At 46.7% G+C, this 72,089-nt stretch overlaps 1 protein-coding gene across 1 annotated transcript; it reads left to right on the top strand.

The window, feature by feature from the left end:
• Positions 1-41,555: 41,555 nt before the first annotated feature.
• LOC119823668 (40S ribosomal protein S25-like) lies at positions 41,556-42,416 on the top strand. The gene is made up of 3 exons (XM_042055715.1): positions 41,556-41,592; positions 41,785-41,942; positions 42,000-42,416. The coding sequence occupies exons 1-3, from the start codon at positions 41,556-41,558 to the stop codon at positions 42,414-42,416; spliced, it is 612 nt and encodes a 203-aa protein (XP_041911649.1).
• The last annotated feature ends 29,673 nt before the right edge of the window (positions 42,417-72,089 follow it).

Raw genomic sequence — 72,089 nt, 5'->3', positions numbered from 1 at the left:
CCCTCCATCCACAATGAAGCAGGGTGCACAGGAAATGGGGGCTCTGTCACCACACCTTCAATGTATCATGATGACCAGTCTGGCCCCATGCTCACACCTTCCCTGGTTTTCACAGCAAGCGAAGAACAAGTCACAGCAAGTACACCGTTGGTGAGAATGTAAATCAGTCTAGTTACTGTGGAAAACAGTGTGTAGATTCTTCAAAAACAACTAAAAATAGAGTTTCCGTGTGATCCAACTCTTCCTCTTCTGAGCAAGGAAAAATGAGGTCTGTCTGCAGCCTGTGTTCATATCAACACTGCTCACAGTTACGAGATGGAATCAACATTAGTAGCCCTACCCACATATGAGTGGGTGAGGAAGCAGGAATATAGCACCCAAGAGTTCTGTCAGCCTCAAAAATGAAGGAAATCCTGTCAGTTTGGCATGATTAACCTGAAGGGCACTGTAGTCAATGAAATGAGTCATGAGAACAGATCATGCATGATCTCACCGTGGTATGGAATCTAAAGAAATCAAAACAAGCAGAGGGTACAATGGTGGTTATTAGAAGTTGGAGAGGCACTGGGCAGATTGGTCCAAGAATGTAAAGTTTTATTTGAATGGGAGTCATAAGTCCAAGAGATCTGGTTTGTCACCTATTATAAGCATCAATGTAATGCATTCTGAAAATTGCCAAGTTGGCTTTAAGTGTTGAATGGAACAAGGTTAACTCAGAGAAGAGAGTCCCAGGTAGATAGAAAATGTAAGCATTACAGCACAGAGGGGAAAAGTATCCTGGCAATCAGGAGCCAAGGAATAAATACCACAAAGTCATACCATACATGAGGTTTATTGGGAAAGACAAAAGAAGGTGGCTACCTCTGCTCAGGAGAGAAACAACCAAGAACTGAGCTGGAGGCAGGCTTTATATAGGGGTTCTTAGAGGGTGTGTGTGAGACTTTCCAGGGTAGCCTGGGGTTGGTGGGATTTTGTGACCTGATCTTAGGGAGAACTCAAGGATTGGGAGGGGATTTCAAACTCAGGGATTGGTGGAATTCTGTGGCCTGAGTTTGGGGTTTTGTTCTGTAGGGAAGAGTTTGGCTGCCTACATCTCCATGGACTGGAACCTGCTATAACAGCCGTTAGAGTAGTCTGAGCCCTCACAGAAAGCCACATACAAAGGCTGTCTGCTGCAGCGCACAATGCCTGTCTGCTCTCTATGTGCTACCATACAGTTCGCGCGCTTCGGGCAAGGGGCTGGAAGTTGAAACATACAAAGACTCACACAGAGACAAAGAGAGACAGGGAGACAGAGACATGGACCTCTAGTCACTGGTAAGAAGCCCCCTATTCAATAGCACCACGGAGGCTTATATATCCAACACAGTCAGGTGGGCCAACAGGTGAAAACCTTATCCTCTGATCAAGGCAAGACAACCCATGCTCGTGAAGCAGAGCTGGTAAACAACTTTAACACAGCTTTCAGTAACTCAAATCAGAAGGAAAGTAAAGATCTCTAGCAGGGAAGAGCAGCTGGAGGCCAGGACTCCAAATGGTCCCAACAGTCTGCCACTCTGATTCTGCCTCTTTGAGGGAAGCATAGTTAAATCTCCCGAATAAATGGAAAAGTGTGTGTAGAATTCTTCAGGAAGCTACTGGCATATGTCAAGTGTCCTAAATAAAGGCCTGGGATGAGGTGACACAAGCTACCAACAATTTTCTTCATCTCTTCTGAATAACTTCTTATCAGCATTAAAAATAAATTGTGTGTGTGTGTGTGTGTGTGTATTCATGAGCATACTCACACACTAACGTGTACTTCCATGAGGAGGGTCAGGGAACATGCAAGTGTCACGGCACATACATGGAGGTTGAGGAACAACTTTGGGGGGGGGTCAGTACTCTTCCACTGTGGGACACATAAATTCAGCTCAGGTTGACAGACTTATAAGCACTTCTTCCCACTAAGTCATCTTGCCAAAATAAATCCTTTAAAAGACCTACAGGATGGGGAAAACATAATATCCCCCTTCAAAGGTCCAGTCCCAAGAATATATAAGGAGCCCTGACAACTTGACAGCAAAAATCAAGCAATCTAATTAAAGGGTGTAGAAACTGGGCTGGGGAAATGGCTCAGTGGGTTAAACCGCTCTCTGCCCAAGAGAATCCTGAGCTCAGATTCATAGAACATGCCAGACAAAGTAACATGTATCTCTAATTCTGACCTCCTACAGTGGAGTGGGAGGTGGAGATAGGACAAACCTGGGAAGCTGGCAGGCCAAGTAGCCTGACACACAGTGTGGTAGTGAACAGCAGGAGGCCTGTCTCAAAGAGAGGGGAAGGTAAGAATCAACAGTGGAAGTTATTCCTCTGACATGCTACATCCACTGTGAACCATATGCCTGCACTCAAAACAAAAATGCACCACAACACACACACTCACACACAATACTAGCATACTAGCACATACATACACTCAGGCGCGCACACACAGACATGATCTTAAAAATCCATAAATAAAAAGTGGAGGACTTATTTGAGTGCACAATTCTTCAAAGAATGCCTACAACGGCAAGAAAAGATCCTCGAGAACATTCACCACCAGGAAAAGGCAAATTCACAAGCACCCTGAGGAGATATACCATACTCACCAGCCAGCACTGCTGGAATCCACACAGACAATGGAAAATAACCAGTGTTAAAGAGGAAGGCAGTAAAACTGGCACACTTGGGCCTTGCTGTTGGGATGACAATGGCACTGCTCCTGCAGGAAATAGTTTGGCAGATCCTCAAAAAGTTAACCGAAGTTAGCCCATGACCTAGCAATTCTCCTCCTACATAGGCATTGCCAATAGTTGCAGGCAGGTTCACAAATATGCATGCCCACAGCAGCCATACTCCTGAGAGGTGAAATGAGGGAGCAACCTCTGCATCCATCAGCAGAATGGAGGGAGGACTGGCTGCTCCACCCACTCAGGGGCAGGTCGCTCAATCTTTGACGGAATGACACTCAGTCTCACACTTAGGTATGGACAACCATCAAAAGCATGGGGCTGAGGGACAGAAGCCAGATCCAGTTGCCTGCTCTATTATGACTCCTTAGTGTCCATAATCTGCAAATTCACACAAACCAAAGGCAGAATAAAGGGCTGGGGATATGGCTCTGTTGGTAGAGTGTTTGCCTAGCACACACAAAGCTGCAGGTTGGATCTCCAGCATGGTATAAGATGGAGGCAGGAGAATCAGAAGTCCATGGTCATCTCTGGTTATAAAGCAAATTCAAGGCCAGTCTGGACTACATGAGACCCTGCCTCCCAAAATAAAAAGAAAGAACAGTGGTTTCCAGGGCCTGAAGGTAAGGCGGGAGTAGTAAGTTGGGGGGTATGGCAAAGAGATGCTCAATGGGTACAGGGCTTTATTCTGTGTGGATGATAGTTTTGTTTGTTTATTTGTTTACAACTAGGTAGAGTTGACAATGACATATCATGAATGTCCTAGCACTGATCAGAATTATATTTCCAAGTGGTTGATCGTGGGCTATGAGAATCTCAACTCAATTTTCAAGCCCTTAGCAAATGATGGCATCTCAAAGAGTTCTTCTTATTTGATAGAATGTTCTTCTTCAGAGGCAGCATGCTAAACTTTTTTCAAGAGTGTGGAAACCAAAGAAGGCCTTGGGAGGCCAACAGGTTTGTTAAGTCTCATGGGGTAGGGATGGGGAGACGGACTTCTGCAGGAGTAGAAGGACTAGACTCAGGCTCCTTAGTTTCTCCTCTCTAGAGGAAAACCTGGGGCCAACCATTATTTCTTGGTATGATGGGAGGCCAGAGAGTACCTGAACCTCAAGTCAAGGACGGTGTTCTGTGAGCCCCAGGGTTGGAGTCCAGGCTACACATCCAGCAAGCCTTAGGGATGCAAGAAGAGGGAAAGTCTGATCTAGGAACACTACACCGCCACCGGGAAGTTGAACCCTCTCATCTCCTGTTGACCCGAAGAGGCTTCGTGTAAGCTTCTGAGTAAATCAAAGCCCGTAGAGGTCTTCCAAAAATAGAGCTGAGATTTCATTGCACGTCCTGGAAATGGGCTTCCTGGTACATAAGTCAGTTTCCCTTTGTCAGCCAAACTCTCTGAATAAAAGTGGAAAATATGCCATGTGGAGCCACTATGGTGTGGATGGCAGACACCTGGATGTCCTAATGCACGTAGGCAGAGCCGAAGGCAGGCATCCTAGAAAGCTAACACTGAGCAGAATCCTCCTTCTGCCCTTGTGCCCCAGATTATTCCAAGCTGTGGTGAAAAAGCCACCCATCCCGCAGCACCCGTCCTTCAGCCCAGTGGGGCTACTTGCTGTATCTGTTGGGGTTTGGAGCAGCCTTCTGGTTCTCTGTAATATCACTCTGCCCTCTCTATCCTCAACAGGAGGATCAGACTCCCTGTCCCATCCCTTCTAGGATTCCAGAGCCCGCAGTACAACCACTAGCCCTAAGAAAAAAATGCCCCTATTCCAAGTTCTCGGAGCTATCTTTCTATTCCTTTCTCTGGGAGCTCTCTGTGTATCCTCAGGGCCTAGAACAGTGCCTGGCATCTAGTAGGTGTTCAGCAAGAGCTGGTCAAATGGAAAAACGCATCGATTTCTAGAAGTTGGATGGGTATGTAAGCAGATGAAAGGAAGTTCTGGGGCCAAATACAAAAACCCTAGAAAGCTATAAGATCACTCCTGCATCTCATCTGGGGCTTACGGGGTATATTATTAGTCTGCTTTATGTTGCTGCTACAAAACACCTGAGATAAACAGTTTTAATCAGAAGAAAGGTTCATTTCGGCTCTTAATTTTTCAGAGGTTTCAATTCATTGCTTTGGAACTGTGGCAAGGCAGAACATTGTACTAAAGACCTTGTGGCGGGGGTGGAGGGATATCATTCACCTTATGCTGCCTAGAACAAAGAAGAGGTGGGAATAGGAGGGAGCGTCAACATTTGCTTTGACGGTGTGTCTCCAATGACTTAACTTCCTTTCATGAGGCTCCTCCTTTTAAACACTATTTATTGTTATTTTATTATACTATGTGTACGGGTGTTTTGCCTGCATATATATCTGTGCACCATCTATGTGCCTGGTGCCCCTAGAGACATTACATACTCTGGAACTGGAATTACAAATAGTTATGAGCTGCTGTGTGGGTCCTGGGAACCGAAACTGGGTCTCTAGAAGGCAACTGAGTCGTCTCTCCACTCTCATGCTTGCTCTTAACGGTTCAACAAACCCCCAATAGAACCACAAGCAATTGAACCTATGATTCCATGAGTGTGGGCATGCCTGGTTCTAACACAGAGCGGGGGGCTCTGGAGGTCTTTCCAGCTCTGATTCTAGTGTTCCTGGAGCCCATATCTTAAGTGTAATGGAGGGGAAGGGCCACAGCCAAAGGCTTAGGTCAGAGGGGAGTTTTAGACAGCCACCTCCTACAGAATGTCCTCTTGATGTTGTTGTCTAGAACAAAAGAGTCCTTTGTGCTAGACCAAAGTGTGCTCAGGAATTTTGTAAAGTATTCCAAGTTCTGACTTTTCCTGTGTACTTTGGGGTCCATAATCCAAGTTGTTTCCTATAACCCTGCTGAGAGCCAAGGAACAGAGGCCACAAGTTCCTCACTGGGAATGTGTAGACAGTGGTTGTGTCCAAGGGTTCACAACAAATGACCCTGATAGCTTTCGTGAGACCATGAAAGTCTCTGTTCAATGCAAAACAGACCTAGAAGGAATTCAGCAAGCTGCGGCGCCAGAGACCTCTGTGTACACGGCCGAGCTAACCACAGGGCAGAGCAGGGTGGATCCTGAGGGTGGGAGGCAGAGGTCAGATTTATTTGGAAGGAGGTAGACAGGGCTGGGAGCGCTGGAATGCAGCATTCTGCAAGACTGGATGCTACTAGAGGGCATTGGGTCAGAGGAACGACAAAGTGTGGACTGAAGAGGGCTGCAGTGGAGTGGGGGAATAGAGAGGGACTGGCACCCCAGGGCAAAAAAGAGTCTTTCCTTCTAGATTGCTCCCTCCTGTTCCCACATCCACCCAGTATAAAGTCAGCTCCAAGCTAAGCACCCTCTCTTTCTGAAGACAAGCCATCATTCCTAATGGGCTCACAGCATGTGCCTCCTGCTAACCTTCCTGGTGTCTATGCCTCATGCCATCTGCTTTTTCATCTTGCCCCCACTCTACCCCACAGTGCAGCATTCCCACGCTCTATGCCTGCTCTCTGCTGAGTCCTTGACTTCTCCATTCTCCGTTCCTAATGTTGTTCCCATATCTTCTACAAGACTGCCTCCTCCTTGGTCTGATGGGAATGTCAATCCTCCTGCCAGTAAGAACTGGTCCCTTCTGTCCTTTGTCTTTCCAGAGGCTCATGATGGTAGCTGAATAGGCATTCAGTACAACATGCTTTCCTCATGACGTGGCATGGGAACTTCAGCTTTGTATCCCGGAGACTCAGGGCATAGCTCTGCATGTAGATGATTCTGTAATATGTATAATAGGAATCAATATTTTAAAGGTACAGACTATGTGTCTAGCACTGTTCCTGGATTCCTATGAATCTTCAGTCAGCCCTGAACCTTGTGTGTGAGTATGGCTGCATTTGGTGGGCCTGACTGTGATGTGGACCCTATCATCATCATCATCATCATCACCATGAGCATCATCTTTATCATACCAGCTTCATTGTATCCATGAGGAACAGGCAACACAGACAACCTCAGAAGATTGTCCAGTGTCCAGAGCTAGTAACTGACAGTCAGAAATCACCCTGGACAAATGGCTCCAGTTCTGGTTTTACTGGATTCCCTGCTGTTTTCTAAAACACACATATAGCTGCCAGCACAATGCATACTGAGAATTGAGACGGAAGAACCCATAAGTTTAAGGCTTTTTTGAAAAGTGGGGAGGAGAGGCCATTTCTGGTGCACTGGTAGATAAAGTATATGGCCCAGGATCACAGTAGCATCCTTTCTAGACCCTCCCCGTGTAGTGAATAGTGCTGCCAGTGGGTCCCTATGGTCTGCTCTTCCTCCTTCCTGCTGCCATGCTGAGGGTGAGAAGTGTAAGAGTGACTGCACCTACTTCTGTGTACATTCAGGGCAGATTTCTTAATCTCTCTGAGCCTCAGAGTCCTGATGAATGCGAAGAGGAATTTGAAAGAATGTGTTAAGATTGCTTAACACAGTGTTGCAAACCCCGCAAGGGTTGAATAGGTGGTTTAGACATCTAATGCAATCGTTTTTATTAATATAATAGAATTTAGAGTGCAGAGATTAATGCTTTTGTTGTGCCCTGCTGGGTCCCACAGGAGTAGCTTCTGCAAATTACATTTCCAAGGATTCACTGCCGGTGGCTCTAGCTGGGTTCAGCCACCAGTGAGCAGCAAGCAGCTGGAATGGGCTCAGAGTTACACTCCACATGCTTGCCCAGGCAACATCTCCATAGCAGAGACGAGTGGCGCTTCCTTCATCCTAGATTTTGCCAGGCAGTGCCTGCCTTGGTCACCTGACAGGACAGCCTTGGTCCCTGAACACAGGCACCTCCCATCCTGCGGCCCAGGGAAGGAAGTTTCCTGCAGCTCTAACCTCTGGTTTCCCAGTAGGTCCCCAGGGCAGTTACCCAAATTAGCAAATGAAAATACAGGAAACCCTGTTATGGTTACATTTGCACTGAGAAAAATAGCAAAATCCCAAATCATATTTTAGTATAAAGTTTCATGGGCCCTCTCTCTCTCTCTCTCTCTCTCTCTCTCTCTCTCTCTCTCTCTCTCTCTCTGTGTGTGTGTGTGTGTGTGTGTGTGTGTGTGTGTGTGTGCAAGTGCGGTAAGGGGAGGGGAGCATCTTTGTCTGAAATACAAACTTGACTAGCTGCCTGGTGTTTTATCTGACAACCTTGCACCTAAGGCTTCTCAGAGCCACTTTGTACTGGCTGCACTTCCTGCTAAGCTGCCTGCTGGGAGCTCTTCTATGGCAGAACCCTGCCACCAGACAGACACACGGTCCTATGTGAGCCAGTGGTATATTTCTGCAGTCCTAACTATGGTTCTCCCCTCACCCCACACTCTCCTATTCACCCTCTGCTCCTCAGGTTCAAAGAAAAGCAGGACAAAAAAAAATAATAATAATTAAGTGTCCCTTTGTCTGTGCCAAGGACTCAAAATTTTGGCAGAGAAAAAAGTCTTTGCTATTTTAATTGCTGGCATCAGAGGCACCCCTGGGAGGGTTTTGTTTAGGAAAACATCTTGATAAGTCACCCTAGGGCAGTGTGTGAGACTGGTAGGCAGAGGCCCAGAGAACAAAAGAAATGACCACACAGCACTACTTTAGAAAAGGAACAGTCACTCTGCCTGTGGACAACAGGGAAGGGACCTCTCGGTTTCTGTTTTACTGTAAAGCAAAATGCTCCAAAGAGCTAGTGACGTCAAATGACAATTTCATTATGCTCACAAATTCTGTGGCTCAGGAAGTAGGACAGGGCCCAGCAGGGACGCCTCATAATGTCTGGGGTCTCAGCTTGTCACATGAGCCAAATCATTCGTCAAACTGTGTCTTCACTAACCCCTTTTCACAGATAGAGATTTGGCTAGCACTGGAGACTAGGACATCTATCAGGGGGCATGCTGTGGTTGGGAACCTTCCTCTCAGTGTCACAGCTAGAGCTGGGCTCTGGCATGTCGCTCAGGTTTCCAAAACACAGTGTTGTGACCTGTTTTATGTCACCATAACAGAATACCTGAGGCTGGGACATTTATTAAAGGTAGATTTGAGCCAGCAAGATGGCTCAGAAGGTAAGGGGCTCTTGCTGCTAAACCTGAGCTCAATCCCCAGAACTCATATGGTAAATGGAGGAGAAGACTGACTTCTGCAAATTCTCTCTCTCTCTCTCTCTCTCTCTCTCTCTCTCACACACACACACACACACACACACACACACACTAAATAAATAAATAATAAAATGAAGGTTTGTTTGTTACCACCTTGGGGAGAAACTGGGAAACCAAAGATTAACAGCTCAAATCTATTAAATTTAATGAGAGTTTTCCTAATATTTCATCCCATGGCAGAAGACAGACAGGCAAGAAAACATGAAAGAGAGAGGAGGGAGGGAGGGAAGGAGACTATGGAAAGGAAGGTGAAGAGGAAGGAGTGGGGGAGGGAAAGGAAAGAGCCAAACCCATTCTGAGGTAAGGACAAGATAAGTAACCCAAACATTCAGCCATGGCACCGGCCACTCACAAGGGCAGTCCCTGTCCTCTCAGGACTGTCACACTGCAGTCCTAAGTTTTCAGCCCAGACCTCTTGGAGGACACATTGGAGCCATAGCAGCAGGATTTTGGTAGGCAAGGAAGAAGCTGCCATGTCCCAAAGGCCATAGGTAGCAGTCCCTTCCCTTATTCTGTCCTGGGCTTGGTCGGAATCATGGGGAGGAGACAAAGAAGAGGATCAGTAATGGAAGAGTGTGGGAGGCAGGGCTGCATTCATGGTGAAAAGAAAAAGCGTATTTGGAATAAGGGGGTAGAAGAGAGGCCAAAGAGGAAGAGGAAGAACAGAAAAATAGCCTGCAGGAAGAACCATACTGGAAGGAAATGGCTGCAAACCTGCCTAGGCCAGTGGGGAGTGGAGTCGAACAGGCCTGGGAGCCAAAAGCTGGTTGTTGATTTCACTTGGCAGCACTAGACATTGCTGTGGTGTGAACACCGTTTCCTAAACCTGAGTTGAATATCCTGTACACAAAGGCCTCAGGAAGCTGTGTGTGGTGTGTGTGTGTGTGTGTGTGTGTGTGTGTGTGTGTTACAGAATGTGTATGTCAGAAAGGCATGAAGATGCTTGTGTGATTTATTGTAATGTGAAGAAAGACGACATGAAAGTCCTTAAACCTAATGATTTCAACAGAAAGGAAATGAGAATGGTAGGCACAAATCCCTGGGGATTTGTAGAGATGGAGGTCTGGGGTGGGGTGGACATTCACAGAGCTTAGAAAGGGGACTTGGGTCTTCGGACTTGCTTTGTTGACTCAGCAAGCTTTGGATATACACCCACAACAGGCCAGACACCATGCTTGGTACCGACCAATAAGACCATGATGGACAAGCCCTCCCCTCCTGAATTTGTAATTCAGTGGAAAAGACAGGCAATGAACAAACCAAGAAGAGTAAAAACACCAAACAACCAATGTCTCCAGAATCTCCATGTTGGAATCACAGTAGAAATGTGTGTCTGGGTCATGGAGAATATGACAGGAGTAGCTATCAGAGGTCTTGCCTTGGTTTGGGGGTTCAAGCTCTACCATCCCATGACTTTTCCTTTGATCGGAAGCCCATAGTCTTCCCTGATGATTGGCACATTGTTTGACTAGGGTGAGCTGGGAAGATCATAGAGTTATGAACTAGGTCTAGAGATAGGCCACATCATACACCAGAGCCCCAAGAAGTCTCAGGTCACAGCCCACTGCGCACGTATCTTGGATATGGAGTCAGTCGGGTTCAGCAAAAGAAGGGACATGACAAGCGTAGGAAGGATATTGAGAAAGAATAGAGGCAGAGAACCAGCGGGAAAGGTAACTCCAACTGAGGCCAAGGAGGAGGAGAGGATCTTGGGATAGGAGGAAAGGACAATTAGAAGCCATCTGCCCAGTGGCTAGGGGAGAGTGCTGTGTGAAAGAAAATAAGTACATAGTCCAGAATGGGGACCACATCTGGTGTGCTTGAGGGATAGATGCTAGGCCAGTATAGCTGCTGCCTCCCAAGCAAGAAAGGATGTGTTGGGGCGAGACTGGAAAGGGCCTGGCATCATACAGCACACATCCCTCAGGAGAAACTCTGCATCTCTCTCAAGTAGACGTGTTCCTGGAGCCTGTTGAAAGACCTCCAGTGACAGGGAACGTGGAGACCAGAACCTGAGCTCCTTCAAATGCTTCAGCTTGATTCCAAGGGACAAGGAGACTGTTGCCAGTATTTAAGTTAACCAACCAACATTCCAGGCTGTTCCCATAAAAGCCTTGGAGGTGGGATGTCGTTAGGCTCTATTGTGTCCGTGAAGAAACAAGGAGTCCAAAGGTGGTAGAAATTTGCCTAAGGTCCCTCATGGTCTTATCTTGGACAAGTCCAAGTTTCAGTTTCAGACTCAAACAGAGAGGGTAGCCAAGGTTTGCCAGGATCCGAACGCGGAAGGTATCCACAGGGCTCTGTCAAGGAACCAAAGCCTTAAAGCATGAAGTCCTCCTACCTTGTCACCCCAAGAGTCCCAGGTCGTGTTCCAGAGCCCTAGAGAAAGATCTAAGGAAAAAAATCTGAAGTGCTATGTCTGTAAGCTAAGAGGAAACTAGTGGATCATTAGAACAAAGGATCCATCAGCTGATCATTGTAGAAAGAACTTAGCCCCAAAGATGGCCATTTCCTCATCCCCAGAATCAGGGAGGACCTCACCCAGCACAGTCCAGGGGACTTGGCATGGATGACTGAGTCGAGCATCTTGAAATGAAGAGGTTATTCCATAGTTTTGAGGCAGTTAGGCCCAATGTCTACAAATTGCATGACAGTAGCATCTTAAGGATAGGAAGGGTGTACTTTTAGCCACAGGTACAGCCACTCTCAGCGGAAAGGCTTGGTGGAGTTTGTGACAGTGGAAGCCTGTCATGAAGGCTCTTCCCCTCCTGGGGTATGAAGAAGCCGAGGGTCAAACTGATACCAGGGTTGGACTCCATCCCTCAAGAGCAGCCTTCTAATGCCAGCCAGGTTCTATATTTGAAAGGTTCAGTATTCCCTCCATAATACCGTCGCCATCTGGGAAACAAGTATTCAGAGAGATATTTCACATTTAAACTATAACCACATCCAACCATCCACCAAGGCAGTGTCTCTGAAACTTTGTGTCCCTGGTGGTTCACAACCCCTCAGAGGTCAGGTCTCAGAGGCCATTTTTCCTCCTCTTTTTCTGTTTCTGGTACAAAAACTGTTCTTCAACACTTGGAGCAGGGAAGAGGTTTTGGATCTGTCCTTGGGGTGCCCTAGAATGCTTGCTGGTGCTCTCAACTTTAATTCAGTGTAAGGAGCATAGCAGGAGTTCAAGGTGAGGCCCTAAGCTCAGCGAAGGGGAGAGGACAAAATCACCATATGTCTTTAGTAGGACATGAGCAACATCCATACCCCACAATGGGCTCCATGGAACCCAGGAAGGTAGGGCTCCAGGGACATTTCTGGGCCTTTAATAGTACAAGAGAGTCCAGGAGTTTCCAAAATCCAAGGGCAATGTCTAGTTTCCTGATAAGCAGGTCCTATAGACCAAAGGCAGCCTCTGACCCTTGACCACCTCAGCAAGGCATGGGCCCTAGTCCCCCACATGCTGCTAGGCAGCTGGCAGGTTGCTGCAAGGCTGGTTAATCAGTAAGGCTGTCGTTTGTCAGGTTTGGCCTTTGGGTGACTCACCACTCCTTAGCTTATTTATGAGCATTTGAGATATCAGCATTTCATAAAGTGTAATGAATAACCAGGGGCCTGAGGCTTCCACCTGCCTTTTATAAACATAGCTGAGAGGTCCCAACTCCCTAGGGACTTTGGGCTGGGGGTATATCTGACTTGCCAGAGAATACATGGTCTCCCTAGTCCAGGGTCAGCTGGCCATGGGTTTATTTCACCGCAAAAGAAGCACTTTGTGCCAGCAAGATGACGCAGCAGGTAAGGTACTAGATGTCAAAACTGGCAACCTAAGTAAGTTTAGTCCCCAGAATCTACATGGCAGAAGGAGAGAGCTAACCACAACAAGCTGCTCTCTGATTTCTAGACATGCACCACCCCCATGACAGCTTGGACATATGAATATACACACACCACACATGTACGCATGCACGCGTGTGCATGCATGTGCGTGTGCACACACACAACACACACACTCACCAAGTAAATAAATGTGTTTTTAAAAAATACTTCAGTCATGAGTAGTCTCACACTTCTATAGAAGGATTACTGTGCATTCATAGCTAGCCAGGCTACAGAGCTAAACCTTGTCTCACAAGAAAAAAATTCTTTAAAAAAAATGCAACATATAGCCAGGTGATGGTACATGCCTTTAATCCCAAGAAGCAGAGTCAGGAAGATCCCTGAGTTGGAAGCCAGTCTGGTCTACAGAGTAAGTTCCAGAACAGCCAAGGCTACGCAGAGAAACCCTGTCTATCTGGGGAGTAGGGGGCAGACCATAAACTAACGTGTTATTTTAGACAACACAGATAATTATAAGTCAGAAAATTACAAACTATGCCTCAGCCACAAGGCAACCATGTTGAGTGTTCTGGAGCGTTCTTTGGGAAGCGTATGTATCCACTTGCACACACATCCTTGCTGAATCACACAGTCTCACAGGTTTGCCTCCTGCTTCCTCTCGTCCTGTTTTAAATGCCATGAAACCTTCAGCCTAGAGCCAGTTTAGCCTACCAGCATCCAGAATTTCCTGCCATTTTGATTTGTATTGTCTCTTAAATTTATTCATAGAAACAATCCTATAATGGTATTTATTTTAAATATAAAACATGATCCAAATGGCGTCTTCGGTTTTGTTTTCTTCTGGGTGGTATTATTTGTTTCTTTTCTTTCCTGGAGTGTAGGGAGTGGAGGAGGAGGAAGACACTTTTAGAAAAAACTATAAGGCTAAACTGGCATTTAGAAAATGTGTCTCAGGACTGTCAAGAACAGTGCCCAGCAGTAAATTTTATAGCTGCAAGGATTCGGTAGACAGCTAAGGTGTGTTCTAGACCTCTTCAATCAGGAGCCTGTTATGTCCTCCTGGGGCCCTTCGTGCCCTCCAGAATCAAGGGTACAGACCTCCAGTGAGTGCTGACTCTGGAGTTGCCTTGGCAGTCACGCCTGGACGCCTGCCCCTAGCTCCAGCAAGGCCTCTCCCCACACCCCACCCCACCTATTGGCTCCCCTGGAGGAGATCAGAGCACACAACAGGAATCTGCCTGGCAGCGTGAGCAGGCGGTTTCCAGGAGAATCTGGCACAGAACAAAGACTTCTGGGAAAGTCACAGCCCACCTGGCTGGAGGCTGACTTGGCACCCTAGTGATGACCCGATCAGCTTCTCCTTCTCAGCGGGAGGCCAGGACTGTGGAGCAAAAGATGCAAGCAGGCAGACATCCTGCTGGCTCCCGGAGCTTCTGCTAAACCCGAACATCTGCAAGGCTGCTTTCTTTGAGTCAGGGTCTCATGTATCCCAGGCTGGCCCCAGACTCACTAGGGAGCCAACACTGGCCGTGATTTCCTGATCCTCCTGACTCCACCCTGAACTCCCAACCCCATCTTTGGGATTACAGGCCAGGTCACTGTGCTCCACCAGGCTGTATTCTTAGCTGACCACAGAAATGAAAAGGGAAACAGAGATTTCCTGCCTCTAGGATGTGGACTGAAGAAAGAAGTAAAGCATTCTTTATTCTTTGCTACCAAGCTCTGAAGGTCTAGACCACAGAGACAGGTTGCTAGCAGCCTTGCACTCAGAGGCCCAGAAAGTAAAACACCGGGAAACCAACAGCTTCCAAACATGAAGGAGGCTTTGCTTCTGTCTGACCTGAAAGTTAATGCAAAACCAGTGTAGCAAGGAGGTGGGCATAGGAGATTCATTAAGGTCTAGCTGCAGTCATGTGCCTTGCTATCCTAGGGTTCCTAGAACAAACACAGATTTTGGTGTCTTAAAACAAGGGCTGGGATATGACTCAGGTGCTAAAGTGCTTCCTTTACAAGCATGAGGAGCTGCTTTCAATTCCCAGAGTCAGTACAAAAGAGCCCAGCATGGTGGTATATACTTGTTTTTCTTCTTCTTCTTCTTCTTCTTCTTCTTCTTCTTCTTCTTCTTCTTCTTCTTCTTCTTCTTCTTCTTCTTCTTCTTCTTCTTCTTCTTCTTCTTTTGTTTTTTTGAGACAGGGTTTCTCTGCAGCTATTTTAGAGCCTGTCCTGGAACTAGCTCTTGTAGACCAGGCTGGCCTCAAACTCACAGAGATCCGCCTGCCTCTGCCTCCCGAGTGCTGGGATTAAAGGTGTGCGCCACCACTGCCCGGCTTATACTTGTAACTCAGTGTTAGGGAAGCAAAGAGAGGTGAGTCTCTAGGACTTCCAAAGTACGGAGAATTTCTGAGTAATGACACAAGAGATTGACCTCTGCGAACACACACATACACACCATGCATGCATGCATACACACACATATATTTATGCATAAATACACACATACACAGATATAAACATACACACGTATGCACACATCCATGCACACAATTAGACAAGCCCATCATGCACGCACAGACATATGCACACATAGGTGCACACAGGCACAAATTCAAATGAAACTACTTCCCATGTATAGTCTGACAATTCTGTTACAGTAGGTTCGAAGGTGGACATAGTGGGCTGAAATCATGTGTCAGCTGGCTGCGTTCTTTCTAGGTCTCAAAGAGATGTGTATTTCCTTGCTTCTTCAAACTTCGGGAGCCTGCCTGCGTCTTGAACCGTGGCCTTTTATCCACACTCAGCATCACCAGTCATTGCACTGACCCCAGCTCCCAATCCCATTTCAGTCTCTGACTCTCTTGCCATCTGCTTCGGCACTGTGAGGACCTTCGTGACCACCTCAGTGCCGTCTGCAAAGACCATCTCCCTCTCTCAGAATCCTTCCCTTCGTTATGCTTGCAAGGTCCCCTTTCCATATCTACAGGCTCTGGGGGAAGAAAACACAGACCCTTATCCTGCCTCACCGCACTCACGGCAGAGCATATATTTTTTATTGAGTACTTGCTCTTTTCCAGGTGTGGTACTTTACTCTGAGAGTCTCAGGGACCTCACAGGTGAATCTTGAAATAAACAGGTGAGATGCAGAGACGGAATTCTGTACAGAAAAAAAAAAAAGAGGAACAAAATGAAGAAAGAGAAAGACCAAGGTAAAGGAGGTTAAAGCGCAAATCAGGCAGATGGCAGACGAGGCTGTGTCAGGGGGCTCAGGGCAACTGAAGCTTAGAGTGTGTAGATACTTACACAGAAGATGCTGAGTTAGGGGTGAGTTTCTATGCTAAACAATCTAAGGAGAAGGGAAGAAAGATGGTCAGCAAGCAAATTATATGGCACAGTAAAGAGGTCAGAATGTATTTCACAGACCATGGAGGAAAGATGGGACGTGACTAGATTTCTAACTGACACAAACAGACTAACAAATGAATAGACAGTTCTTAAAGAACTCCTCCCTCTCTTCGACTGAACTCTGGGAGCTTGGCCCTGTGCTGGCTGTGGATCTCTGCATCTACTTCCATCAGTTGCTGGATGAAGTTTCTGTGATGGCAATTAAGGTAGTCATCAATCTGATTACAGAGGAAGGCCAGTTGAGGTACCCTCTCCAGTTTTGCTTAAGGTCTTAGCTGGGGTCATCCTTGTGGATTCCTTGGAATTTCCCTAGTGCCAGGTTTCTTGCTAGTTCCATGATGGTTTCCTCAATCAAGATATCTGTTTCTTTGCTCTCCCTTTCTGTCTGTCCCCCATCTCAGTCATCCCATTCCCTCATGTTTCTCCCCCTCCCCCTGGGGACTGATAGTGGGGGAACCTATAGAGTCCCTCTGAATGTAGGTGACAGTTGTGTGGCTGGAGCAGTCTGTGGGGCACTGGCAGTGGGACCAGGATTTATCCCTAGGGCTTGAACTAACTCTTTGGAGTCTATTCTCATTGGCAAGATACCACGCTTAGCCTAGATATATGGGGGAGGGCCTTGGTCCTGCCTCAGAGTGGTGTGTCAGACTTCATTTACTCCCCATGGGAAGCCTTACCCTCTCTGAGGAGCAGATCAAGGGTGAGGTGAGTGGAACGTGGGGGAGCAGGAGGAGGGGAGGAACTCAGACTGGTATGGAAAATGAGAAAAGATCATTTTAAAAAACTAAATAAGGGGGGGGAATGGGAAGAGGGGAAGAGGTGGAAATTTTTTAATAAAAAGGAAAAAAGAAAAAAACAATGAAAAAGAGAAAGAAAAGCAAACACATATCAATGAATGCTGAAAAGGATGCCACCTTTATGTATGAAGGCCCTCAAAACACTAAAGTAAAGCTCTTCCCAGCTGAGTCGCTCCTGAGGACTCATCCAAAGGACTCTGCCTAAACATGTCACAGAGACACTTGCACATCAAAGTTTATTACAGCACCAAGCACAGTGACAAAATTATTGAACTGACTAGGGACTAAGTAAATAAAAAAGCATCGCACTCATCATCGATACATTCCAACAACCATCTAGCTGTTCTTTTATTCAGGCATGCCTACCTGCATCCCACACATTCACTCAGCTCGTCTCTCCCCCTTTCTTCAATGTAGCATCCAGCTATCTGCCCAAGAGCACATCCATCCATCCATCCATCCATCCATCCATCCATCCATTTAACTCTTCATAGATCTGCTCTTTACTGTATCATTCACCTGCTTCCTATCCCTCCACTTGTACATCTATGTCATCCATCCTTGCTCTTAATCATTCCCACCTTCATAAATGTGAGCATAAGCAAAAGTGTCATGCGGTTTATCTCATAAAAGCACAGCACACACAGTTTTGTACAGGCTATAGCAGTTGATAGTTATAATTATTAAGTGTGGTATTAATTGTGCTGGTCACTTCCTGTTGCTTTGACAAAATACCTAGAGAAAACCAACTAAAAGGAGTAAAGATATATTTAGGTTTATTACCGTGACCTGCGCAGCCAAGGGATTGACTGAATTCAAGAACAGTGCCAGGCACATACTTTGTACCTTTACACCCATATTTATGTACATATTACATAATCATATTAATGATCTACATGCATGGTTCCAGGATAGAAAGCTGAAGCTCCCATGCCACATCATGAGGAAAGCATGTTGTACTGAATGCCTATTCAGCTACCATTATGAGCCTCTGGGCAGACAAAGGACAGAAGGGACCAGTTCTTACTGGCAGGAGGAATGGCATTCCCCTCAGACCACAAAGGAGGCAGTTTCGTAAAAGATATGGGAACAACATTAGGGACAGAGAACAGAGAGGCCAAGGACTCAGCAGAGAGCAGGCATAGAGTGCAGGAATACTGTACTGTGCCGTACAGTGAGGGCTGCCAATAAATTTTACTTTGGATCAGAGGGTGGAGTTATCTAGTAACTGATCAAAATTAGCCATAGAGATTTTGGAGGACCAAGGACATATAGAGAGACACAGGAGACACAGGAGGTAGTAGGGTGGAGCTTGAAAAGATTCTGGTCCCTTTTGGATCAAGGAGAGAGAGAGAGAGAGAGAGAGAGAGAGAGAGAGAGAGAGAGAGAGAGAGAGAGGAGGTCAAAGATGGCTTCTCTGCCACTACTCTGATCATTCAGATTCTTACCCTGATAGCTGACTCCCAAGTTCTTATTGATAATGAGTAATTAGATAAATGTTTCAGAGGGTAAGATGAGAGGGTAAGATGGCGCACGGGGCACAGAAAGGTTAACTAGAAAGGTTAGCAAGAGGCATCTGATGTGGGCCTACAGGGGTCCTTGACATGGCTGTGCTTATGTCAACAGTACATGTTTGCTCAGGTCAGGACCTCATCTACACCCCAGAGATCATGATTTCAGAGATTTTGGTTGGCTCACTACGTTGCTTGTTTGTTTATTTGTTTGTTTAAGACTTGTGGCAAGGCAGAATCATCATGATGGGGGAGGGTGTGTTGCAGCTGAACTGTTCACCACGTGGCAGCCAGGAAGCAGGAAATGCAGCAGTGACCCAGTGCTAGTGGGCATCTTCCTCTTTTCAATTTTGTTCCATCTAGTCCCTAGCCAGTAGGCTGGTACTGTCTGTATTCCCGGGGTCCCTCTCTCTTGCTGTCCTGCATACCAGTCCTCTCAAGAAATGCCCTTTCTGATACATCTTGAAGTATGCCTTATCGATCTTTGGGACATTTCTCAATCCAATCAAGTAGCCATCACCCTGGTTTATATATTCACTATAGCACAATTTTCATCACTGTGTGAGAACACCTGCTTTTGGGTTGTTTGTAAAGTGTGCTGCACATCTCAGGTTTACAGAATCTCTGCATCATGTGGCGATACTGAGTTGATCTCCACCATGTGGGTTTATGTAAGTACACATTAGCTTAGTCACATAACGAGGAAGTCCCTAATGCCATATCTTTCAGAGCATTGCCCTTAATCTTCAGCGTGCATGACTGTGTACCATAAAACAAAGAGATTGGGATTTGTCTGGGCTCTTACCTGGTCTAAGGTCAACAAATGTCTATTAATTTCCCACTGTGTAAGGTGAAGAAGTCTGTGCCCTTTGTCTGCTTCTAGTGTCCTTTCCCACCTCCTGGTTCCTGCATCTTTCACCACTGATTTTTCTCAACACGACCTTGGATAGAACCTGCTCTCTGTTTCACTTCTTTGAATTGCTTCAGTATCTCGATGGACTCGCTAGCCACCATCAGCCTATCTCCAGTAGCTCCTCCATCTCCATGCTAAGAGTGCTGATCATTGCTTTGCTATGCCCTGGAGTAAGATGCAGGAGGAGTAAAGAATATTCCAGATGCTGGAGCAGAGGCGTGGAGAGTCATCATGCCTTAGGCTGGCTTTCCCTAGAATCAGACATTAAAAGGAGGCTGAGAAGGTTATTTTATTCTGGAAATGACCTAAAGAACCGTAGGGCAGGGGAAGGAAAGTAGGCAGAGACATATCCATATTGGAGATGGAGAGATTACACTGAGGCTCCACAACCATGCTGGTGGGGGTGATGCAGAGTACACAGGATGGGCAAGGGAGCTGGGCCTAAACCTACCACCTCCTGCTTCTCCAACCTGGCCCATGTGTGAGCCTTGTGATGGTCAGGCTTGACTGTCAGCTTGATAGAATCGCTATGGAAACAAACCTCAATGCACTTCTGTGAGGAAGCTTCTGGGTTAAAAACGCTGAAATGTAGGGAATTGTGGAAGGTCAACCTTAAATGTGTGCAACATCATGGACCAGAGTCTTGATCTGAATAGAAAAGAGAACTGAACACAGCCTTTCTCTCTTTCTGCTTTCTGACTGTAGATACAGTGTGCCCAGCTGCCTCATGTTTCCTGACTGTAGATACAGTGTTCCCAGATGCCTCATGCTCCTGCCGCAGTGCCTTTACCACCACAACAGACTGTAATGTGAAATCTTGAACCAAACAGACCCACCCTTCCTTCTTTTCTTCCTCCTATTTCTTTGTCAGGTGTTTTGTAGCAACAAAGAGAGCGATTATTAATCTGGGCCCCACCAACTACTGCTCAGGTTGGCACATGGGCTCCAAGCAGAAAACATTTGGTGACATGGGGAATAGGAATAGGACAACGGCCATGATGCCTGCAGGCAGGATGTGAAGGTTTTCCTAAGGATGCTGTTGTCAGTTCATGAAAACTCTGTGGACCCAAAGGTGCCGTTCATCCCTTCTCCGGACCCCATCCAACACTGACAATCTTGGATGTCAGGCTGGAGAGGTTTAGGGTAGGAGGCAAGGCAAAAAGTGCAGGGAGGAGCCACAAGTGCTGAGTGAGCCTTGCTCGGTGTTTATTTGGGGCCCGACACTGGAGATTGTGGCAAGAGAAGTGCCACAGGACAAGACTCGGGGATCCTCTTGCTTCACCAGGCCATCATTTCCCAAGATAAATGCTCACATTCTGTGAGACCAAGGACAGCCATAGATCTAGCTGCCACTTCAGCTGGGCAAGCTTCAAAAAGTGGCCTCGGAGACCTGGGATGTACATGTTCTTTAACTAGAGCTGTAGTAGCTATCTTGACCACGAGGCTTTAGAGATGTGTGCTTCTCCACGAGGTGAGCCCAGAGGACGGAACCCTGGGATCCTGTTGAGCCTGCTCCATGATTGTGCCAATCTCTGCCACCTGTCTCAGGCTTCGTCCAAATGAGAGATACACAGCTTTCTTTTGGTCTAGGTCATTAGTCCTTTGGTGTTTCCTGTCACGTGGAACAAAGGAGGTGATAATGAGGAGGTCACCAGAATTGGATACCTGGGTTGGGATGGATATTGGTCTGCTTTGCCCAGCCGAGAGAGACTGGAGATTTCTTTTACTCTCCAGTGCTCAAGCAATCATTAATCATTGCCTTTACTTCACCAACCTGTGGGGAGAATGAAAAGATGATGGAAGCTGTGTGGTTTGAGTGGATGAAATTGATCCCCACAGGCTCATATGTTTGAATGTCTGGTTCCTAGATGGTGGACTATTTAGGAGGGATTAGGAAGTGTGGTCTTATTGCAGGGGATATGGCCTTGTTGAGGAGGCATGTCACTGGGGTGAGCGCTGAGGCTTCCAAAAAACACATGCCAGGCCCAATCTTGCTCTCTCTCTCTCTCTCTCTCTCTCTCTCTCTCTCTCTCTCTCTCTCTCTCTCTCTCTCTCTCTCTCTCTCTCTCCCCCCCTCATAGCAACTCTCTGCCACTGCTCCAGCACCATGTCTGTCAGAATGCTCTCCACCAGATGGAGTAACCCTATGAAGCTGTAAGCAAGCCTCCAATTAAATGTTTTCTTTTGTAAGTTTCTTTGAGCATGGTGTCTCTTTCACTTAACTAAGACAGAAGCAGAGTGTGATCACACAGCTCTTGATCCGGTACAAGAGTTTGATAAAGGTTAATATGCTCGTCAACGGTATTCATTCAGGAGAAGGAACAGAGTTCCTGCTCCGCACTTGATACCGTGTTTGCAAAATATCAGGGGAAGGGCAAAGTCTCTACTTTTACATGGAATGTTGAGGAGCTATAAGCTGACTTATAACAGTCTAGTGGCCTCACTGCCAGGCAGTAGCTGTGAAGGTTCCAAAGACACCAAGAGGATGCCACCAAGCCTGGAAGGAAAGAGTACAGGTGTCTCCACTCCACTATCCTCCACGTTATCATCCAAGGTCCAAAGGTGTAATGTAGTTGATTGGGAAAGCAAACCTAGGATCCACCAAGGGGCTGCCTACAAGAAACTCACTTTAGTTACAGGGCACCCAGACTGGTAACAAAAAGGACCGAATACAGTCTCTACAGATGGTAACCCAGAAAAAGCAGGAATAGCTATGCTAATCCTACACAAAGTGAATTTGGGTCAAAAACTGTCACAAGGTTGGCTGGGCATGATAGTACAGTCCTGTGATCCCAGCACTAATGACTTTGACATTGAGGGTCACAGCTGGATGAACTCCTTCTTGTTCAATGGAGAAAGCTGAGGTCTAAAGACTGTAATATTTGGGGGACAGACAGACAGCTCAGCTGTTAAGATCACTGGCTACTGGTAGGTCTCAATGTCCCACTCAGTACCTGTGGCTCCTCCCAGTACTTCTCTCCACACCCCTAATCTAAGCCTCTCCCTCCCTGGGGCTGGGCTTCCATTCCCCTTCCCAGGGCCTGATCCCTCTGTAACTCAACCGTTTTGGTTACACCGGACTCTTGACCCTAGCCACCTCTCTTGGTCAATGGCTCCTCCATTGCTGTCCTTCTTCCTCTCTCCTTTTACGGTTTCGTTTGGTCTGCCAGCCATGATCAGCCTGGGCTCTTCCCTCTGCCTGCTTTCTCCCTTATATCAGTGATAAAAAAAAAATCTTTCCTATAATTTCAGAATAGTCATGTTCTCCTCCTTTTATTTTATTTTTTTTTATTCAGCTATTTTTCCAGTAGACCTGGGTCCCTTTCAATTCCCAGCACCCATGTCGCAGCTCACAACCATCTGTAACTCCAGTCCCAAGGGATCTAACATTCTCTTCTGGCTTCTTGTGCACATATGGTGCACAGATATACATGCAGGCAAAACACCTGTACACACAAAATAAAAATAAAGGAAAAAAATTAAGAGTGTAGTGTTTTTGCACAGCATCATTAATAAGTGTATGTCTGAGCAATATTTAAAGATAAGAAATTTCTGGATGACCAAGTAACCAGAGTAACAGTTGAAAGGCATCCAAGTTTAGGCAGCTATTTAATAAGCAGGTTTGAAGGTCATTGAGGATGGTCCCCCCCCCCCCTCATAAATGCCTTTGTACTAGGTTTGCCACCATCACAGGGCAAGGCAATGATGGATCAAAGCCTGGATCTTCCCGCAGGTACGCTCACTGCTTCCAAGAGCTGCTCTGTGGAGGTTTCCCAGGTCAAAAGTACTGGGTAATTGAGGAGCAAGCTGGGGCTGTGGCTAAACTGCCTTGGTGTTTTGGAAAGGGAACAAAAAAAAACAGACGTGTGTTACGTGGACTCTTGTTTTGCTCGCCAGCTGAGGTTCCCTGGGGGCAGAGTTCTTGAGGGTGGGGCTGAGTTGTTGATCCTGGGGAGAAGTTCTGTTTGGAAGTTCAAACTGCCGCCCACACACTAGAGGAGAGGTGTTCTAGAGACAGGTCTGGAGTAGAATAAGCCTTCATTCTTCTAACCTCTGCCCAACACCCTTGGTCCAAGGCCACCCCTATTTTGAAAGCTGTTTGGAAGCTTGCTGAAGGGGCTCTATGGTTTGACAGAAGTCACTTTGTATCCCGGGATCCCCTTTTCCCTGCTGGGCTAGCAGGCTCTTTATTACTCTACTCTGAAGCGCCTCTGTATTTGGAATCCAGAAAGAACCAGGCTAGTCCAGAGAATGAGGATCCAGAAGAGACAGTTCTCTGAACACACTCCACACTCCAGGCTTCTATTATCCCATGGCATGAACAGAAACCCAGAGAGCAGAAATGGTTGTTTTAAAACTTTTCCAGCAGAGAAGGTGTGTCAGCAGAACATGGTTCTCTGCCCCCAGACCTCTGGGAAGAGCTCCAGACTGGAGAAGTTTATCAAATTCCTTTCTTTACCCACCCATCTTTGAATTTCATGGAAAACAAAAAAAGACAAGCCAAAACAAAGGAGCCTTGCTAGAGTCTGTGAAAAGCTTTGAGTGCCTTGGATCTGCGTTTCCGTCCCTGCCAACCTACCAATTGGGTGTGCTTGGGTAGGAATTGTCTGTCTAGAAGCCTCAGTTTCCCCAAGTATGAAAAACAATAGTATAGGATCTTCTGTCTTGCTTAAGGACAGGCATGTCAGTCTTGAGGAAAAGCAGCCTGATTCTTGGTGTGGAGCATGTGGTCAGTGTAACAAGGTGGTGGCTGCCGTGGGCTGTATCAGTCATCCTTCCTCATTCCCAGCCACACGGTTGTTATCTGGATTTTCTCCAGCTTCCTTGGGTTTTCAGTTCTTGTAACCTCAGTCCAGTGGATTCAGAACAGACACAGAACTAAGAAGACAGAGTTTATTGCAGAATGGCATGTGATGCTCTAAAGGATGAGATTGGGCAGTGGTGGAAGGAAAGAAACACTGTGGAGAAAAATGCTCTCTAGGGGTCATAATCTTAGGGGAATTACTGTCCTGCTTCTTGGATGAAGGCCTCTGATAATTTTTTGACAGCCTGTAGACTCAAGCCTTGAAGGCAAAAAGGTAAAGAAAGGGCTGTAATAACTTTGTCACTGTCTTGCCTGATGATGCTGATGTTACAAGCCCTGCACATCGATCAATCCATCAGCTGAAGGAGCTCATTGGGTCTCTTTGAAAAGTAGGTTCTGTTCCAGGAAAGTGGACATGGTCACATAATAGGAGTTAATGATAGGGTGAGGACTGCCCCATTCCATGTGATACAATGATGTCTCTTTGCTAGGGCCTACCTCTTGACCTTTCTTTCTTCAGGTCCTTAAAATAGGCAAATCCTCCAGGGAAAACAAAGCTCCATTGATCCTCCTGGGACATCCATTAATCCCATCAGTTAAGAATAAGACTACTACCACAATTTTTTGAGCCAAATTTGAAGCAAACTGTAATTTAAATACTGACCGGGATATTAGACTCTGGCCAGGACCATTCCAGGGTTCGTGGGAAATGGCTACAAGTCACGTTTTACAGAGGCTTAACAAAGGCAAAACTACAAGGCTACCATGTTTCCCATCAGGGGTCCAATCAGGGGTAAGCATATATCCTGATGTACTTACTGCCTGTGTATCTCCCTCCTATCCAATCAGGGGCAAGCATTCATCCTGACATACTTTCTACCTATGTACCTCCCACCTACATGTGATCAAGCACATCTGGTGTAGTTGAGTCCAACAATCTTGTTTAGGGGACAGAAAACGTGTACCTTGTTGTCTCCCATAAATAATAGCCCCCAGCATCTCAGGAAGTATCTGTTCTTGGGCAAGAGACTTAGAGGTTAGATGCATTTTTGTTTTATGGATCTCTTAGGCGCGGTAATTAAAATAAAACATAACATTGTTCTCACACATCCTGTCTCCTCTGCTGTCCACGGGAATGTGGGCAGCTGCAACCAAGATCTCCCATTGTCAGTGAGAGGGCGCAGTTAGCCGAAGGAGTTGACCAAAGAGAACTCAGCCCCTCTTTGAGCCCTATGCTAGTTGGTTTTTCATCAACTTGACACGAACCCAGGCATGTCTAGGAAGAGAGATTGTTAACTGAGAAAATGTCTCAGTAAGGGTAGTCTATAGGAGAATCTGTAGGGTGCTGTCTTGATTAACGATTGATGTGGGAGGTTCCTGGGCAGGTGCTCCTGGCTTATATAAGAAAGCAGCCTGAGCCAGCCAGGAAGAACAAGCCAGTAAACAGTGTTCCTCCATAGCTTCTACTTTAGTTCCTGCCTCCAGGTTCCTACCTCCCTCCTGCCCTGATTGTTCTCAGTGACTGATTGTGACCTGAGAGTTGTAAGAAGAAATAAATGTTGGGGGAGGTCACTAGTTAGTTCCAGGCTGCTTAGCTCCAAAATAATCACACAGAACCTGTGTCAATTAAATCACTGCTTGGCCCATTAGCTCTAGCTTCTCAGTGGCTAACTTTTACATATTAATTTAACCCATGGCTGTTGCTTACTGGGTAAAGTCCCCAGCGTCTGTCTCCAGGGGCTGCATGGCTTCTCCCTGACTCTGCCATCCTTTCTTTTAGCATTCAGCCTAGTTTTCCCCCTGCCTACCTATATTCTGTCCTGTGTAGACCCAAACAGTCATTTATTAACCAATGGTATTCACAGCATACAGAGGGGAATCCCACATCAAATAAACCTTTTCTCCTCCAAGTTGCTTTTGGTCATAGTATTGTATCACAGCAATAGAAAAAAAAAATAACTCAGACAACCACGAAGCTCTCAAGGGTAATAGATCCTATTTCTCCAAGTAGTTGGGTAGGACATGGGTGAGAACATAGAGTTAGTCGGTGGAACCAGAGTCACAGGGCTCCTCTTCAAAGATCTTTGAGAGTTGAGAAAGGCCTTTGACCTGATATGGTTTGGTGGACTTTCCAGAGCTGTCATTTGGAAATAGCATCTTTGCTGGTTTAATTAATGGCCACAAGATGAGGCCCTCTGGGCTTACTGAACTCTTATTAGAATAACAAGAAGACACAGGTCGAGTGCCTTATGAAAATGGAGGCAGAGGTCCGAGGGGTGTGCCTAACGGTGCACGGAAGGCTATCAGCAGTCAGGGACAAGAGAGCAGATGTACCGCAGAGCCAGTCTCTGGATAGCTTAGGCTCTTACCTCCACGGCTAGGAGAGAATGTGCTTCACTGGGGCAGCTATTGTGTAAAAACCTCTGATGCTACCACAGTTTCTTTTCAGAACTGTGGCTTTAAACATATACTGCTTTCCTGGTAAAAGAAACTGTCAGAAATCAGTACCACCCCATGCCCTCTTGAAGTCCTCTTCAGAACCCTCCCCAGGTTTTTGTAGAGACCTTGATCTTTTCCATTGCACCTGTTATACCTGAGATACAGAGGAGTTGTGTGTGTGTGTGTGTGTGTGTATGTGTGTGTGTATAGTAGTAGTAATAGTAGTTAATAGTAGTGTAGGTATGATCAATGCTACATGTGATACATTTGGGAGATATGTGTGATATGCATGTCTATGTATTCGTGTATGTGGCATGGCATGATATGGTATATATTATGATGTAATTTGTGTGTGTGTGTGTGGTTCATATGGTGCTTGTGCATTTGTGAATACATGGGGTGTATGATATGTGTAAAATATGGTGTGCATGTTTGGTGTAATATGTGCCGTATGTATACTATGAAAAGAAAATGCAATATGGGGTATATTGTGGAGTGGCACAGTATTTCTGGTATCTGGGTGCAATGCATGTTTGCTATGGACTGTATCTAGTATAAATCATGGGAGTATGGGAAACATGGTGTGTGTGTGTGTGTGTGTGTGTGTGTGTGTGTGTGTGTGTGTGTGTGTATCTTAAGCCCTTCTCACAGTTCCAAGGCCCATTGTCTGACCCCCTCCCTCCTTATATCCTCATCCTGGAAGGATCATCTCCCATTTCCTGCCACACTGGCTTCCTCTCACTTCCTCCAATGAGCTCAGGCCTTGCATCCTCTATGAACCACCAAGCCAACAGCCTAGACAAGCCAAAGCAGGCAGTCTGAGCCTCTTGGACCAGGTTCCCCTCACCTGCTAACAGGCTTGTAGGAAGGAAGAACTAAGACTCTAGCTGAGACCTGTGAGGGCTAAATTATGTTTTAAGTTTAAATTAGTATGCTGAAGAGAGCTATAAAGCAAAAATGCCTCTAACCTGTAAGCACCACTTAACTAAGGACAGTTAACTTCCTGGAATGCTGAGGGCTGTTGTTCATGCAAGATAACAAACCATGTATTTTCACTCCTGTAAACAAGGTTCTTTGCCCCAACTGTGCAGGATTTGCCTGATCACATACATGGAAGGTGTGTAGGCAGGAAATGTGTCATGATGTATGCTTGCCCTGGATTGGACAAAGGAAGGGAGGGCATAGCCTTATGGGTTGTACCTTTTATAAGCACCAGACTAATGTAATTAGTGGCCATTCGGTGGAAATCTCAGGTATTGACCTGGCCGGTGTCCATCGTCCTGGCCAATATTTAATAAGGCGTGCTTCGAATTTGGCTCAAAAATTGTGGTAGTGGTCTCGTTCTCATCCAGGGGGATTAACAGAGCCCACTGCTGTTCCCTGGAGTCTGACTGTCCTAGCTTTTGTCTGTCCCTGCCAGCTTAGCCTACATTTCCTGTCCTTGTCTGACCTGACGTGAGTGTCTAAAGGCAAGCATCTCATCATACATACCTCTTAGTCTTTGAGGGTTTCGGGCCTGACCAGGATTCATTAAGATACCTTCTATCCAGCCCCTATCCTGTCCTCCAGCTTTGGAGAGGAAGAGAGAGGAGTTAGCTACATACACCATATTGTAAACATTGCAGGGAAGTCACACTTCCCTTTATGACGTCCCATAATGCCAGAACCAAGTCTTAGAATCTGTGTTTATGCCAGGAAGGCAAAATCTTACCTTCCCTGTTCCCTCTGAAGATATAAAGCTTCTTGGGTCCCACCTTGCTAGGCTGTGGAGCCCCACAGATGCCTCATCAGCCCAAATACCTCTCATGACTCCAAGGTCTGACATCCTCCAGCCCACAGCCTCATCCTCGGAGGCTCTCCCACTTCTTTCTGCCACACTGACCTCCTCTCACTTCCTCTAGTGAGTCAGGCCTTGCCCATTTTAGACCTCTTCTCATGCCAATCCCTCCCCAGAATGCTGCTCTTGTTCCCACATGGCTGAGACCTTCCTTCTTCCTTCCCATCTTGGCTTAAATGTTTCCTTCAGAAACCTGGCCTTGAGCCAGTGGCAGAGCTGCACAGTCACCCAAGTCCTAGACTTTTCCTTCACCATATCGATCACGCTTTGATTACACGTTTGTTTGCTCATTGACTTTCTAGGGCGTTTGCCTTCATGAGGATGTGAGCTGAAAGAGACGAGGATTTTCCTTTTTAACCTCCAAGGCCTGTGAGTGCGTGGTGTGTGGCATAGGGCCAGGGTCTGCATCAGTCAGAACATAACAAGTTCTGTGGATGTGACAAGTGCCCTCAGATCTCAGAGACATAAAACAATAAAGGATCCCTTGTCGTGTTCTTCCTGGAAATTTGGGGTATTGCATTTTACTAGGAAACCAGGGTCTCCTCTCAGGGTTCTCAGTCTCCAAGGGTGGACTCAGAAAAGGCTTGGACACCATTTTATTAGAGGTTAAACAAACAAACAAACAAAAAGCCAACAAAACAGGCCAGCTGCACATCCCAGAGGCCACCCAGAAGAGAAATACTGGAATGAGAAAGCTAGCAAGCTGTGTCTTTTTTAAGTTAGGCATCGAGGCTTGGCAAGTAGCCCCATGGCAAAAAGGAGGTAGCCTCAGATTAACAGGGAAAAACAGAATCCCAGAGAAAGCATACTTAGGCTCTGGTCCGGAAAAGAAAGAAATAGATAGAAAAGAAGAAAAAAAAGAAAGGTTGCATCTTCCCGAGTTAGGACTCAGATAGATAAGCAGACCCAGCAGGGCCTCATGGCAGCTCCATTGCAGCTGCACCAAAGCAGGTCTTATGGGAAGGAAACGTCTATCATGCCATTAAAATCGTAATTATTCTTCGCTTCTCATTAGCATGGTGTTAGTTCAATCTGCCTTCCCAGGCATGGTCTCTTAGACAGATGATTGACAGCCTCACTGCATAAACTCTTAGGTTTGCATAGCCTGGAGTCGTACACATTCACCAAATATCAAAAACAGATTTCTTTTATTTTTTTCTTTTTTCATAACAGGGTTTCTCTGTAGCTTTGTAGCCTGTCCTGGAACTAGCTTTTGTAGACCAGGCTGGCCTCGAACTCATAGAGATCCACCTGTCTCTGTCTGCCTCCCGAGTGCTGGGATTAAAAGTGTGTGCCAACTACCACTCGACCCCAGATTTCATTTTCTTTGACCAAGAAGAAGACAGCTTTCATTAATGGTTTGCCAATTCTACATGTATAACATGTGTAAGTGGGGGACGGGATAGGAAGATACAGATTCTGAATGTCATAGTCACTCAGGGTCCCAGGCTGGTAGAGACCCCCTTTGTGGCCTTGTTCTCCATAGTCAACAGAAAGAAACATGAAGAATCACACCCAGGGTCTCACCCAAAAGTTGCAGGCGTCATCGTATTGACTAAAGCATTTCTTAACTAAAGCATGCCTAGGAGAACCAGAAAGAAAGGAAACCAAAGTCTTTAGAAAGCAGCGCCGGGATGAAGTGCAAAATAGAAAATAGCCACGGTTGTCTGTCACCCTGCATCCAGGCCCCTTGGCGTGCAGTTTTTCAGTTGTCAATCAGGAGATGGAATGTACTCCCCGTGCCTAGAGTCCTGGTACTTGTGAGGCCAAAAGAATATACAGAGTGAGCCGGGCGGTGGTGGCGCACGCCTTAATCTCGGGAGGGCAGAGGCAGGCGGATCTCTGTGAGTTCGAGGCCAACCTGATCTACAAGAGCTAGTTCCAGGACAGGCTCTAAAGCCACAGAGAAACCCTGTCTTGAAAAACCAAAAAAAAAAAAAAAAAAAAAAAAAAAGAATATACAGAGTGAGGTGTGAAGCTGGAAGCAGAGGGCTCTGGGACTTTGAACTGTTCAGGATCCACTCGTTCCCTCAGGGCCTGTCCAACATGAACGTGGACTAGTCTACTACTGAAGAAAGAATTCATAGGTGAATCAAGGCTGAGCCCAGTCAACGTACAAACCTCTAACCGGATGAGTGTCATGAGCACATTCAGTCAGAAACAAACAGCATAGTCCATGTCTTTCCACGAGGGTCAGAGTTTATTGAATTACGGTAAGTTCATAAGGTCCAGCGGTTTTCAGTACTATTACTCTTCATTGCTGTGATAAAACACCATGATTAAAAGAAACTTATGGAATGAAGAATATATTTTAGTTTATGGTTCCAGAGAGAGGGTTTGTAACTGGAGGTGGGAGGTGTGGCAGGAGACAGCCTAATAAGGAAGCTGGGAGATCGCATCTCCAATCACAAACAGAAAGCAGAAGAAAAAGGAAAACGGGTACTTAGGATTTTGCTGGGTGGTGGTGGCAGTGCATGCCTTTAATCCCATCATTCAGGGACAGAAGTAAGGTGATCTCTGTGAGTTCGAGGACAGCCTGGGCTACACAATGAGCTCTAAGATATCCAGGACTACACAATGAGTTCTAGGACAGCCAGGGCTACAAAGAGAAACTCTGTCTCAAGAAAAAAAAAAAAAAAAGCAAGCAAGAAAGGTACAAACAGGAAGCAGAGAAAGAACCATAAGTGGGACAGAGCTATAAGCTCTCAAAGTCTGTCCACAGTGATGGTTCTTACATCCCCTAGAAGTTCATCAGCTCCCCACACAGCGCCACCAACTGCGGACCAATGTTCAACTACGTGAGCCTGGAGGGGACATTTTCCATTCAGGCCACCACAGTTGTATCTTTCCACAGTGTCAGAGTTGATTGACTAACAGTAAATTCACAAGGTGCTGAAGTTTCCGTGGCAACAATTTGCTAGATCACCTTGGTGATTTGGCCAAGAAGAATGCAAATCCCCGATTCCAATCTTAATTACTAATACTAACTCTCATATCTTTACAGCCGATAAATCTTTTGTATCTCTCTCTATATATGTAGATACATTCATATTCGTGATTTACAAAATAAATACGAGTTTTAAAACCTATAGCAGAATTCAAAAAAAGCCTCAGGAGTGCTGATAAGAATCTATAATGTAAGATTAGCACTGAGAGAGAGCTATCTGAGACCCAGATCAGTTAGTGGATGGAAAGCAGGCAATCAGGTAGGCTGACAGACAGGTGTTCTTTGTTTGTCAATCCTTAATGCACACCAGGTATCAGGTCAGGAGCCCTGGGCTGCCCTGGGGTTGTTAGGTATCTACCATTTAATGGGGCTCAAGCAAGGAAGTTCCACGCTTTCTTTGGTATGGTTGTGTCCTGAGAAGTTCCTAGCCCTGGTTTCCCCTGTTAGGGTTTTAATATGCTCAAATGTCCTTATACTCTCAATTTGCCCTGATAAATTTACAGAGTGGCCCCTGTCTACTCTCAGGAGAGAGGAATTTATCAGTCTGGGCTGCAGCTTAGTGCGGGCAGGTGATGATGCTTGTGCCACGCCCCCAGGGGCTTCAGTCTTCCTCCTTCTTCACAATGGAGGCAAGGGCTGCTTCTAAGAGTCTCCTAGGGCCAGTTGCATCCTAAAATAAAAACAGTTTTATGGAGTAACAGAGCAGGGCACAGCCTGCTCCCAACAAGTAGGATGCCTCCATATCATCTACTGATGGAACAGAAAAGTTAACCAAGATCACTCAAGCCTGACTCGATGTCCACCACCCCCCACTGACCCATGAACTTATGGACCATGTCCAGTGTCTATGGGTTCAGGCCACTGGGGTTTGGAGTGGTTCCACAGAAACAACACACACTATGAACCTTACTGAAAATATGGATCTCAGAAACTGTTTTGTTTCTGGTTTTTGAGCTGTTTTTTTTTTTTTTTGTTTTTTTTTTGTTTTTTTTTTTGTTTTTTTTTTTCCCTATAGACTTCACTGGTTATTTTGTTCTTGGATAATGAGTCAGTTTGAATGTGAAATGTCCCTTCACAGGCTTGAATAATTGAACATCTGATCCCCAGCTGATGGCACTGGGAATCTGTGGAACCCTTCAGAGGTGACGACCACAGGTTTGGGAAGCCCTTAGTGTATACTCCGGCCCCACTTCTTGTCCCATGTACCATTTCTGCTTCCTGTAGTGCTCAGTGTGAGCAAGTGGTCACTACAAGGTAGCAACAGCTTCTTGCCATCCTTGCTCCATCTAGGTCAGGATGGGTCCCAGAAATTGGGACTCAGTCCAATATGTAACACATTTACTTCAGGGTGAGAAGGCTTAACCCGAAGGCCTAGATTCATTCCGACTCCCACCACACCCAAACAGGCCCTGTGCTAAGTCCCTTCCCCCTTGGTGCCATGGTTTTAGCGGATGGAAAACTGGGTTTAGATTTGAGGTTCTATGATGGTTCCACCAACCCTGCAGGTTGCAACCCTTCCAAATTGTTTCCTGTGGGCTGGCATCCCCTAGAGGAAGGGTTTTTGTTAGATAAGGCCCTTTAAAGACCCCACAATGTTAGCTTGAACTAGAAACTGTGTCCCCACCCCAGGAATTGGCACTGTGGCCCCTGAAATTCTACACAGGAGAAGAGATTTCCATTGTATGTGCTTTGTCTGTGAATTATGACCTCACAGCCAACCAGACTTCACTAACACTCAAGCAATCCTGGAGTAAGGTCTGGGTCTGGGTCCTCGGGATGATGCAGAGATGGTCACTCGGTTCTCAGGTTTCTGACCCTTTGGGACACTGCATAAAATTAAGGAGATTAACCCTGAGGTTAAAATTATATCCCTGGGCTGGGAAGATGATTAAGTGTGAAACCCAGGCCTCCACCCTTGCGTGGCAAGTGCTTTATCTCTGACCCTCTCTGAAGCTCAGGTGACGCTTTTCTATTTTTTTTTTTTTTTACTTTTTATCATTGCTTTTCTAAAATCCTTGCTAGAGAATTCTGACCACCTCCACCGCTTGACAACAGCATCTGTTGATTATCTGTTATTGATGAGTGTAAATGCTTCCTGGATGTTGACGAGTGATTAAGAAAAGAACCCTGAAGCTGGGCATGGTGGCGCACGCCTTTAATCCCCGCACTCGGGAGCAGAGGCAGGCGGATCTCTGAGTTCGAGGCCAGCCTGGTCTACAAGAGCTAGTTCCAGGACAGGCTCTAGAAACTACAGGGAAACCCTGTCTCGAAAAACAAAACAAACAAAACAAAACAAAAAACAACAACAACAAAAAAAAGAACCCTGAGCATTCTCCTCATTGCTGGACTCTGGTGACAACCGAAAACTTCTGGTTGGACTTGACATTTCCTCATTTTCCTCCACTGAGTGACAACGGCTTATTACTGCTGGAGAGGGGCTGGGACCCTTAGCCCTGGGCCTCCCTCTTGTTTATAAATCTTTTGAGCTCATGCTCCCTGGGGGAGAGGAGCTAGGGACCAGTGGTTGCTCCCGTTTGGAACTTGGAACGAGGGTCATGAGAGCTGTGCTGGACCTGCTCAAGCATAGAGCGGTGATGTCCACATGATAGGGGCTGGAACTGTGTCAGTTGTGACTCTGAAGTGCGGACTCTGAACCATTTTGCTCAGCAGCTTCTCCCTGGCAGCTATTACCTTATTTTCATCATCTCTGAGTCCCAGGGCCTAGGCACTCAGAAGGAGGAATAGTCTACATGTCAGGAATTTCCGCTGGGGATGCAGGTAGAGAATCTGAGCAGCACATGCTCTAGTGGCAGAGGAGAGACGATTCTATTCACCAAGCTGGACCAGGGCCAGATGTGAAGGTATGTTCAGTCTACCTGGCCCTGGGCAATCATCCCACCCACCTTCTCAGCCTCCAGTTTACCTATATGAAAACTGATGTCTGGGGATTAGCGAGATACCACATGTTGCTCCTTGCCTATTCTATACCTTCAACATGGGCGTGAAGTCAAGGTGAGTTTGAGGACAGAGAGCTCACCTTAAGGATGGAGGGATGATGGCTTACCAGAGAGCTGAGAGTCATTGTAACAGGATGAAGTTTGGGGTTAGAGCAAAAGGAAGGCATGGGCAGATGCCATAGAATGGCTGCAGAGCACCAGGGACAAACAAGGAGGCAGGGAAGTCCCTGGGTTGTTCTGGCCAGCTCTTGGAATCTTTATAGCGCCTACGCTTCGTTGTCTAAGTTCACTATAAAGGCCCCCAAAGACTCTGCCAGCCTGGAATGAGGGCTCCTGTAGGAATGGAGGGGATTTGGGTCTCACTATTCTGGGACATAGAAGTGAAGGTGGGTGGAAACCATCTCGCCCTTCCATTCCCCTGGACCCAAAAGTGCTGTGTGTAAGTTACGGGCTTGATGTTCCTGCAAGATGAAGCTCCCAGCTGGCATAGGCTATGGAGACTACAAACACAGGGGACAGACACCACGTAATGCATGAACAGTCCATGCATGTGGCCACCACACAGCTGGCCTTTTATAACAGGACAGTGAAGACCACTGTTGACTCACAGGAGCAGCCTCTACGGACTATTTCGGAGCCTGCATCTTTATGATGTAAGTGATCAAGACTTACAGTTAGACAAATGACCATCAGCACTTGCTTCTGTGGAAGACAAGCAACTGGGAAGATGAAGCAGCGAGTAGAATATGATGAGTACCTAAAGCCATCTGCGGCCTGGAGAGGCTGCTGAGTGATTAGGAGTGAATAGCGCTCTTACAGAGGCCTCGAATTCAGTTCCCAAGCACCTGTGTCAAGTGGCTCACAGCCCTCCATAACTCCTGGGAGATCTGACACCTCTGGATTACACAGGCACTTGAACACATACACACACACACACACACACACACCTAATTTAAAATACAAAAAGTATAATAAACTAAAAAAAAAATTAAAACATGCTTTGGTTTACAGATCCTGTGGTCTCAGCCAGTTTCCACTGTGTGTCTAGGGCCCTGTGAGGTGCACTGACTGCTTCCACAGCTGCATCTCCCTGTGTCTTCTCATCACTCCTGGGACCCAGCCTCTAGGATGTGCACGGCCGAATCCCTTCCACCACAAGTTGTCCCACACTAGGGCAGACCTTTTGATCTCAGTAGCCCCCATGGGGTGACATAAGAGCTACACTTTAAAGGGGAAGGGCTCTGGTGGCACTGCTACTAGTGCCTACTATTACCTACTATGTGTTATGGAAGAACTATAACCCAATGCCAGGCCTCTCCTTTGTAGCTAGGTCCTCCTGTAGAGGACTGAATTTCCTGAATTCTCTCCCCCGCCCCACCGCCTCTCATACATAATGTCAATACTTATGCTTGATACGTATACATAATACGTATGTCAATAAGGCAAAGTCCTAGCTCTATAGCAGATGGAAATCCACAGATACACAAGTGACTGTACAGTGGTGACAAGGTATGAAGGAAAGGTTCATAGTGTGACAGAGGACCTGGAAGGGGAGAGGAGGGAATGTGTACGGAGGGAAGTTCCCTGGGTGGGGAGGGATTAATTCAGGCTGGATGTTTTCAGGGCAAGAAGCTGAATGGAGAGAGGAAGCAGAAGCGGGAGCATAGACAATGAGACACAGGAGAGAGTAGCTGGTATCTGAAGCAGATTGTGATTTGGAATCAAACAGACTTACTTGACCCAACTTGTCTATTTTTGTTGCTGTTTTTCAACCACGTGTCCTAAAAAGCCACAGAAGGGTTGGAGAGGACCTGGGGAGATGGCTCAGTCAGCAAAGGCTTTCCCTTGAGAGCATGAAGCCTTGGCTTTGATCTTTAGGACCCATATTAACAAACAAATGAACAAACAGAACATAGATGTAGTGCCCTGTGCTTGTAGTCTCCACACTGAACAGGTGGAGACAGATGGATCCCAAGGGATCACTGGGCAGGCAGCCAGTCTAGCCAACTTGGTGAACTCTAGGCCAGTGGGAGATCCTGTCTTTTAAAGCAAGATGAGTAGAGTCTGAGAAATAACAGCTAAGGTACACACACACACACACACGCACACACACACACATACATACACACACATGCACACACACACACACACACACACACACACACACACACACACACACACCTGGGCAGCTTAGAACAGGATGGTGGTTGCTCTTTGCTGCAGTTAGTAACCCTCCAGAGGATGGATTTTCAGAGAAAGGCCAGAGGAAGAGAGGAGAGGTCCAGTTGATTTTTGAAGCAGTCTAGACATGTAGGGAGGCTGGGGTGTCTGGCTGGATGAGGTGTAAAGATCTAGAGTAGGGAGAGATTGGTTGGTCTTGGAAGTTATGCACCAAAAAAAGACATGTGACCAAGCCACTAGAGCCACTGGAGAGGGAATCAACCTCCAATGCATATGTGTATCCATGCACACACACACATGCACACACAAACCTAGTACATGAACCAACCTCCAATGCATGTGCATATCCATGCACACATACATTCACACACACACACACACACACACACACACATGCCTAGCACATGCACTGCTGGTCCTCATGCTTATAGTTTTAGAGAAAGAAAATACTTTATTCACTAAACCAACTGCCCAGCCTGGTTCTCTATTGTTTTTATTCTTTGTTTGATGTATTTCTGCATTCTATCTGCCTTTCCTTTTACCATTCCCCCTTTATCCATCCTTGCCTTCAGTCTCCTGGGTTTGTCTTCTTTGAGCCCTGAGAAATGGAGACCAGACACCCTTGTAATCAACTCTAACAGCAACAACAATTATCTTTGGTGATAACATGCCACAGGCAAGCCCATGCTACAGCCTGTGAGTCCCAGAATAGCTTTGAGTGAGGTTCAATACAAGGCTTAATAAAAAGCATTGTGAGATTTGTTTGTGATCTCCTTTTCCCCTTTGGTAACTCAATCACATTGTTCTTGAGCACGAACTGTGCAGATGACATCATGTTATGATGTCAAGAGGCTGGACACGCTGATGTGGAAAAGATTTCTGCCAAGTGCTTACATCATTCGGACACCTGATCGTCACAGGAGGGGTGAGTGGGCAGGGTTACACACAAACAGAGAAAGCAGAGCTTCCCTGGCTTGCTATGGTGATGTTTGTCCTAAAAGAATCCATTATAGCAAACATGACACCACACCTTCCACTTGAATCTGATTAGTGTCTTGTGTTGCCAAACCATGATGGGAGGAGAGGCTAAATTTATAAGGTAAATCCATCATTTCTCATCATTCTGGAGACTGGGAAGTCCCAGGTCAAGGAGTTGACCTTGGCTAAGACCATGTTGGTGAGTCAGCCCACAGTGGGAGACAGAAGGGTAAGGAAGAGGCAAGGAGCCCAAATCACTTTCAAAACAAACTCATTAGTGCCAACAGCATGGATCCACTCACCACAAGGACAGGGCTCTAAAGACAGAGTCCCATGTTCGCTCCAACCTCAGCACCACTATCTTGAGTAAAAAGTATCCAGCAGATGAATTGGGGGGCACATATTCAAACTACATCATTATATGTTATAAAACTATAAAAGGCTGCCAACATGCAGTAATGAAAAGTCATTTAAATTCTGCAGCATCCTCCAGCACGTGTCAGTCATCATAGCTGGCATGTGGAGCGAGCGAGGAGTTGTATTTATGTGGTTCCATATGGGAACCAGTGCTGTGCCAGCGGGGAAGCAGAACACTCCCCATCCCTCAACACAGAGCTACCCACTCACTTGGATTTGAATTAATTACTACACTATAGCTATGAGCATCTTCACAAACATGCCAGGCTCGGGAGACCTCACAGTGGTACTCCATGTATACTCCGTGAATACTCAGAACACCCTAGAGTTACAAGAGAGCAAGGTCACCCCTACCTGGGGGGCAAGCAGAGGGCAGCACCTATTGCTTTTTCTTTCTTGCTCTTTTTGAGCCTGGTTCTTTTCATGTCTATGACCTCTTCTAAAGCCCTCCTGGCCCCTGGAGGCAGACGCTACTGCTCTCTTATAGGTGAAGAGGCTCCTTCTATTGAAAGATGGATTCTCACACCCCCCGCCCCTTCACCCCATCCCATGTGAATATGAGAAGCTCTTGGTGACACTGGCAGAAAAATTGTTGTCCAAGCCATGATGTTAGAGGCAACATGGCTTCCTCCCAACTCTTTCTTTGAATTACACATTCTAGGTACAATGGTTAACTGATTGTGAAAGTGACAGCACCTAGAATCACTTTGGAGATGAACCTCTGGGCATGTCTCTGGGGGAGTTTCTAGACTGGTGGGAAGGACCATCTTAACTGGGGTGGCATCATTCTCTAGGATGGGCTTTTGGACTGAATAAAAGGGAAAATGGGAACTGAGCACCAGTGTTCATCTCTCTTGGTTTCCTGACTGTAAGTACAACAGGATCAGCTGCTTCACACTCTGGCTACTGTGACTAATCCATCACAATGGACTGTACCCTCAAGCTGTGAGAGAAAACACATCCTTCCTCCAGGTGCTTTGGCGAGGTATCTGATCCCAGCAATAAAAAAGAGTAAAGTAACATACTAGGAAGAGCCAGCTACCACAGTGACACCTCTCCTGCAGCAGCATCCAGTGTTTCAGAAGACAAGGAAAGGAGGCTCCACCAACAGCCATTCGGCAAGCCTCCTCTGAGCCTCTCGGTGATGAGGGCGCCAGAAACCATCAAGATCGCAACTTCCTCTGTTGGGAGGAGACTGCACATTCATTTCCTGGCCACCACACCTGGCCAATAGCTTTGACACATTTCTAGTTAACTCTTACATCTTAAATTAACCCATCTCTATTATTTTATATTTTACCTCAAGGCTCGTGGTTTACCTGTACTGGTACACAGGTGTCTTTCTCCTCTGGCATCTCACTGACTCTGCCTACTCTCTCTCTAGATCAGATTTTTTTCACCTGGCTATATTGTGCCCTGCTATAGGCCCAAAGCAGATTCTTTACTAACCAATGGTAATAAAAACATCTTAACAGCATACAGAGGGGAATCCCACATCATCCCTCAATTTTGTTTACTAGGATATGAGAAGAGGTATTGAGTGAAACTTCCCTTCCCCTCTTGTTATTACCTGGAATGAGTGTGACTGGTACAAAGCAAGTGGGCATCTTGGAACATATGACGTAAGTGATGAGGATGATAGAACAGGATGCAGAAGCCTAGGCTCTGATTACTGTAGAGCCACTATATGAGCTCTGTCATACCTACTCAAATATACATTGGAATCGTCATTAGATTTTTGCATTATTTAAATGTATGTACTACTTAAGCCGTTGTTACTTGGAGACTCTGCTACAGTACTCACACTGATACACTAATGCTAACTGTGGTCAGATAAGCAAGTTAAGTGAGAGGGGGTGTGCAAACCTTGTGTATACCTGGAATGATGTGTGCTATATAAGTCTTGCTTTGCACCAAGTGTGTTCTCAATTCTCAGGCACACTTAGCTGCTGCTGATTAGCGCCAATTTATGCAGACATGTCACTGGATCCCAAAGTCTGCAGAAACAGCAAGTGAAATAAATAGTGTAAGCACACAAAGACCCTGGCACAGAATAAGCCTTCAACTAAGATTAGTCATTATGAATATGCAAATACTTATGCTTTCCAATGCGTTAACACCAGCGTCTTGTTGTAGGGCTGGATGCTCTGTGGCTGTAGAAGCCTTGCTGCTACAGGCATCTGAAAATCATTTGCCTCAGCCCAAGGTCACCCCCACTTACCTCACTAGGGCAGAATCTGCTGCACTTCCTTGCGTGGGGTCAGGTTGGCAATCACTGACCATGGAATGTTCTAGGGCAGGCCATGGCCCTAGGATGCCTCTCAGTAAAGAGACCAAGGCCATGGAAAGCAAAGGTCAGCCTGCTGTGTGCAGGGTGGAAGGAAGACAGACTGTCCCCTCCCCAAGTGAAGCATAGATGAAAACTTAAGCCTCTGTACCCCTCGTTGTGGGTGACCTTCCACCCAGAAAACTGCTCCTTCCAGATCATTCTCTGTCCCACCCCTGGACAGTCTTGGGATTTGTTGAAACATTCAGGAAGGTGAGTGTGTTAGGATCCTTGGTTTACAAAGCAGACCCTTGAAACTCGATGAACTTCACCAAATTGCCCAGGTCATTCTGGTAGCTAGAGGTGAAAGCCACACAGGACTTCAGGGGTCTTTCCCCCCATATTCATGACATTTACTCAGATACCTCTTGTCCTTACACCAAGTAGAGTCAGTCAGTCAGAAACTGGGAACCAATTTGGTAGACCAGTTGGCTTGATGACCTTGTAGAAACCTATCTCTCTACTCCATTTCACATGATGGAAGGAACAAGGGAGCCTATTTGGGCTTTGTTTACCGGGGCACCACCCAATGAGAACAGGCAGAAAGTTGCTCATGAATCCACAGCACAGGTGAAAATGAAGGAAGGGAAAAGCCAAACCTTTTGATTACCTTCACTAGGCCCCAGCACTCTGTGGAGAGTTATCTTATTATTTATTTTTATTTTTTTCTCTTGAAAAAACCATTTATATACGTACTATTCTTCCTTTTCTCTGTCTATAAGTCTGTGAAGCCACAAGGAGGTCACCTGGCTTCTGGGGACGGAGGAAGGGTTCCAAGTTGAGTACTGCCTGACCCTTCTGTTTCTTTAGCTGAGCTGTTATTTCTATAGACCTCAGTGCTGTCGGAAGTCCTTCAGTGAACTACCTTTAAGATACTGGCCCACTTTGGGTGTGGTCTTATGTTCTATAAATGCAGACGGAAGCTTGAGTGGGCCTCTTGGCTGCTGGATTCGGTTTCAGTTCCCAGCGCGCAGAGAGAGGACTGTGGATAGCTACCCTTACTGTAAGCTATTCCCCCAAATAAATAAGCCTTTGTTATACTCCATTTCAGGCTCTGGTGGAACTCTTTTATATGCCAACACTTCACTTGATGTTTTGCTCTTGGATAAATAAGCAGTCAGTTTAAATGTGAAATGCCCCTCACAAGCTTCTACAATTGAACATCTTGTACCCAGCTGATGGCACTGTTCTGGGAAGCTGTGGAACCCTTCAAGGTGAGGGTCAAAGGGTTGGGAAGTCTAAGTTTATAGTCCACTCCCACTTCTTGTCCCATGTTCCATCTGCTCCCTGTAGCACTCAGTGTGAGCAAGTGGCCACGTGTTTCTGCTACCATGGCTCACCAATGTACCTTCCTGGACATGATGGACTGTATGTCCTCAGTGTGACCCCCCCCCCCCAAAAAAAAAACTACACATCCCTTTAAAATGCTTCTTTAATCACAATGACAATAGTGTTTTGTGAATGAGTTCCATCCTGGCCATGGCCAAATCAAGCAGGCTGCTTTGGAATGCTGAAAGGGCAAACAGCTAGGGCTTATGTTCCTTTTGCCTGCTTTTCCAGATAGGGAAGAGGGAAAGGAAGCATTACTATCGGATCTCATGTTACAGGTAAAGTGCCTGGACTGTCTTTCCACCAGGTTCCTCATTGGTGAAACCTACCTGACATTGGAGGAGAAGGGAAGTGCTCGAGGACCTGGAAATATGAACAGAACTCTGCAAGTGGGCGTTTAATAAGATTAGATTCTGGCTTTTTTCCTTTTTTCCCTGACATCTTAGGGAGACTGCAGTGGTCATCGCCACTCTCCGAGCTTCATCACGCCGCCCAAGGATGATAAGAAGAAGAAAGATGCCAGAATGTCAGCCAAAAAAGACAAAGACCCAGTAAATAAGTCCGGTGGCAAGGCCAAAAAGAAGAAGTGGTCCAAAGGCAAAGTTCGGGACAAGCTCAACAATCTAGTCCTGTTTGACAAGGCTACATACGACAAACTCTGTAAGGAAGTTCCCAACTATAAACTTATTACTCCAGCCGTGGTCTCTGAGAGACTGAAGATTCGCGGTTCCTTGGCCAGGGAAGCCCTTCAGGAGCTCCTTAATAAAGGGCTTATCAAGCTGGTTTCAAAGCACAGAGCCCAAGTAATTTATACCAGAAACACAAAGGGTGGAGATGCGCCAGCTGCTGGTGAAGATGCATGAACAGGTTCAATCAGCTGTACATTTGGAAAAATAAAACTTTATTAAATCAAAAAAAAGATTAGATTCTGGTGCATTCTAGAATTCCCTACTCTCTAAAGATAAAATAAAAAATAGTAGGGTGTTGTCCCTGTCTCCCAAGCATATCCAAGCAGAGACTTTGGGAATGCTTTTCCTATAATTACTTTGAATATTCTTTCAACACATATGCTACCAAACATGGGAAACAGGAGGAATCAGGGGGCTTTGCTGCCAGGGTCTTTCTCTGTCATCTTTGGCACATCATCTCTCTCGTCTTATTTATGAAAGGTAGAAGCTGGAAAGGGTCAGGAATTAACCATCCCCCATAGAAGTCTATGAAAATGGCCAGGCCATTTGTACCAAATGTCTTTCCCACATTAGTTAAAAAGCAACTGGAAATTCCCCCAGATTGTTTATGATAGTGCAGCCATTCCACATTCCACTTGATAGTCTAGTGATACAAGATGCCTGTATAGCAGACCTGGGGGTTTTATCAGTAGTGTGTTCTAAGCAATTACATGGCATGACATCATTCCGTTTCCATGTACCCGTCTAGATCTTTGCTGGCAGCATATGGAAAGAGACCATCATCAATGCCAGAAGGCCTAATAGAGGGTAAAAGAGAAAATCTGTCAGTTATAATCAGATCCATGTTCATTCAACAAAAGCCCCAGAAACTTCTAGCTTAGTAGGCATAGTAGGGTCTGCTTCAGAATAAATAGAACTAATGTGCATGAATCTCTGTTGGTTATCAACTCGGGCCCCATTTGTCAATTCTAGTCCACCATCCTTAGTAAGTATTTTTGAAGGCTAAAATTAGTTGTCAACTTGGCAAGATCTAGAATCACCTTAGAGACATACCTCTGGGCATTATCTATGAAAGGTTTTTAACTGGGTTAAATGAAGCCTAAAAACCCATCCTAATTCAGCAGCACCATTCCATGAGCTGTGGTCTGGTCTAAATACACACACACACACACACACACACACACACACACACACACACACACACAAAGTTGGGTGCCAGCAGAAGCAATGTGACCAGCTGCCCTACACTCCTTCCAAGATGCCATCCCAGTCATGATGGACAGTACCCTCAGACTGTGAACCAAATATAACTTGCTTTCCTTAAGTCATCTTTGTCAGGAATTTTGACACAACAATAATGAAAGTAACAACTGCAAGCCATAAGAATACCTAATGGTATAAGATGGTAGCTAATGCTGTACAGAAATTCTTGGCTAGGTGAAGCATGGAAGAAGCTATTATGCATCCTTTAGGCAGCTAGGCTAAAAATCCTACTATAATATCTAATTGCAATTCAGTTTGGCCCCAATAATTATATTGGTTTACAGCATACTGCATGATATAGAATTGAACAGGCCCAATAATATAAGGGTTTATTGGCAGATAGGGGTGTTTCACAGCCTAACAGTGGTCCCCAGCACTAAAAGATTAACTTCAAACACAAATAGATTTCTGGTTGATTAGTATATTAGTTACTTTTTTGTTGCTGTGATAGAATATTCCATTAAAAAGGCAATTTAGAGGAGAAAGGGTTTCTTTTGGCTTATGGTTCTAGAGGGGGATATAGTCCATCATGACAGAGAAGGTATGGCAGCAGAACACGAGGTTGGCCTGACCATCAGGAAGCAGAGTGATCCCATTTCAGCCCTATCTCTAAACAGAGAGAAAGAACAGGAAACAAGAACCAGCCCTATGCTATGAGACAAGGAAACAAAGCAAACATTTTTATGTCTCTGTGATAAGTATTATTTCTATTTATTACATGCATACTTTATCCCCTAAAATGTATTAGAATTTCATTCATTCTTCACTCATCATCTCATGATCGTGTTGGCTACTTGACTGGTTATCCCTTATATGAATGGAAATGATTATGTAGTTCCTTTTTTAATTATTCAATTAAAAATATTAGAACAAAAAAACCCAGCCCTATGAACTCAAAGTCCACTCCCAATGACATACTTCCTTCAGCAAGGCTCTACTGCTTAAAAATTTTATGACCTTCGCAAACAACATCACGAACTGGGGACCAAGTTCTAACACAGGAGCCTATGGGGACATTTCATATTTAAACCAACTTCTAGCTGCATATGGACAATATTGCTTCACAGTTTTAAAAGTCCACTTAAGGAAAATTTTTAAAAATAGAGGAGGAGAAGGAAGAGGAGGAGGAGAGGAAGAGGAAGAGGAAGAGGAAGAGGAAGAGGAGGAAGAGGAAGAGGAAGAGGAAGAAGAAGAAGAAGAAGAAGAAGAAGAAGAAGAAGAAGAAGAAGAAGAAGAAGAAGAAGAAGAAGAAGAAGAAGAAGAAGAAGAAGAAGAATCCCAAACCAAGCTTGTTTCTATATCATGCAATATGATGGCCCATGATGCCTTTGGTACGCCTTCTTGGAGAAACATGAGCTATTTCCCCTTTAGGGAAGCTATCCATAGTCATTGCCCTAGGTTTCCCAAGGGGCTCGTCAGCACTGGAATCTAGATGTGTGCTGTTCTCTGTTCTGGACTGCCTCTGGGAGGACTAAAACAACAGCTTCTAGAGTTCACCAGGAAGAAAAAGGGGAGACAAGGGATGTCCCTTTTAGAACTTTCTCTGATCCGCTGAACATCTGATCTAGAACTTCTGATCATGATATATCCTATGGGGCAGCTCACCAGAAGAGTCAGATTTCGCTCCCTCTCTCCTTTCCCCCTACCTTCCCTCCTTTCATTTCTTCTTCTTAATTTTTTTAAACCCACATATTCCAGACAAATGGAGAGGAGGCGAAAAATATGGAATAATTTTTTTTTCATTTTTTCTGCTTGTTTCCCCAGTCTAAAATCATAAAGGGAAGAAGAACAAAGCTGAGCCTTACACAAGCCGCAGGGCCCTCTCAGGATTTCCTCGGTGTGAATTTGTGAGGGAGCACTGTGAGGGAGAACTGTGAGGGATACTGTGAGGGAGCACTGAGAGAATACACTGCGAGGGAGCACTGTGAGGGAGCCCTGTGAGGAAGCATTGTGAGGGAGCACTGTGAGGGAGCACTGCAAGAGAATACTGGCAGGAACCTACAGAATAGTACTATCATAGTTGACAGCCTGCTGCCAACTGTGTGGGTAAGCTGCAGGCTGGGGGTGTTTTCCTCTAACTATTCTAACTCAGGCAGACATATTGTGTTACACTGTCTAGATCCAATGTTAGTCCCTCTGTCTTAGAAGAAATGCATTTATCCTCGAGACGCAAGCTTTTCTCATAGAGCAGAAATCTCCCCTCAGCAGAGATCTGGTCCCATATTATAAATCAGTTTGTGCCCCATGAATCCAGCTATTGGTCCATTTCTCCCCACTAGTAGTTTAAGAGAGGAACTAGGTGATGGGGACAACCAAGCCCCAGCTTCCCACCTAACAGAGCTGTGTGACCTTTGGTCAATTATTCAATCTTTCTGAACCATGGCTTCCTGCCGGGGTCCAGTGCTAGCCCAGACCCTCAATTATTCTCTCGACCAGACCCCAATATAAACTATCTCTCTCTGGACCAGTGTGGAAGCACAGAAATAAAGACACAACTCACATGACTTTATCAGGAGGGATATTCTCAGAGGTCCCTCATGAAGTCCTGAGTTCACATCCTGAAGAATTCCTCTGTTTACTCTCCCAGCAGTCTTTATACCAAAACTTAACTGAGAGGAAATACATTAGCATTCTGTCTCCTAGGTAACCAGGTGAATGGCTTTTAGTCATGTCCACAACTACCTGTCTGCTCTGTATGCTACCTGTCACGCAGGCTTGAATCAGCATCTCTATCAGGCATCCTCCAAATTACAAAGAAAGGAGCAAAACAACATTCTGGCATTTTGTTAGGTAGTGACAGCCTGTCTGGAAGGGTATGTGACCATCCTCAGATACTGGCTATGGCTTTAGAGCCTGGCTGCCATACCAAATAGAAATATGGGCCTACAGCTTCGTCACCCACAAAGGCAAATGAGGACGGCAGTCATTTCATCTGTGAGTTGACGCGTGTAAAGTCTTAGAGCAAATGTACTAATGCATACTCACCAACACTACTGCGTCTATCCTCATTCCTGAAGTTCCACAGGGAAGGTGACCTTTTGGTGGCCTCATTCCCTCCAGATGATGGATCCTCCCAGAAAATATGGCTGCCTCTCAGGCCAGAGCTGGAGGGGCAGGATGAACCATAGGGTTGTTTCCAAATGAATTCTAATACCCACATTTATTCCATGACCAATGAAGTCAACCAGGCACAACTGTGATGGCCAAGCAGTACTTGTACAATCACTCCCTTGAAGCCAATGGGCAGTGCTGTCAAGATCCAGCAAGACAGAGACACCTACTCCACCCAGGGTCTAGCCATAATATCCTGGGTCTCCCCAGATGGAGCAATGGGAATGCACCCCCACGAGAAAGGGTCTTCAGCCAGGAGTAGAATTATTCAAAGAGTATTCTGCTAATGTGAGGGAGGGATGGGAGGATGGAGAGAGTATGTGTGACCAAGGGACTCCATCTTAGCTTATGAGGATCTAACTCTAAGGCATGAATTGACGTTATAGAGCCCACTCTCTATGAAGAAATACCTTGCTCAGCCTAGGCACAGGGTGAAGGGGGGGCGGGGCAGGGGGAGAGGACCTTGGTCCTGCCTCAATGAGGGGCCAAGACAGTCTTAGTTGACTTCCCAAGGGAGGCCTTAACGATCCTGAGGAGCAGATATGAGGTGAGGGGGGAGCTGGAGGAGAGGAGGGAGGGGGAACTAGGATGGTATGAAATAAACAAACAAACAAATAAATAAATAAACAAATAAATAGAAAAAAAGACCTAACCTTCACCTTCCGATGTTGCCTTTCATAGAAATAACTAGTGAAGTCAACAGCCTTTCCAGGGCCTCCTCTATGGGATGATGCCTGGACTAGATCTTCAGGTCCTGAGGGAACTCAGGGCCCTTGAACTTGAGGCAATCACTGAGCATCCTGGGGTGTCTGGACTGTATGTAGCTGTATCTCAAGCAACTTTGTCAGAAGAACTGACAAGGAGTTCCTTAGAAAAACTGTTATTTATTGGGCTCCTCCTAAATACCTAGTCATACATTAAATCCCTTATATTAGGTCACCTCATTTAATTTCATCAACAAACTCAGCTGAGCATTCCGGAAGCCCACAGACTGCCAGAAGGGGTTGAGCACGTGCGGTCCTGTTGCAGGAGGGCGATGGTGCCTAACCATTTACTTATCCAAGGGATGAAGCAAGCTGACCTTTCCTCTAAAGCTTTACCTTTCTCATCTGCATAATGGAGATAATAGTACTCCTGAGGGCAACACAGAAAAATCCTTTGAAAGTATTTTACAATGACTGCACAACCTCCAGGAAAGCACCAAAAAGACAGCAGCTTGGGGCCCAGACCTGGGAACAGAGCAAGGACAGATTCGTGGTCTCTAGCACCCAGATGTTCACAGTTGAAAGGAAAGATGACAAAGTGACCCTGGTGTTCCGGTACCCTTTGCTATGGTTTGAATGTATCCCCCAATTTTTATATGCTGAAGACTTAGATTCACAGGATGATGGCATCTGGAAGTGAGATTCTTGTAAGGCCATTGGAACTAGATGAGATTGTGATGGTATCTCACATATGATACTTTGTTATGCTATCTTGTAACAGAAAGGTTATCATTTGTATGTCAGGACCATATCCTCAGGCTTCCCAGTCTCTAGAACCATAAGAAAAGCAAATCTTCACTATATAAATAACCTACTTCCAGGCATGTTGTTACAGCACAGAGAATATAGAGCTATGAGGCCTCAAAGGCTCAGCATCTTCTACTGATGGCCATCCACCGGGGAGAAGCAAGCAAGCCTGTCTCAGGTTCTCGTCCTGTTGCTATGATAAAACAGTCAGACAAAGGCCATATAAGGGAGGAAGGGTGTTCTGAGCTCAGGATTCCAGGGTGGAGTCTGTTGTGGTTTGAATGTGCAATGTGTCCTACTCCATCTGTCACCGTCGTGTGTTTGAACACTTGGTCCCCAGATGGCGGTGGGGTCTAGGAAGGTTAGGAGGTGGAGCCTTGGTGGAGGAAGTATGCCATGGGGGCAGGCTTTGAGAGTCTGTAGGCAGACCTGATTTCCCTGTCTCTGGGTTTGTGCTTCCTGTGTGGGTTGGTGCAGTGTGATTCTGTCTGCTTCCTATGTGCAGGTGCAGTGTGATCGTCTACATCCTGTGTGAAGGTGAAGTGTGATTCATACTCCTACCCTGCCATGATGGGCTATATGCATTTCTGGAACTGTCAGCAAGGTAAAACCTTTCTTCTCAAAGCTGTTTTTTAAAAGAGTTTTTTGTTTTTGTTTTTGTTTTAATCACAGCAAGGGAAAAGTAAGCCATGAGCAGGCCGGTTGTCATGGTGACAAGAGCCTGAGGGTGCTGGTCACATTGCATCTGTGGTCTTAATTTACACGGTCTCTGATGCTCTGCCCAAGGAATGAGTCTTCTCACGTCAGTTAGTGAGATAATCTTCTCATTTCCATAGGCCTATTCCCTAGGTGAATCCAGATTTAGTCAAGCTGATAATTAAATCATCCCACTGTCCTTGCCCTTGCTACTCCTTTGTAGACCTGGCTTCACTCATAAGCTAAGATGGAATCCCTTGGTCTCACATCCTCTCTACATCCTCCCATCCCTCCCTCCCTTTAACAGAATACCCTTTGAATAATTCTACCCCTGGCTGAAGACCTTTGCCCAGCTAAGGGGCATCCATCCCCATTGCTCAGTCTGGAGAGCCCCAGAATTATGGCTAGAAACTGCAGTAGGTATCTGTTAAGTTGGGAGCGTAGCCCTCAGCCCCTGGCATCCATCCCAGTTCCCCCTGGCCTGGGAGTTGCTTTGGTCTGGACTCCAAATCCCAGCATGCCAGGTCCTGACCCTCCCACTCCCACAGAGTATTTAAGTGGGCTCTCAGGGGAGAAACATGTGGTTTCAGGCTTGCATGGGCTCCCTGTTGTCCTGTCTCCCCGCCATGCGCTTGGCCACCCAAGAGCATCGTGCTTAATAAAACGATGGGCATTTTGATTCGGTTTGATTGGACCTAATTGAACTTTTTTTGCGCCAGTGGAGCCGCCTTCCTTATTATTTTTTACTTAACAGTATCTCTGCCTTGCCTGGTACTGTTTTGTTTCACACACCCTAGGGAAATAAGAGCCCGTGACTCCATTGCTCTGTGAGGGAGACAGAGAAAGGGTGCAGAGTTGCCACTGGGAGGAAGCTGATGGGAGGCAGTAGAGTGGGCCCCTATGGGAAACACGAGAAAACAGCTCAGTGGAGATGTGGGTAGAGTTTCCAGTGTTCACTGTTGCTGGCTTATATCAAACCGCCCACACATGCCTTCAGAAGGATGTGTGGCTTCTGAGTCATGCAGAGATGCCAGCTATGTGGCTGTGGTAGAGGATCTCCCAAAGGAAGGCTGTTTGAGAAACTGACACTAGGGCCTACTCAAATGTCCTCAATGTCTGCAAGCCAGCCAAGTGTATCAGCTCTTCCCTGTTGCCTTGCAACCAGCTGCCTTTCCACCGCCTTCTGCAGGAGAGTAACACCAATCTGCGCATGACTCCCCTCAAAGCCCAGGGTCTCTGCCCATGAAGACTGGCCGTCTTTAGCTCCTTACCTGTACAACAGCAGACTCCCACCTCCTTGTTCTTTGGTGGAGGGTGGGGATGGGAGTGCTGCTTTCTCAACCCCTAGTCTGCAACAGCTGCCTCCACTTTAAGCTACGAGCAATGTTCTCTTCAGGCTCTACAGCTGAGCAAAGTCCTCCCCAGCTTTGGGCCTCCTGCCTCCAGGCTCTGCGTTTGTACAGGGCCCCCTTGAAGGCTCTGTACCTGTGGAATGTGTCCTCTTCAGATTGTGCACCTGTGCAACAGCCCCACCCACCTCTAGACTCTTCCCTCCCAGCTCCAAGCTTGTGTAATCTTTTTGGTCTTAATACTCTGCCCTTGAGTAACCTCATCCCCCCCCTCCCCCACCTGCAGGGCGCCACATCGGTGGAATGTCTCCCCTTTGGGCTCTGCTCCTGTATAATGGCTTGCCCCACCTTCAAGCTGTGCACCTGGACAATGGCTTCTCCACCCTGGAGGCTCTGCCTGGGTACAGTGGCCCGGCCCCCTTTAAGTTCTGCACCTGCGCAATGCCTTCCTCATCTTATAGCTCTGGACACGTGTGAGGTACTTGCCAGTCTCTAGGCTTTGCACTACACAGCCTCCCCCACCTTCGGAGTCCACATCTGTGTAATGGCTACCACCACCACCACCACCACCACCACCACACACACACACACACACACACACACACACACACACACACAAACACACACCCTACCTTCAGGCTCTGCTCTCCAGTAATCTTCTTATCCCCAGGCAGTGCCTTCAGTGTGAATTCTGGTGTGGTACATTTACAAGAAGAGCAGATTCTGGGCCAGCTCCAGTTCTCAGCAGTGTGGTGCCCTAGGCAAGTTTCCTAACTGCTCCAAGGTTCAGTGGCCCCATCTCTGAAATGAAGATAATGCTAGCAGAACCTGCCTGAGATCATCTTCAGCTGATGAGAAGAAATGTCAGGCCAGTGGACTATGCCCATTTTAAGAAGTAAATCTTCTCTTCTGGGGGCAGACCCAGTAGATAGGAAGTACTGAAACTTTTGATTTTCAAAACAGGGAAATAAGCCGGGCGGTGGTGGCGCACGCCTTTAATCCCAGCACTCAGGAGGCAGAGGCAGGCGGATCTCTGTGAGTTCGAGACCAGCCTGGTCTACAAGAGCTAGTTCCAGGATATGCTTCAAAGCTACAGAGAAACCCTGTCTCGAAAAACCAAAAAAAAAAAAAAAAACAGGGAAATAAGTCCCAATTAGGAGTTGACTGAGAGCAAGCCTGCTGAGCCTTGATCCAGGGAGCAGGAGTGTAGACAGTATAGAAAGGCCTGGGTTCAAATTCAGTCACAGAGCTGAGAAAGCACTGAACTATGTGCCTCAGGATTTTTTTTTTTTTTTTCTGGCTGCAAAGCTGGGCCTTGAAGGGTCAGGAGATGGTAGTGATAGAATCAATGAATTCTGTTCCATCTGTACAATTGGCTCGAGGTACTGTGAAGCCCAGCATGGTGCCCAGCCTTGAAGCTGGCTCCCTGAATATTCTCCTTACTCCGCAGACAGGTTTTGCTTTTGCTAACTCTTCCGTTTATGATGGGATTAGCTTCAGGCTGTAGGGTGAAAGTACCTGAATGTCAGAGCAACTGATGGACCTGCCCGATTTAACTGCACTCAGAGCCATCTGCATTTGCATACAGTAGACAGGCCTCACACACAAGTCCCTTTTTATTTAATCACCTTGTCATGATGAATGTGGGGAGCAGGGGTCTGCTTCTGCAGCGATGCCAAACCTAGAAGCTCTGGAAGCTGAGGCCAGGCTGCTCTAGGAAGGGCAAAACCCTTTCTCCACTTTGGGCTCCCAGGGGCTCTCTGCTCTTGGCTTGAGCTGAGGAGCAAGCTCCGGAAATTCTGGAAGCTCTGGCCTGCCTGTGGTTGAGCCTGGGGGAGGAGAACAGAAGGCGCCTGGGGGACGCAAAAGACACAAACAAACCTGCAAACAAGGCCTGCGTTTGTTTTCAGACAGAAAGAGCCATTCAGCCCTAGCTCCGAGCCCAGGGCTTCCTACAGCCCTGCAACCCAGGAAGCCCTGCAGGACCTTTCTCCACAGTCACCTCTCCCCTGCTCCTGTGTGTGGCCTGACACATCCTCGCACCTGTTGGGATGAGGCAGCTGCCTGTCCCCAGTGATTGTCTGCAGGCTGCTGGCTCTGTCCTTGCACCTGAGAGGTTTCTTCCTTTCCTTTTTCCATCCACTTTTCTCTTCCTCTACATCTGTGGCTGGAATCCCCCTAAAAAGGAAGAGCTCTGATGGCTTCTACGGAGAGAATGGGTCCACTCACCTAGAGAGGAGGAAAATGGGGGTTCATAACTTTGAACCCTACTGACAGGCCTCTCTGTTAAGCCCTTTCATCTGTAATAGTGTTCCCAACAGAAAGAGAGCCACACCTCAGGAAGCGGAAGGTAATAGAAAATTCACTCTTTCTAGAACAGTCTATTCCCCAAGACGGAGATGCAGACTCACCAGGGAAAGGTAACAAGGAAGCCAGTAAAAGATTGTGGCTAATCAATAAGTAATGTGCTGTCCCGGTTCCAAATGCGTGTGACATATGATGCAGACTTGTTTAGAAGGAAGGGACAAAGAGCGAGCTCAAGTTGAGAACGAATTGTTTATTTCTGTCAACTGAATACCTGCAGTCATGTGACTGGGCCAGAGCACACCCTGCCCTCAAATCCTTCACGCTCTAGTGTAAGGTCCAAGAGAAAGACTCAACAGCTTGACCTGTTGAGTGCCTACTATGTGCCAAGGCCCACTTCCATCTTTTTTTTTAATTTTATTTTTTATGTTATTTTTTTTTACCACTTCCATCCTTAAAAAGAAAAAAAAAATGGAGGCTAAGAGGCAATGTCACCCAGGACTGCTCTGTGCCTTCTCAGGGACTGAGAAATCCTGCTATAGAAAAGTTTCCTTGTCAACACGGACACAGACAACAGTGACACAAAGAGCATGTCCTGAGGTTGTACAGTAGACGAGCTGCCCAGCTCTCTCCAGCATGGTGTAATGCCATAGTGTAATGAAATTATTTAAGTAAATTATTTAAATAAAACGCTGCAGGTCCCCAAGTGGCGGCAGTGGGCAATGGGCCATGAGACTACGCTGCAGGTCCCTGAGTGGTGACAGGCAGCGGGCAGTGGGTCCCGAGACCACAACAGGCCACAAAGGCAGACAGATCCCAAGTGACAGGTGAGAGACCGATACAGATAGGCATGCCATGCAGAGTGAAGTTGGATATTTATTTATTTAGTGGGTTATGGAAGGGAAGTGGAGAAGGGAGAAGAGGAGAGAGAGAGAGAGAGAGAGAGAGAGAGAGAGAGAGAGAGAGAGAGAGAGAGACTCAGGCTGGAAGCTGAAAATCAGCTTCATCGGATGAGGGGGTGGGGTAGGGGAGTGGGGGGAGTGGGCATGGCTTGTCTCTTAAAGGGACAAACCAGAACATAACAAAAAGGCATAACAAACTCAAATATTATTGTACACTTAGAGTCAAGGCTCCATTCTGACATGCTAACAACACTTATTAATGAATAGAAAAGCTGCAGATATTAAAGTCACTATGATGGTCCAGATTCCCAACTTCCTGTAGTCTGCCTTATATCTGGTGAGGTAGTGTTAGAGGCTATACTGTGTTTGTTCCCACTGCACAAGACTATTATTTTGAAGTCTTTCCCTCCCTGTACTCTACTCTCAGAAGTGACTTCCTGTGAAATAGGGTATCTTTGTTTTTCCTAGCCAATTTGAAGAAATTAGGAGGCCCAGGAAGATGCATCATTGCATCAGGACATGCCTCTGACCTTGATTCAAGATTTGAACAAGCTATAGGCAGTGTGTGTGTGTGTGTGTGTGTGTGTGTGTGTGTGTGTGCATAACTTGCCTGGTTTCAGGAGATGGGTTCTTGGAATGGCTCTGAGGTCGCCTTTTGCCCCCCCCCCCATTAAATTTCTTGTGTGAGATCTGTTGTGTAATGTGATCTATGTGGCATTCTTTGGCCCCAATCCACCAAGGTATTCTCTGATGTTAAACCCTAACAATAGCTACTTTCATTACAGACAAATGCCCTGGTGGCCCACCATCTTCCTGAAAACCAGAAAAGGTTCGATTGTGTCACTCCTGAATATCCAATAATGATACAGTTGTAGTGGACTGAAATCCTGTGGCTGTCACCTTATAGCTGTGTGTCTCTGATGAAATGACTTCACCACTCTGAGTTTGGATTCCCTCATTTGTGTCATCCTTTGCCTATGGTGATGAGAGGTGCTAAAGCAGTAATCCTCGCTGATTTAGTGTGGCGCCGCCATGAGCTGGCAACTGAATCAAATCACCAGGCGGAGAGTGTCACAACCCTCCACCTGTTGTTGCTTTGTCCCACCCATGTCATAAGCAATCTTCTCAACCCCTCACCCCACAGCCTCAGAGACTCAACGCTCCAGACACAAGTTAGGTAGAAGCTGAGCCAGGGCCCTTGGGTGCAGGATTTATTTTAGAAGGAGTCACCCTCAGGCTGGGAAGGGGGGAACTATGCCCTGAGGCTGACTCCAGGCCCCAGCACTCAGATCCTCCCTGCTCCCTCCTCTGCTTTGTAAACAAGGGCAGAGAAAGCTTGATGACCTGCCCCTCCTGGCCCTGGCTCTTTCTAAGTTGTTTCCCAGAAAAGCTAAATGTCATGATCTAGAATACCAACCCAAATTCAGTCCCATGTGTGTTTTTGTAGCTCCAAAGAGCTAGGAATGGTTTTCATACTTATGAAAAAAAAAAAGTATCAAAAGAATAATATTTTGTAACAGTCAAAAAAAATGACATAGAATCCAAATGTTAGTGTCCACAGATAAAGTTTTGCTGGACTTCAGCCACACCCACTCATTTACATGTCGTCTACAGCAGCTCTTGGGCTCCTCACCCTCTGTCGCCTTCCTGGAAATTCCAACTGCTTCTTGCCCTGGAGCCATTTCAGCAGACCAGTTACCTGCACACAGACTCACGGTGTCAGCTTGTGACTATGCCTGAGAAAAACAACATAAAGAGGAAAGATTTATTTTGACTCATGGTTTCATATTGTTTAGTTCGTGCTGCTGGAAGAGGTGGGGGAGGAACTTCCTCACCTTCAGGCAGAGAGGAAGCAGGGAGAGGAGGGGCAGAAAGAGATACAGAGCTACTGAGATGGAGAGAAAGGGCCATGTGACAGGGACCTTTTAAAGGGGTGTAGCGCACGACATAGGGAGAATATGCAACTCATGGGGACAGTGGAAACGTGTCACATTTGATGCCTGGTGATGACAAGGCCCCTGACGGCAGGCTGGGTCACCTTTGGTTCACCTATTCTAGCTATAGATCATACAACAGGATACAGATTGTGTTGCGTTCCCAGAGACAGTTCTCAGAGAGGACAAATATGAATAGTTTCATCCCAGAGACACCCCTGCAGGTAAGTGACCCAGATGCTCAGATGACAATGACCACCTCTGCTCACCCTCCCCATTCTGTGCTAGTTAAAAACCCTTCTGACCGATCAACATTCATCAGGCATACACAGGACTCTGGCTGTGTTGTGGCAACATGAAGTGAAGCTCAATTAACAAATGATGGATTACCCAAGTGGAGACACACAGCATTTACCTGCTGCTAAGACCTACTGTTATTGTTTATAAACACATGGTGAACTGAAGGCCAGTCCCATGAGGGGCGGCAGTGCCATGAAGGGCGGCGGTCCCATGAGGGGCAGCAGCAGGCCACCTGAGGCCTCCACGGGTCCCCTTGATGGGTAGGAGACTGTCGCTGGTGAGAGATAGACATGCAGAGAGAAAGTTTGGGTATAGAGTTTATTTAGTGGGTTATGGAGGGGAAAGGGAAGGGGGGAAAGGGAAGAAAAGGGAAAGAGGGGGAAAGGAGAGGGGCAATAATTACCTCTTCAGAAGAGGGATGGGAAGAGAGAGCACGTAGCAGGAGTATCCAGCTTTTAAAGACTGCCCAGCGCATGCACACAGGGACTTACATAGCTGTGGTTGCATCATGCATAGATTACGTGTCCATGCTGCATGTACATTGTATAGGGCTTGAGGACCCCCAGTGGCTATGTAAATTGCCTGAGCACTTGATGGCATGTATAGCCCTGAAAGTACCAATAGTTGGAGTGGCTAGATATTTTGCCAAAGCGCTGTGTGATGGAAACCTAACATTCCACTCTTTTGTTTATTATAAAAATTTGGGGGTTTAGGGTCACCTGTGGGTGGGAATGGGGCATCAGGTCTCTGGAGACCACTTCCTGATGGCTTGTTGGTGTTGGAGAGTTGGGGTGTTGGAGAGTTGGGCCACATCCTGGGGTAGCTGGTTACTTCCATGTTTTCTAGTCTCTGTGGAACTGTCCAGCTGGCAGCTTGGGCCTGAAAGGGGGCTGGCAAGACAGATTATGTTTAGAAAAATTTTAGATCCTGGTGTTTGAGGGAGGAAGATTCCAAAATGGAAGACAGAAGGGGGTTTTCCAGGGTCCTCAAGATGGAGGAGGGAGTTTTCCAGGGGCCCTGAGACCAGAGAAGAATTAAATGATATTTATGCTGGGTGAGTCTGGTCTGTTCAGTTGGGTCCAATTTAACTCTCTGGAGCTTGAGATAAATTTAAAGAGATAATTTAAAAGCTTATGGTTACGATGGTACAGTGTTGGAATAAAAGATTATGCACAGTTGTATAGTGAGAGAGGAGGGAGGGGAAGAAATGGAATTATTAGACCTTTTAATGTTTTACCTGAAGCAAACCTTAAGGCACTTGTTTCTTTTAGCATCATGGAGACCTTAACATCCAGGAGACACTGCTGTAGTCAATGATAAACCTGCTATATTAAAATCTGTTTTGTGAGTCTCCCTTTGGAGTCTGGGGGTGTGAATGTCCCTAAACTGTTATTGCTTCTTACCACCTATGCATCTTACAGTCTTTGCACCTCAGGCTTGGTGTCTAATGATGGTCCCTATAACAACGGCTGAATGGTTAACTGGAAATTTAAGTATGACATTGGAGAAACAGAGAAATTGGTAAGGCAGATAGGAGAAAGAGGAAAAAAGGAAGACTCAGAAAGGAGAGCATATGGAGTTCCTGGTGCAGGAGAGGTGAGTATAATGATGAGACTCTATAGCCCTTTTTGGACAAGAAATTTAAAAGAGCAGAGGTATTACTTTGGCTGATCTCTAAGGATGGACTGCAAAGTAAAATATCATCCACATACTGTATGAGTTTAGACTTGGGAAGAGACAATGAGAGCAGATCAGAAGCTAAAGCCTGACCAAATAGGTGTGGGCTGTCCTGGAATCCCTGGGGTAGGAAGGTCCAGGTGAGTTGAGTGGAGAGTAGAGTATCAGGGTCAGTCCAGGTGAAGGCAAAGATTATCTTGAGATTGAAAGTGGAGAGGAATAGAGAAAAAAGCATCCTTGAGATCCAGAACTAGCAAGTGGGAGGTTCCTGGAGGGATAGTAGAAAAAAGTGTGTAAGGATTAGGCACTACAAGATAAAGAGGGACCACTGCAGAGTTAATGAGTCAGAGGTCTTGAACCAGGTGATAGGTTCCATTAGGTTTTTTAACAGTAAGAATAGGGGTGTTAAAAGGAGAAGAGGTGGGGCAAAGTAGCTTTTTTCCTTAGAAGGTCAGAGATGATAAAGTCCTCTAAGACTCTGGAGTAAGAGAAGGTACTGAGTTTGGATAATGTACCTGGAATCCTGTAATTGGATGACAATGGGGGAATGGTGTTTAGCAACAGAGGCGTTTTGGATGTCCCAGACTTGGGAATCCATCTGAGAGGCTGGCAAAGGGAATGACACGTTGGAATGGAAGGTTGGTGTTAGGAAAAAATCCTAAGACAAGCGGCTCTGCCGGCGCAAAGAAATCCAATTAGGTCAGATCAAACCGAATTAAAATGCCCATCTTTTTATTAAATACAGAGCTCTTGGGTGGCTGAGCACATGGCAGGGAAACAGGACGGTGGGGAGCACATGCAAACCTAGAACCAAGTGCCTCTCCTCTGGGAGCCCACTTAAATACCCTGTGGGGAAGGGTCAGGACCTGGCATGCTGGGATTTAGAGTCCAGACTAATGCAACTCCCAGGCCAGGGGGCTGGGATGGATGCCAGGGGCTGGGGCTATGCTCCAGACTTAACAGTTGGAAGGCTAGGAGGAGGAGAGGAGCTGTTGGCGAGTCTAGGCTGAGGCGAATGGAAAGAGCAAACGAAAGAGAAGCTCTCACTTTAACTAAAAGATCTCATCCCATAAGAGGTACCGGGGAAGGTTGGCATAACTAAAATGAATGAGTGAGGTAAATACCCCTAAAATGCAATTAAGTGGTGAGTTCTGATGAGGTAGATAAGGCTATCCTCTACACCAACAATCGAGAAGCTAGAAAAAGAGGGAGGTCACCAAAACTTCCTCATTACCAAGTATGTAGCTCTGGTGTCCAAGAAAAAGGAGATGGACCATCCTGATACTGTGATATTTACCTGTGGCTCCCTATTACAGATGACAGTTGTTGTCAGGTCAAAGAAGCCTGGGAAGCTTCAATCATCCATGGCCAAACCTAGAAGGTCAGTCTGGGTTTGATGTCTCCATATCACAATGTACACAAGGACAAGTGACTGCCCAGTGCCCTTCTCTATGGCACCTCAGACACAGTCTCATGGGACCGATATGAGGATTAAAATATGCCCAGGCCCAGTGCCCAGTTTTACCACATTTGAAACACGGGCCCGTTTGAGCCCCAGGGGGGCAAAGGAACAGCATGGACAGCACAGACAGGATGGTCAGATGTGTTGGCCGATCGGAGGCTGTGGCTAGCATTTGACAGTTGTGATTATGGGTTTTATCATTTCTTGCATGGTACACCTTAAAAGACAACTCTGCCTCTGGGGTCAAGGGGCCCTTCTCCAGATGCTTAAGTTTAGTCCTACTGTTGGGGAAGCTCTGAGGGAAAAAATGGGTCATAAGGAACTGTCTGCCCTCTGGAGTCTCTGAATCTAAGTTAGTATATTGTAACAGAGCTTTGGTGAGGTGTTCTAAAAATGCAGACAGATTTTCTTGGTATCCTGAATAACCTCTAAGAGTTTATTACAGTTTACTACTTGAGTGCAGCCTTATAGAGACCTGCCAGAAGGCAAGTCATAAACTGGTCTCCAGCTAAATTACCACCTAAGGTGTTATAATCCCAGTGTGGATCCTTCTCAGGGACTGCCTCTGCCCCAGGGTGGGGAGTATGCTGCTTTAGTCTGGTGAACCTCATCTGCGTGTACTTTGGCCTGCTCCCAAATTCACCTGTGCTTCTCAGGAAGTAAGTTATTAGATAGGATCATAAAAACATCATGAAAGGTAATACTATAAGATTGGGTAATGTACTGGAATTGCTTTCTGAAAGAGGTAGAATTAGATGTATAAGAACCCAGTTTTCATTCTATGTGAGAGAGTTCTGAGAGCAGAAAAGGAATGGCTACCTCAACGAGCCCATCCATACTGGCTACCTCTTGCAACGGGAGAACTGCAGCCACCTTGGTTTGGTCAGGGTTGGGTTGCACGTTAGAGGAGGGGTAAAAGTGGGTGCTAGAGTTAGATGACTCCTGTGGCATGGACCAGAGAGAAGGAGGGATCTGGAGAGGCTGAAGGAGCAACTGGTGGGGGAGAGAGAGAGAGAGAACTTGGAGAGGTAGAAGTAGCTGTCTGCTGAGATCAGAAAGGTGGAGGTTCATTAGCAGGGTCCAGAGCAGAAGCAGGAACATGTTGACAGGTCAAAGAGAAGCCATGTAGCTGCTGCAGGAGATAGACGCTGGACACCGGACGGAACCTTACTGGTGGGTCACAACCTTGTGGTGATACATAGATTAATAGAAATGGGTTAATTTAAAATGTAAGAACTAGCTAGAAATATGCATAAGCTAATAGACTAATCAGTGTTTTAATTAATGCAGTTTCTGTGTGGTTATTTCAGGTCTGGGCAACCAGGAATGAACAAGAGGTCTCTGCTTACAGAATGGCGCACTGGGGCTAATCTGTGTGGCAAGCCACACACTTTGGGTCCAGGTGCTTGTATGCCCATTCAGGGTTAGGAGGAAAGTAGCTGAGAGCATGCCTGCTGCTCAGCACCCCAGCCTGGGAAAGCATCCGGTTTGGGTCTGCTAGGCTTGGACAGGTAGGAGACTATGACAGATTCCCACCACCATACACAGAGATATTTCCAGGATGTGCAGTGCACTGCATTGCAGATTTAGCTTTTACTCAGATAAAAAAGGGTTTATATGCTGCATGGTGCTATCCAGAGTTAGGGCGGTGAGGATGACTCCCACCTGGCAGTCTCAGAGGCAGTGAACGGACCTCTGCCATGTTGGACTGGGCAGAGTCAAAAGGCAAAGAAACCTTAGTCCTAGCCATGCCACTAAGCATTTTAAGAAGTGGTCCTGGTCAGAAAAGGATTACAAATATGCAATAAAGACAAATTCAGATGAAAACAATCTCTAAATGGATCACAGTGTTGGATAAATATACATAGGCTTGGGAGAGAGGAAAAAAAGAATATAGACAGTTATAAAATAAAGTAACTTTTTTTAAAAAAAATAAAATAAAGTCTTTAAAGAGACAGAGTACAGAAAGTCATAGATTGAAGGGATAAAAAAATAAGCCACATAAAGATGGAATATACACAGAGAGTCTGGATTATGTATATAATTTTTTTCTTTTAATTTTTTGACTGTGAATGAGCTAAGTACACAAAGACATTTTATGTATGGGCTGCTAAGCTAAACCAACATATATACTTTAAAGGTATCTTGACTTCAAAATTTGGGTCTAAGGATATGTTACTTTGGAAAAGGGGTTCTGCTTTTGTTTCCACCTGTGGATTCCTTCCAGACTAATGTGGTTTGATGGAACAAGATCCCCTGAAAGGTCTCCTTAAACCCCTAACATTTCTTCGCCCAACAAAAAGCAGGAAGCAGTTTAGATAGAACTATGGCCAAATTCTAAATATTGTTGATACATGTTTGTTTACATTTAAAGGGGGATATTATATAGAGATGAATACTTTGCATTGGTATGGATTACAGGACTGGGTGGCCTGGAATGAACAAGCTGTCTCTGTCAACAGCACACAGATCCTTTTCAAGGGCACACCTACTTCCTCCAATTAGACCTACCTCCCGACATTTCCACCACCTCAAAATGACACTCAAAATCTGCTGACTAAGTTTTCAACACATAAACTTTTGAGGAACATTTCAGATTTCATATCCAAAGTGAAAAAGACTAAAGCCAGAAAGGGGAATTTTATATGTAAATTATGAATATTCATATTAATGACATAAGGCAAAACACACTGTTTGTGTGTATATGTGTGCATATGAATGCATACATGGGTGCATGTGTGTGTGCGCGTGTGTGTGTGTGTGCGTGTGTGTGTGTGTGTGTGTGTGTGTGTGTGTGTGTGTGTATGTAGGGCATCTCCTGGCTCTAGATCACTTAAGTAGAAAATAGTGTTGGAGGATTTAAACATGCCTTTCCTTGCTTTGGCACACTGATCAACACAGGGGCACACTTTGAAGGAAATCTGGTTTAGCTGGTCCCTAGATGGTCTGAACTGTGCCCACCAGGTCTCTGCATCCACCAACAGTAGCCAACACTACTGTGGCCTGCCTCTTGATATGCCCTTCCACTCTGATTCTGAAGGCTTCCAGATTTCTGCGGTAACCAGTCTTGAGGACTCAATGACTAGTTTTCCAATGTAAGCAGTAACTGAGTGGAGCTGAGGAGTAGAGTGTGGAGAAGCAGGTATTGATACTAGGCACTCAGGATAAACAAGGAAGTCCCTGGGATCAACAGCTACCAACCATCATGGCTAATATCTTGCAAACCTACTGAGAGAGAGGCTTAGCAGACTGTTCTCCTTCTAGGTGACCCTTTCCTTGACCTCCCTTTATAGAATCCCTCCCCAGGAGCCTGGCCTTCAGTTCCATTTACTTTGTCTGCTCTTCTCAGCACTATTATTCCTGTTATGTGTTTCCTGTGACTGCTGTCATTCATTCATCAAGCAGAAATTTACTGACCACCTATGTGCCAGATACAATCTGTACCCTGCAGGAGCCTAGAACATTCCTTGTCCAGAAACCTATTTTCTGACCTGGAGGAGAGAGGCTGCTGGGAAAATAAACTTACATTTTATACAGAAGTGTCTGCGAGACAGTGTCAGTGGCGAATTAAAGAACCCTGGAGGGCATGCCAGGAGGACCGTGGGTGGCTTCCACCTTTGGTCTGCAGTGCCTCTAAATATCTCTTTTGTGTGTGTGTGTGTGTGTGTGTGTGTGTGTGTGTGTGTGTGATGTGTTTATGGTCTGGGAGTGTAGAGACAAGAAGTCTTGTACCCCTGGCCTCAAATGCACTAGGCAGTGAAAGATGACCTTGAATTTCCAGACCACTACACAAGGCTAAAATTGTGTGTGTTGGATCAGATGGGGGTGGGGGTAGTGCACAGAGGTCTGCCCATGCAGAGGCCAGAGGAGAACACTGCTGGTGGAGATGCCAGGTGTCCTGTACAGCCACACCCTGCTCTCGGCACAGGTGCAGACAGCTGAGCCATCTCTCCTGATCCCTAAAATTGTGTTCAGCTTTCTCCAAAGTGAATCAGTATTTTACAAACAGATTCTGTTTCCCCTCTAGAAAATTTGCTCCCTCTGAAAGCTGGACCACAGAGATGGTAGAGGAACCAGCCCCACACTTTCCCTGTGGCTGGTACTTAAACCTTGTGGACAAGGTGAATGTGTCGTCCTCCTCTATCTGCTGCAGTTTTAAGAGCTAAGCAGCGAGCCCATCCTTCTCTGGTCATCAAGTGCTCAAGCACACTGGAACCTGGTGACCTGCCTGGGAAGGTGGAGGGGGGTGGTGCCCATGCACCCTTAGTGCCCCAGAGAAGCCTTTGCCTGAAGCTCTAGTCTGTGGGGTCCTTTACCTGGCAGAATTGCAGAGTAGTCACCTCCTGGAGTTCTTGGCCTTGGCCCCACCCCCACCCCAACCATGTTGAGTCTGCAATGCACAGGCTAGCCTCTCCCCAAGCTCCAAGGCTAGTCCCAGTTATTTCCTCTCCACTGCAAGTGCAGCTCTGAGTGTCTCTCAACTCGACTGTTTATCTGGATTTCTGCCCCATCTCCCTGCTCTGCTCTCAAGCCAAGATAGTTCCTCCACCTCCCACCTGGAAGTCAAAGTCTCAAGCACAACATCCCCAGACCCCCTCCCCCCAGTACCCAGAAGCAAAGGTACCTCTAGGCCCTGAGTGACAAGAGTCAGGTCTGAGCAAATACAGAATATCTTGTATCTTTGAGGGGAGTTCACCCATTGAGGAAACTTTCAGAATCTAGCCTCAGAATGCCAGGGTTCAAATAGTAGCTCTGCTGGTTTCTGATTCTCTGGTCTTGCCATTTCCTCATTGTGGGAGATAGGGAAGTCTCTTGGCTCCTCCAAACTTGGGAAGAAGAATGTAGGCTCTAGGCCCTGCAATCTACCGGCTTAGCAGACGTGGTGGTTCAGGTTCATGCGTGTAATTGATTTGATTGAAATAAAGTTAAAAATTCAATTCCTTTGCCACATGTCAAGGCTCCAAAACTAAAGGCAGCAGCAGCTGTCAAAGGAAGGTCAGGCAGCACCACACACACACACACACACACACACACACACACACACACACACTGCCCACCCCACCATGGGCATGCCGTGAACCATGGTCGGGTTCTTACAAACAATTATGGTGTCTTTTTTCCTGACCTGTCACCTCCCTTTCCTTTACCTCAGTTCCCCTTTCTCTAAAATGGGCAAAGGGGAATTGATTCTATCCGTGATTCCCCCAGCACCCCACCTAGAATCACAGGGTCTGGCCCTTGGTTCAGCATGGCTGCTTTGAGGCTCTGTTTAACCACATAGCTACGCAGAACCACCTACAAGCCAAGAGGTTGCTTTTACTCCGCAGGTGCCTCCCTCAGTCCAGTAGCCCCAGGCCAAGAGATTAAGCTTGAGGAGTGGGAGAAAGTTGAAGAGGTGGGAGGAGCTTGCCAGGCCCCTGCTGGGAAAAAAAAGGGAAGCCTGTCGGTTCTGGAACAAAGTTCCAGGGTGCAGGTGTCAGTCTGCACGTTCCAGCCCTCCCCTACCGCCCACTGTGGATCTGGCCGAGCTGAGTCTCCTTCCTGCCCAGAGATTTCTGGGAGGGGTGTGAGCTGCTGCACGTCTGTCTCGAGTCGGGCGGGGCTGCCAGCACCACCTCTCTCCTAGGTCCTCAGTCCAATGGCCTCACACCAATTTGAGAAGGCAGCCATGAAATAGGGCCAGTAGGACAAACACACCCAGGACAGAGCCAAGGGCCCCCTTGAGGTTCTGAAGCTGAACCCTTAACCCCCCCCCCCCCCCCCCGCACTCCTTCAAGCGCTGAATCAGCAACAAAGACTGTCTCTAACTCTAACTCTATCACCTTGCTCCTGGAAAGGGGCGACCTGGGCGCGACTCTCCCATCTTGCTCCTCAAGTACGGGCTTGCAGATCTTCAAGACAGGCTGAAGCTGTCTCCGCCTGTCTCTGGGGACCTGGGTCACAAACCATGCGGGAGACAAAGCCCTCTCGGTGGAAAAGGGGACTCCCCAGCACCCAAGCAGGTCAAGTAACCAACCCCTGGTAGGATTTGGAGGCTCATGATTTCGCTTTGGTGCTGCTTCTCTGCAACATGGGTGCTCAGTCTAAAGGACATGATAGAAGTGCCACCTCCCTTTTGGTATGACACAGAACCTGCTCCCAGCTAGCTCAGGCATGGTCATCCGTCATTTTGCTCCTTGACTCACTTGCCTGATTATCTCAACCCTGAACTGGGCCCTAACTTTTTTCTCAGGAGGTAGGAACTTCACTGCACAGTGTCACTGAAGATTCCATCAGCAGCAAGCTGAGGGCACACAGCTGTAAGAGGAAAGAGCCACTAGACTGAGAAGCAGGCTTTTCTGCCATTTGTTTTCGTGGCCAGATGTTTTAGCGAAGGTGCCTGGTGCAGAGGAAAGGGCAGATGTGTGGGTCTGAAGGGTGGTGGAAGGCTATTTGACGTGTGGAGAGCAAAACAAACTCCTGTTCCTTCCTGGTTAATACCCAGACCCAAGAGGTTACTCAGTTTCTTCGGCTTGGGATGTAGCTCAGTTGGTAGATTAAAAAAAGAAAAAGGAGAAAGAAAAAAAGAAAAGAAAAGAAAAGAAAAGAAAGGGAAGGGAAGGGAAGGAAAGGAAAGGAAAGGAAAGGACGAAAAGGAAAAGGAAGGAAGGAAGGAAGGAAGGAAGGAAGGAAGGGAAGGGGAAAGGGAAGGGAAGGTCCTTCGCCTGTCCTTCCCTTTCCTTTCCTTTCCTGAAGGCAATGTAATGCCAGTCTCGTTAGGTCAAGGGAAAGGCCATGACTGCTCTTAGGTATAGCAGAGGAGAACGTTTATTTCAGATATGTAGGAGAACATAGCCAGAGCCAGAGACGTCTGGGAGGGTCCAAAGTGGACTTGATCAGACTGAGGTGGGCCATATGGGAGAGGAGAAGGGGAAGGGAGAGAGGGGAAGAAGGCACATAAGCCTAGAGGGTAAAGAGGGCAGGTAACAAAATGTCTAGATTATATAGGGAAGAGCCTCTGGGGGAAGGGCAGCCCAGCCCCTAGCTGGCACGTGTAGGGTAGAGGTGGGGTATGCCATATAACAGGCAGGGACTGAGGGATGCTGGGGAAACCTGGTTCCCAGGTCCACTTTGATATGTTAAATAGGCACCTCTGCCAGTTGTTCCAGGGTTTGACACTAACAGTAGCATAGAAGCCCCGAGTTTGATGCCTAAAACCACATAAACTAGGCACCGGAGTGGAATCCTGCAATCTCAGCACGTGGAAGGTAGCAGCAGGAGGATCAGAAGTTCAAGGTCATCCTCAGCTATGTACCAAGGAGGCCAGCTTGGACTACACTGTACTCTATTGTCAATGGGCCCCTTTCTCATTGATTTGTCTCATCTGATTTTGAACATCTTCTAAAGACAGTACACAATGACTCATTTCAGCCTTCTTCTCATGGGCCTGCCGGTCCTTAGCCTTCTCTCTGGTAAAGAAGCCTCCTTCTGCCCTAGGCTCCACCACCTCAGGCTTGGGCCATCAGAAGTTCTGGAGGGTATCCAAAAATGGCCTGTGAAGAGGGTTTATTAATCCTTATGTTACTCAGCACATTGTGCGTGACTGAAACCAATGAGAATGTGTTTCCTTGCTGTTCTGGAAGGGTCAGTTTCTTGAAGGGGGTGTTGCCAGGACCATCTCCACGCTGTGGGCTCCATGGAGAGCCACTTGCTAGCCACTTCCAGCTTCTGGTGGCCTCTGCTTGCTTCCCTAAGCACGCTTCTTCCTTCGTCTGCAAGCAGGACCGCGACCAAGAACCTGTGGTTATCTCTCCTTTCCCCAACCTCCCTCATACAGGAAGTATTCCTTAGACTGCTGCCACCAGGGTGACTCAGGGCCATGCCCTCATTTCAGGACCCTTAATTTAAATGGGCTTGTTTAAAGTCCTTTTTAACCATATAAGGTAACACATTCCCTGTTCTGGGGTGAGGACACAGGCTTCTATTTAGGGGAGAGGCATGGATACAGTTCAGTCAGCTATGTAGCCATCAGTCCAGTGAGGGTCCCCAAGGCTTTGCTGACTCTACAGAAAGTGGCATTCTGCTCCCCTGGGATCTGCTGCCCACAGAGTACAAGCCAAGGCTCCTGTGACTGCCTGAGGGCAGTGTGCCCAACCCTGAAGACAGCAAAGAGGAAGCAGAGCATGGCATGTGACACAGGCACCCTGCATACAGCACAGCATACATGCATGTGCCTATATGCATGCATTTATGCATGTACTCTGTACACATACATAAAACATGTGTGTGCCCATGCAGGTATAGACATGCAAATACACACACACACACGCAAATGTGGGGTATTCTGAAGACAGGGAATAGCATCACGGTGCCCTAATTCGGCCATCCCTGCATTTTCTAGTCCTTCCGTATTTTGGTCACATGAGATGCTACTAGCTTTTCTTAGGGCTAGAGATGGGCTGAGATGGGAGCAAAGAGGTGTCAGACTTGTGTGCTTGTGGTTCCATTCATGGAAAGGCGCTGGGCTCAGAAGCAGAGCTAAGGATGTAGCATCAGCCCACCTTCCTGTCTTCAGACTACTCCACAGTCATCCTAGATCCCCGGTCTTGCCTGCACTGCACATGCCCCTCTGTGCCCCATTGTGCTGTCCTGCTTTGTAGTCTTGGGATCCCCTAATTAACCCCACCCACCATGCAAGGATGGGTCCTAGCTCCTGGTTTTACTCATTCCTCCCTTCAGAACTCTGCACACATCTCTGGCTCCCATCTGGTGCTTAAGTTCAGCTTCCACACAAGCCATCCCTGTCTCTGAGGATGCACTGTTTTGTAATACAAGAATGCGAGGCTCCCAACTGTGTGCCCACTGTCACCCCCAAGTTCCTGTCAAAGCCATTCCTAGAATTGAATTTGGCCCCTAACCTGGAGCTGCTCCCAGTGTGACTAACTATGCCCTGCAGGGGCACTGACCTTCCAGGGACAGCTCTGAAGGCTCTCAGTACCATTCTTAAGAAGGCCTCCCATTGGGGTCACTTGAGTCTAGAATAGTCCCCCAAAACTAGGTTGCCAGGCTGGCTGTGTCCACATTCAGCCACAGTGGGCCCTGATGCTGCTGTGCATTTTAACCCTCCTCTCTTCTTCCCTCCCCAGTCCTTTCTTCTCTCTAGTCCTCTACCCTCCTCCCTTCAGTCTCTCTTCACTTCTCCCCTTCCTTCCTCTCCCCCCAGCTCTCTTTCCTTCCTTACTTTCTGCTGCTCTCCCTCATCTTCCTCCTTCAATTCTCTACCTCTCTCCCCAGCATCCCTGCTCTGGGTTCCCAACCTGTGATTTAAAACCACCTTAACGTCTCCACTTAGCCATCTCTGGGGAAAGTGGTGCCTTACAGAGCTCTTCTAAAAACAGAGCTCAGACTCCAGGCAAGGCAAGCAGCAGGAACCTAAATGACTATAATTTTGGTGTCCGTGCAGTGATAAGACCGGCTCTTGGGTGGCTTCTGCTCCTTGGGTAATGATGGCCTTAGGTCATAAGACTTAAGTCCCCAATGTGGAAGGTCAGTGGAGCTTAGGAGAAGCTGGGAGCCACTGGAGTCTGGGGGAAGCTTCCAGGAAGTCCCTGAGGGTCTGGATCTGAGTTGCTGGGAAAAGCAGCCCAGGAGAGGCCAGGAATGCAGAGATACGGTGGTCTAGGAATGACTAGGGATTGGGGAGGATGGCTTCACTGCTCCTCTGTTCTTATGAGAATGGCCCCGATGTGCTGTCAGTCAGACTCGATGGAGGAGTAGCTGACTTTAGCTGAGGCCAGGACAAATTTGCAGGATGGTCTGTGTGGCCTGCGTACCTGCAGGGTGGTTGTTCTGTGAGTCCCCTGATGTAGGGTGTCAGCATTCTAGTGGAACCCACTGTTCCCCTATAGGTGAGATGATGCCTAATCGCCAAGGCTTCAGGTGCGTGAGTCAAGACACCAGAGGGAATTCAGAACTGTCCAGGGCACTGGCACTTCTCTGTGCCCTAAAGAATGGTTATAGAAGCCACTCGACAAGTTCCAGTGTTGTGTGATATAGTTTGGCCTCATTCTGACATAAATCTTGCTTTGAAGGGATTTTGGAGGACAGGACAGATAGACAGGAAGCAGTAGGATGAGGGCTTAGAGAAGACTTCAGGTGTTTTGGATGGAGGAACAGAAAAGATAGGAAGTCATTGGTTGCTTCCCTGCTGCTTCTCTGATCATTCAGGTTTTTACCCCAATATCTGACTCCTGATTTTGATTGATAAAGAATAATTAGAAAAACACAATATCTGGGGCCAATGTAGTATGCCATTTGTATGCAGAGTTTTTCATCAGGAATACCAGTCAGCTCTGTTCCATCAGTCTCTCCCAAATAACAACACAGAGTCTTATTATTATTTATAAATGCTTGGTCTATAGCTTAGACTTATTACTAACTAGGTTTTATATCTAAACATAACCCATATTTCTTATCCATCCTCTGCTACATTTCAGTACTTTCATTCAATATGGCACATTCATCTTGCTTCTCTCTGTCTCTCCTTGGGACTCCTCAGACTCTGCCCTTCTTCCCAGCATTCTCTCTGCCCCCCAAATCCTGCCATCAGCCAGTCAGCTCTTTATTAACCAATGAGAATAATGCACATTCACAGTGAACAGGATTATTCCACAGCATTCCAGAGCATCCACACATTGCATGTGCTTTATCTGTGCACCTCATTCAGAGATGTAGAGAAGAAGACACAGAGACAAACCTAGGGTCCCTGGTTACAGATGGGGAAAGATGAGTTGCTGTAAAGTCAGCCCTGGCTTCTGTTGATACAAGGTGTTCAGAAGGCATTGAAGGTTGACATCATCTTTGATGACCTCAAGAGATGAGGGACACTTTTAGGAACCCTGCCTTCTAGCACTGTGTGTCCTTCTTGGGGTCCCAGTTCCCATCTGAGGAATTGTAAGCCACCCATTATCAAGCCCTGCCCTGCTGGAATCTGGTTAATGGCAACAAGCCTTGGGTTGCAGCTGGACTCCTTGATCAAGGTGACAAAGTCAGGAGCCACCTTGACTGACAGGGAAAGCACTTTTGTTGTGTTTGGGGTTGGATCTAGGTTGGATGGGCTAGGTGGGATGAGAGCTAAGTATAGAGATGGAACGAAGGAGGGCCCTTCTTTTGACTTGGAAGGCTCCTTGTTGGGTGTCTCACTCAGGGAAATTTCCAGAAGCTTCTTGCAGTTGGAAGAACCCCAGTTTCCTTGAGTTGCCTCGCCTACCTCTGCCTCTTCCCTCCAAGCTTGTTCTCTGGCCAAACCAGAATGTTCTCCCCCATCAGAATATGTTTTATATTATAATCTAGCTTCCTTTTCCTGCCCCTGGAAGGTCCTCATCACCATTCTCCTCCTCCCTCAGGTAGGGGCCTGCTCTGATCCTACACTCAGCACCTTGCACCCTGTTCTGTGGGAAATTAGATGCTAAGTGAGTGCCATGCATTGTATGTGGTGTGTAGGACCTGTGATTTCTCCTCTCACACTTCAGGGCTAGGGTCTTGATCTCTCTTAAGGTCCAGCCTTCAAATGGGCACTTTGGAAATGCCTGGCCAGCTCCTTTGCACACACAGAGAACAGCACTAAGCTGTTCCAATACCCTGGAGCTGCAGTGTCTTTCTCTAGGCCAGTGGTACTTCCTCAAATGTCCATTACCACTCAGGAAGTTATGGAAACGAATAGTGATAAGGGCCTATTAGGGTCTGGGAGGTACTGGCTGGTACCACACTGTTATTCTAGGACCTGAACCTATGTTCCTATGAACCCAGCAACAACTGAGCAGAACTGAAACCAGGACTCAGGCCAAGGGAATTCTAAATCGGATACCAGGGCAGTGACTCAGCCTCTTGCTCTCAGCCCTTTCTTTTTGTGTGGGACCCTGGGAACAGAATGGCACCTTAGGGAAATAACAGAGCTTGTGACATCAGGGGAGTCTTACCTTCTAGAAGTCAAACTATGCATTTACCATATTTATGCAGTCTCCTGGAATCGCAATTATCTCTGGAAGTCTTCTGGGCTGCTGAGGACAGAGTTGAAACAAACCACATATACATTCTACAGGACTGGTTGAAGACTGTATCCTTCCATCTCTGGCTGCTTCACTTGTTCAACCTGCATCACCCCACACAGGGGGGCCTGCCGCAGTACCCACGCTACTCCAGTCTTACCTAGTATATTTCCCAGTTTTAGCGTAAAAGGCCATATTCCAGGGACCCACTCACCTTGGACAGATCCAGGCAACTGGTAGCTGTTACATCTTCTCAGGGTTAAATCCTAGACCTTTGGGTGGTCTCCTGATGCCTGTGTATACCCATGCCATCAGCTTGTGAATGTGGTTCCCAATACCTACACCCTCTGTAGCTTCATCTCTTGACATGTGTCCTCATGAACTTGACTCTAGCCATACTGGCTTCTTGCTGGTCCTCCACTATATCGAACACTTTCAGACTCGGGGCCTTTGCACTTGCAGTTCTCCTCTCTTTGCTGGAGTTTCTTTTCTATCTCTTTTACAAGTTCTTTTTGGCCGTAACGTCGTGAGCATTGCCGCTCCCATCATAGCTGCCCTTCAGACTCTTTTTGCCTGGAAAGGTGGATGTAACACTGAACAGGCCCAGTCTGGGCCTTTGGGAGTTTGCTTCCCACCTGTGGAAATCGTGTTCATGGGAAGCCCGTGCCACGAGGAAGCTACACTGCTGGAGTATCCCTCAAAAGGGAGGGATGCATGAGCAGAAGATGTCATCTTGGTTCATTTAGTCCCAGCCAATTCACAGAGAGCAAGAAATCCATCCAACTGAGCTCACCCTAGGCTATAAGGCTGGGAAGTGACAAATTCATGCTGTTCTAAAAGAGTGTCCTGGGGGTGGTGGGGAGTAACTGAAGCATCCCTTCAATCACACACACACACACACACACACACACACACACACTCACACACATACACACACACGTACACCCCACATATACACCCCACACCCCACACACATTCACACACACATGCATATGTGCACACACAGTCTCCTTTCCTGCTCTGTTTTCTTTCTCCATTTCGCGGGTGTCTGGGGAGCAAGCTGTTTACCTCATTTGTTCACTCGCCATGTTGCCTGGTTGCTACTTAGAATGTGGTGGACCCCACAGGGATGATGCTTTTTTCTACTTCATTGTTGCTCTCAGCGTCTAAACGAGAGCCTGGCTCATAGCTGGTGCTCGACAAATCTGTATTAGAGTAGTATCCAGTAACTTTGCAGCCTTACACGCCGCATAGGGGGAAATCTGTCCCTTCTGCATTATGAGCAACCTGCATGTCAGCAGTCCTTGTGGTG

Source organism: Arvicola amphibius, chromosome 9 (genome assembly GCF_903992535.2).
Source record: "Arvicola amphibius chromosome 9, mArvAmp1.2, whole genome shotgun sequence".
Taxonomy (NCBI): Eukaryota; Metazoa; Chordata; class Mammalia; order Rodentia; family Cricetidae; genus Arvicola; species Arvicola amphibius.
The sequence above is the reverse complement of the archived record's forward strand: the minus strand, read 5'-3'. Positions and strand labels throughout refer to the sequence as shown.

Coding starts and splice junctions, on each gene's coding strand:
- LOC119823668 (XM_042055715.1), top strand. CDS start 41,556: ATGGCTCACCAATGTACCTTCCTGGACATGATGGACT. Junction 41,593..41,784: donor CTTCCTGGACATGATGGACT/GTATGTCCTCAG, acceptor CTGCTTTTCCAG/ATAGGGAAGAGGGAAAGGAA. Junction 41,943..41,999: donor ATATGAACAGAACTCTGCAA/GTGGGCGTTTAA, acceptor CTGACATCTTAG/GGAGACTGCAGTGGTCATCG.